This window comes from Callorhinchus milii, unplaced genomic scaffold, assembly GCF_018977255.1.
Source record: "Callorhinchus milii isolate IMCB2004 unplaced genomic scaffold, IMCB_Cmil_1.0 Scaffold18, whole genome shotgun sequence".
Lineage (NCBI taxonomy): Eukaryota > Metazoa > Chordata > Chondrichthyes > Chimaeriformes > Callorhinchidae > Callorhinchus > Callorhinchus milii.
In genome coordinates this window covers 7065870-7137958 of record NW_024704759.1, presented here as the reverse complement: position 1 = coordinate 7137958, position 72089 = coordinate 7065870, and the positions used below count along the sequence as shown (strand labels likewise).

Sequence of the window (72089 nt, the reverse complement as noted above, 5' to 3'; positions counted from 1 at the left end):
GGCAAGTAATTATGCCAATGTTTCCCTGCAGCTCGTTAAGCACAAAACAGTCTAATGTTCCAGTAGTACTGCATTTCCTGTTCTGTTTGACTCCAGATTAACAAACCAAAGATGTTTTTCTCAGTGCTTGTGTGATAATACCAGTGAACTCTATCTGCACATGTCTCACTTGCTATTTTGTATGTGTGAATGACGTGGGGTTTTTGAAGGTAAAAGATCCTTACGCTAGGATATTTAATTCTGTTTGATAAATGAAATAAATTGACTTGATAAGGCATTAAAGTAACAGTCTTTTAGAGCACAAAATAAATTGCCCCTCTATACACAGCAGCGTCACTGTTAATTTTTCTGAATCTCCTTGAAACATTCTGCAACCTTTTGCTGTAATTCTGTCACTAGTGGAACTTGTGCGTTGATATAGGAACTTGAGTGGATCATTCATGGCTTCAAGCCTTTTTCTAGCATGGGTCAAGCCTTTTTCTAGCATGGGTGTGTCTCAACCTTTCCATCTTTGCTAGTCTTCAGATCGCTCTTGAAGAGTTTCCTCTTGGACCATGCTCTTGGACCTTTCTCCCTCGCTGTGCCATTGTGTTTCAGTGAGGCTGTGTTTCGATGCAGGCCAAAAGCACGATTTAGTGTTTTTCTATCACAACTGTAGATACCATCCTGGCAATCTAGCCGAGCTCAGCTAACTGAACAGGGAATGAACTTGGGAGCTTTCTGAGTACTGCATTGACAGTGTCTTTGCTGACTGAGCCATTAGGGTGAATACTATGCAATAATTTCTTTTTGGTGCCTGGTAAAGGATCTTTTAACGTCCACCTGTATAGTGAGACAGCACCTTGGTTTAACATCTCATCCAAAGGACAGCACCTCCAACAATGCAGCTCTCACCCAGCACTGCATTGGAGGACAATATGAGTTCCAAGTCCTGACATGCGACTTGAATCCATAACCTTCTGACTCACAGGCAAAATTGCCCACTGTGCCAGGCTGAAACATTTTTTGGGTCATGTAAAATATCAATTATACAATACTTATAGTGAGGGGGTGGGGGGGGCGCTTCAAGAATCTCTTCTCTTGGTGGTGTTCCTTTATTCTGGGTATGCATCTGACAAAAGGAGTGAGTTCTGTTTGTCATCACATGGTACATTCAGTGGTTGTAGTGCGACATGAGACATGGACTGTGATGTGTATATTTACTATTTTTAGTTTGAAATGCTGTGAAATGCAACTGACAGGAACTGCGAAAGTAACACAGACAGCTGTAAGATGGAAAGCAATGATAAAAAAGATTGCTTTCCACTACTTCAGATACTCCTGCTCACATTCAGTCCAGCACTGTGGGACAACATGAAATGTTGTCAAATGTAACTTACAAATGTAAGTTGCATAGCGCCTTTCCAAACATCTCAAAGGCCGGAATACATGTGGCCACTGGGTTGGACAGTGCTGCTCTGGTACACATTTCCCAGCAGGGATCGTTGTATAGATTCAGGAACAGGAGCCCTGGCTGATTTCCCACCTCTCTAGCTCAGGGATACGCTGTTCAATTGCAGCATCCTGGTTTAGAAGTTCCGAAGACCTTCCTCTTCGAACGTGTCTAGGGTGACCTCCCCCTCCTCCTGGCTCTCGTCTTGCTTCGCCCGTTAAGCAATCTGGGACTCTATCCTGCGTGACGGGCGCCATATAAATGCAAGTTGTTATTGTTAGATTCACTAACACAGTAAGAACTCAGGGATCAAACCTAGAAAATTCCTGGCTGAGTGATTCAAACACTGCCTTTATCCACTTAAGCATCAGAGAGTAGCTACAGCATATCTTATCTGAGCAAAACAAACAGCACTTCCCTACAGTACTTGTTTTCTGTGTGTACTGCAACATCACTGTTCTGAGACTGAACATTCGTGTTTCAAAACAGTAACATGCTAATCGTATTTTTTTACCCTGGTTCTGAAACAGCTCTTGGGGAGGAGAGGCTTGGTGGATGGTTTTGAGAGGTTTATGAGAGGCTTTATGCATACAAGTGTATTTGCGAGATGAAACGATTACAGTAGATTGTATTTGAAATGTTGAGAGAAAAGCAATGTCCTCAGTTGGACAAGATCCTGCTGAGCCATGTACACAACTGTGTCATGCTCTGACACTGTTAAGGACTCTAAGACCCTACCCCGTGCAAAAGGCGTTATATAAATGCAAGCTGTTGTTGTCGTTGCAGACAAACCTACAATAATTGTGGTGAAATTTGAATGTTTCATAACTATCACAAGATATGTATTATGAAACACTGCAAATTTCACCTTATTATCGTATGTACAATTAAGGTCTCTAATCTTATTTTTATTAACAATAATAATAATCCTTGCATTTGATATAGCGCCTCTCACTTCAGGAAAACATCTCAATTTTATCTGGGGGAATGTTGGCCAAGTCATCAGGAGAAACTGCCTTCCGTTTTTATGAACAGTGCAACAACATCTTTAACAGGCAGACAAGACCTTGTCAGCTATACTTTGTTAGTTAAAGTCTCCGGATATAGGTCTCAAACCCACAACTTCTAACTCAGTGGTGAGAGTACTTCTACTTGAGGCAACAGAAAAGGTTAGCAACTGAGCCTCACTGCTAAACTGAGTAACACCTTTGGGAACAAGGATCAGTGAGAAATGTTGAACCTTCATATTTGCCCTTGTAGATTTTACTGAATAAAATATAAGGGAAGAGGGAAGTCATATTGATGACTTCCCTCCTCCCTTAATGTACAATTAAGGTCTCTAATCTTATTTTTATTAATGCTCAATGTACTGTCTCAAAAATCTCTAGTTTTTGACCTTGCATGCCATAGGTTTCCCACTGCTATGGAGGCTATCATTTTATTTTTTAAAGGAGCAATCATACAGAAGGAACTATTTTACATCTGAAATACTTGTCCATAGCTCAGAACATCTGATTGAAGGAGACGAGATAATTAATGATTGGTACATGTGATCACCACCCAATTGTTCCATGTACTCTCGCACACACACACACAGCAGCCATAATTTCTCTTTTTAACAAAACTTTTATCTAGCGTACTTCATGCGGGGTAGTATCTCAGAGCACTTTTTAAATCTGCATCATGCATAGCTTTGCTATGTTCCTGTTCCAGAAACACAAAGGAAGAGGCACGTAGAAAAAGCAATTTGTTCAATCTGCTGCTCTATAATGCACATCTCCATCTCTGTCAGACCTTGCTGCCCAATCATAGTTTCATATCCTCCTTTCCCATTCCTGATCTTTTTATGTCCTTGTCGACTTCAATCAGCTTGGTCAATATTTGATGATCCAGATACGAGTCTGACATGTACTGCCAACAACCTCGAGGACTGTCATAAAGGGGAGTCAGGTTTATGTGCGTATGATACGCTGGCTTCTGAGGCGTTCTCTGTTCATAAATTTCCTGCTGATGTGTGTCTGATAATAGGAAGTTAACACTTTTAAAACTACAGCGTAACAGTACAGTACAGCTTTGTTTTGGCCAGAAAATATACAGTCAATTCACTTTACAATATACTCGGTGAAGCGCTTTTAGACGTCTCAAAGATGCGATAAGGCGCTGTATCAAAGGCAAGGATTATTATTTGTAGCAGGAGTAAGCAAGTCTGTCAGAAATAAATTCATGACAGCAGATTCTTTATCAGATACTCACTCTGTCAATTCTGATTTTCTGATATTTGACACCAAAACACAGTTACTACAATTGATAGCAATTATCCGTCAAATGCTTTGAGGGGTTTCAACGTTATAGACGCTGTATCAAACGTAAGGATCTTCACTACTTGTATATGCACATTTGGTTTTGCAGTGAACCTTTTTTTTCCGGATAGCCTCGATGTATTGCGTTCAACACACAATTTTGATGTATTTTCTCCTCATGAAAGTAACTTGTACATTTGGTGGGAAACCTTTGGCTGGAAACATGTCAACATTTCGTCTGTTGTTGGCACAGAGATATTCTGGCAAAAGGATGGGAAGTGAACATCTATAATCATTAAACTCATAGTCATTCAAAGGATCCTGTTAAATGTACCATTTAATAAATTTAGTCTTGCTTTCTTGGTAGTTCCTCCTGCAATTAAGTATCATATTCCAGATGTTCCTGAGAGGTAAAGAAAACAGCAAATATAGGAAAGCCAAAATAAAATGCTGGAAATGCAACACAAACTGGTCTGAAAGAGAAAACGGTGGGTGTTGGTGGGACGTTGCTCTGTGTAAATTAGCTGCCATGTTAACCTACAAAATACAGCCACTACACTTTACACTAAATCCTGTGAAGCATTTTGAGAAGTCCTTCCGACATTAAATGCATTGTATCAAATGCAAGGAATTTTTTTTAAATGACAAAGTTTCTCAAGCAACGTGAAAGCCTTTGGAATAGTAGCCTCTTTTAGTATTGCTGAACTCTTGAATTTGATTACTGCATTTTTAGCTTAATATTATCAGCATCAGACCACTGAAAACAATACAATTATTCTTAGAAAATAGAAAAACAATTAATTATACTAGTAACCCACCAGATGAACAGAACTCTTGTGTTTTGTTTTTTAAGCTACAATGTACAAGGAGGTCTCTCATCCCCTCTTTCTCCTCCCTGCAATCACCTCAAAGTTGTACTTGTTTTATATGACAGAAAACAAGTAAGACTTTGAGGTGATTGTGGTTTGCTCAACGTGTCAAAATTGATATAACCAGCGACACAAGCCTAATTCCATAGGACCTTAGCAGTAAACAAATGTAAGTATAAAAAGATCCCACACTAATGGATCAGAAAATGAATTTGGTCACATTCCTCCCTATTTACAGCGTAAAATTTTACTCTGGATAAAAAGATAAGTTTCTAATTGTACAATTGTCGATTGAGCCCAGCTCTGAGTCAGAAGATTGTGGGTTCAAGCCGCATATCAGGACTCTGAGCTCATGGTCGAGGGCCAGCCTGATACTTCAGCGTATTGTCAGTGGTCCTGTCCTTCAGAAACTGAGGTCCTGTCTTACTGTTCCGGTGGTCATTAATGATCCGATGGCTATTTGAAAATAGACATTTCTCCCAGTGTCCTGTTCAACAATCCCCCAAACTAAAAATCGTCATTCATTTTACGGCTGTTTGTGGGACGTTGCTGTGTGCAAATTTGCTGTCAGGTTTGCCTACAAGTACCATCACCACACTTGATAGAAACTTTGTGAAGAGCTTTGAGATGTAAATATCAAATGCAAGGATTATTATTTAAATACGCTCCGGTTGAACTGTTGTGCATTTCCAATTTATATTAATCATTGCTTTTATATTAATTATTACTTTTTTTCATTATTTCTACGACAATTAACTGCAGCTATTACAAACTTGATGAGGTGCTATATCAAATGCAAAGATTATTATTATCAGCAGTAGTACTAGTCCCGGGCCGGGCAAAGTCTTAGGTAAGTTTCCTTACTCCACACGCCTCTGTTTACCGAGCAGCAAGTAGGAACCCGGTTGTTAGTCGAGTGGCGGATCGCTTTCTGAGAGTAATAATAATAATCCCTCCAAAAAATATTAACAATAGTAATAATCCTTCGGGACCCGTCACAAGACCCTCCTGTTTGACCCTACCTTCGGCCACCCTCTTACACCTCCCCTCCCCTTCACCCCCCCCCCCCCCCGATCCCAACCACTCCTCTGCCTCCTCCCCGTCCCCCGAGTCCTCCGCTCCACCATCGGCGGCCGTGCCCTCAGCCTCTAACGCCCCAAGGCTCTGGAACTCCCTTCCTCACTCCCTTCGTCTCGTGACCCCCCCACTCCCTCCCAGTCTTCCTATTATCAGGTCTCGGCTGAAGACCTTTCTTTTCGGCCGCGCTTTGGTCACCTTCCTCCCCCCCCTCGCCCTGGCTCGGCCCCGGTATCCGTTACCGCGAAGCCCTCTGAGACGCCATCCGGCGTGGGGGGGAGGGGGGGAGGGGGCGGTCTATAAATCCAAGTTGTCGCTGCTGCTGCTGCTGTTGTCGGCGGCGTGGTCGGCGTTGTCGTCGTCGGCGGTCACTTCGATCCACGACCGTTGGCGGGACTCCGTGCGGCCGCCTCGCTTTTCTTCCCCCACCCCCCCCCCCACCCCGAAGGCGCGCGATCCGACTCGCTTCGCGGGGAGGGGGGGGGGCGGCCATCCCCCGGATGAAGCGCGAGGGCTTTCCGGACGTCCCTCGGGCTCGACGTGCGGGGTGGGGGGCGCGGTGGGGCGGCGGTGGGGGGGGGGTTGTGACGAAAAGGACCAATCGTGCGACTTTTTGGGGCTACTTTTTTTTTGGTGGGGGGGGGGGGGGGGTCTAGTCTGAGGTGGACTTTGGGGGGGGGGAGCTACGAACCGTACTTTATAAACTCTGGCAACCAACACCCCCCCCAACACCGCCCCCCCCCCCACACACTCTGTGACTGGCTCCCATGATGATGGCGGTTGGTGGTGGGGGGGGGAGGTGGGGGTGAACTTATGATCTGAGTCTGCGCACTGGCCGCGGCCGCCAGTTTGAAGCGGGCGGGCGGGCGGCGCGCGCTCCCTCCGACCGTTAGTCAGTCACTCCGGTTCACTCGAGGGACGGAGGGGGTCAATGGCCCGCCACGGCCACGGCAGCGACAGCGCTCACCGAGGAGACCCTGGTGGACTTTCTTGTGCAGAGAGGCGGCCGCGTGAGGAACAAGGAGCTGGTGGAGAGGTTTAAACGCTTCATTAACGCCCCCGAGCCGGAGCGCAGGGGTAAGAGCCGCTCCCCGGGGGGGGGGGGGGGGAGGAGGAGGGGGAGAGCAGCAGCAGCAGCAGAGGGTAGGGGTTAGAGTCATGGGACTGTGGGGTGGGGGTGAGAGAGAGAGAGAGAGGGTAAGAGCCCCCACCCACAGCGAGCGAGTGGCTCTGGCTGTCAGTCACGTGAGTTCGGTGACGATTGGTTGAGTGGTTGGGGAGGGGGTCACTTGTCAACAACCGCCTTCCCCGACTGGGGCTGCACGTGGCGGTTAATGGCGGTTGGGCTGGACAGTGGGGGAGAGTGAAGGGGGCTGGACAGTGGGGGGAGTGAAGGGGCTGGACAGTGGGGGGAGGGCTGGACAGTGGGGGGAGTGGGGGGCTGGACAGTGGGGGGGGGCTGGACAGTGGGGGAGGGCTGGATAGTCGGTGTGGGGGGGCTGGCCAGTGGGGGACAGTGGGGGGACTGGCCAGGTGGGGGGGGGGGGCAGACATTGGGGGATCTGGGCAGTGGGGGGCTGGACAGTGGGAGGGTGAGGTGGGGGGGCTGGACAGTGGGAGGGTGAGGTGGTGGGGGGCTGGACAGTGGGAGGGTGAGGTGGGGGGGGGGGGCTGGACAGTGGGAGGGTGAGGTGGGGGGGGGGGAGGGGGGGGGGCTGGACAGTGGGAGGGTGAGGTGGTGGGGGGGCTGGACAGTGGGAGGGTGAGGTGGGGGGGGGCTGGACAGTGGGAGGGTGAGGTGGGGGGGCTGGCCAGTGGGGGGGGGGGGGCTGGACAGTGGGACGGTGAGGTGGGGGGGCTGGCCAGTGTGGGGGGGGCAGACGATGGGGGACGGTGGGGGGGGCAGACAGACATTGGGGGATCCGGGCAGTGGGGGGCTGGACAGTGGGAGGGTAAGGTGGGGGGCTGGACGGGGTGGGGGGGTGAGGGTGGGATGGACAGTGGGGCTGGGGGCTAGAATAGTGGCTGGACTGTGGGGAGGGGGGGGGAAATAGGTGAGGCTGGACTTCGGGGGTGGTGGGGTGTGCTGGAATAGTGGCTGGACTGTGGTGAGTAGGTGGTCTGTCATTGGGCCTTGCAGTGCTGCGGACTCACCAACGTGGCCCCAAATAAATTCCACTTAACCCCCTGTCTTCTTGGAACCTGTTCAATTTTGCTTACGTTTTGTAAATTTCTACACCGTTTCAAAACTAGATGACACATGATGGATACATCAGCCCCTTGGGATGTCCTCCCGACGTGAAGGGCGCTCCATAAATGCAATCTTGTTGTTGTTGTTGATACTCAACTGATTCATTGGACTTGTTTTTTTTTAAAAAGGGTCAGTAAAGGTAACGGAAATTGGAGAGGCGTTTAAGCGTGACGTCTGTTTTGGCTGGAAATAAATAGGTCTTATACTATATTTTTTTAAAAAACAAGTGATGCTTGGCCCACCAACCCTTCCTGTTTTAGCTTCTCTGACAAGCGTTGGATTCTTGTGTTAGTTTGTAGATAAAGCTGTTGTTAGAGATAAAGAGAGATTGCGTGAGGGAGGGATGGTTTACTAAAAAAGATGTCAGGTTAATATTCTTCGAGCCCGCAAATGATTCACACTGAACTTTCCATGACCAGAGCTATAAAATGTAAAATAATACTTACATTACACATTCAGTTGAATATGGTTGGGCAGCTGGAGGGATGAATTACTAAAGTTCTGAAGTATTCAGCATCAAAGTATATGTGAATTGGGTGAGTTCCTGGAGAATTTCATATTGGAAAGGGAAAAAAGTTGTGTTGTTTACCTGAGGATTGTAAACAGACATATTCCAGCATGGTGTGGAGACCCACTGAGGCTGATTGAAGGGCTGGGATTGTATTGGTAAGCAGATGAGAAATAAAGGAGAAGGTTATGGGTACTAACACTTTGGTGTTCCAGTGGGGTGAAGCAATGGAAGTATAACTGGTTGAATTAGCTCAGTGTTATTTGAGGCAGAATTTATGTGGTACAAAAGGTCATTACATCACTTCTAATTCCTGAAGGTTCAGTTTATATTGTACAAGGTTACATTATGGACCCTTCCACCTCATATTTCATGTTGCATTACATATACTGCAGTGTATGCTCCAGCCAACCCTTTATGACCTATGTTCTTTATTACATATTACGATCCCTTGATGTCTTGGTAGAGTCTGAACTGTGTCGAATATAATCTTCATTGATAACAGAATCCTAGTCCCAAATTAATGGTTACTTAAATGTAAGCAACATTTGTAGATTCTTATTCCTTTTGTAATGGTGCCATCTTGTTTTGCACAATACAATTATTATTCCCTCACAGCATTGTAATGTATGACATTCATACAATGTTGCTGTCAGAATAAAAGTTCAGTAATAGTCTTTGATCAAGGTTAATTATTTGGATGTAATCACCATCCTTGTAATGCTTGGTTTAGAAATTCTAAGAACATAATTAAAGCGCACAGCCTCTCTTATTCGCCTCAAAAAATTCTTCGAATATATATCTTCATCATTCATCAGAAAGTTTATTTTCAGACTTCAATAGCTTGATTTTTGAGCACAAAATTGTGGATCCAATTTTCTCCCCTCCAATAGTTAAGGTGCTGACTGATCCTGGGTTCTCCAGGTATTGTCAAGCCTCCAGTACTTCACTCATTCAGCCATTCTTTATTTGTGAATCCTGAGTATCGGCAGGTTTTGTACGTTTGCACTATTGTGCAACAGCGTGCACAGAGAAGTATAATAGGTAAAAAGAGGTGAGTTAAAGAGAGATGGTTAATCTAAATAAAAGTTTGGGTGGTTAGCTTTCTGATGTGTCACAAACCTGGGAACTTATCAAATAATAATAATAATCCTTGCATTTGACATAGCACTTTTCACGACTTCTCAACATCTCAAAGCTCTTCACAGAATATACTGTAAAGTGAATTGACTATATTTTGTGGATGAAACGTGGCAGCCAATTGCGCACAGCAGTGTCCCACAAACAGTCGTTGATTGAGTGCCGAAATTATTTTTTTTCTTGAGGGATTATTATCAGGCGTGCGATGTCACGCGATTGCAAACCAGTTCTGTGGCAATGTGCTCCATCCTGCATCCTGCTCCACCAGTTTTTTTTATTGCACTGATAATGGATACACAGTAGAAAAAGGTACATTGGTTAGTGCCTACTTCACTGCCTGGGGACAGCATTAGTTTGGGGTAGCAATATCTTTCAAGCTTGGAAAGAATGTATAACTAAAATAATGTAAGGTAAAAGCTAAAATGTCTGTTCTTGCTTAGGGGAGTAAGAAATAACCAGTAGAGTATTTCACTATCATTCAGTAGATATCAACATCATCTATACTAATAAAGATGAGTGGTTTGTGTCTCTGTGTTTCCGCCAACACAATAACTGATTGACATAGAGAAATGATTTATTCTCCATCGGAAAGGTCTTGCACGCAGGAGCGTCATGGTTTTTTTTTCGGGGCTCTTCTATCGTTGATGAGCTATATTTAAAAAATGCTTCAATTAAACCCCAAAATATGAGGTTTGTATGGTATTGTGCAACAAAGTAGCAACAGAGGAAAGCACACACCCTTCTAAAGAGATACATCTATACTAATATATTCTCCAACAAATGTATGGTAGCTTTTTTGGGTTGTCATGGGAGCTACAGTCCTCCCACAGGAGTCCTCCCAATTGCAACAACAGCAAGAACTTGGATTTATATAGTGCCCTCCACGCCGGACGACGTCTCAGAGCGCTTCACAGTAACAGATCCCGGGACCAAGCCAGGGGAAGGGGGAGGAAGGTGACCAAAGGCGCGGTCGAAAAGAAAGTTCTTCAGCAGAGACCTGAAAATAGGAAGAGAGGGAGCGAGGCGAAGGGAGTGAGGAAGGCAGTTCCAGAGCCTCGGGGCGCAGTGGCTGAAGGCACTATTAAAAAAAGCACCTTTTAATTAAGATTAAAAATTAAGACTTTTTTAAGGACAAATAAAAATGCAAGACAAAAGTGAGAAGGCCGATTAAATGAAACTAAATAACTTTTAAATGAAACTAAAGGCTGGACTTCAATGCTGAAAGAATTGCAAGAGCGAGGCAAAATGAATTGCCCGCTCAAACAATAGCTCGGCTGGACTTCGACGTGGAAAGGCATGTAAGGTGTACACACGGTGTTTATGGCATGTTAAATGATTTGTGCGTGGCATCACTGAAATCTACATTACATTTCGATCCTTTGGTTGCAAGCGTAGCTGCAGCGGGTACAGCTAGTATTTAATAATTATCTTGTTTAGAAATTACAGAAATTAATTATCCTTTTCCTCTTGTGTTACGATTTCTATTTTTGTTCTTGTGAAAGGTGAGATATGGTACACGAGCCATGTTTGTGTTTTAGATGTCTCGCCTATTTACCTGTGAATTATACCGCAGGTACAGTGGCAGATTTTCTATGGCAACAATATACTGCATTAGACTGGTTGCCAAGGGAATTGTAGGTAACCACACAATCTGATGGAAAATACATACTCAAAATGACTTGCACCATTTCCCTCCTACATACAGATGGGTGCAAAATCATCATGTGAAATGTGCAGTATTTTTAATATAGCTAAGTATTATTTTTACTTTTCACAGCTAAATATCATGCTGACTTCAAAGATATTGTAAGCAGGATTGCAGTGTATAAGCAGGAGAATGTAAGTACAAGTTATGAAGTACATTAGATATTTTTCAATGGAAACCAAACTTGTGCTTCATTAAGGTCTGAAACGCAGTAATTTCCAATGACATTTTTAATCATTCTGACTTGCAAATGGTAACTCATTCTAGTAGCTGGAAGTATATTTTGCTAATCCATGTGGACTCCATTCTTATATGACCTATCTCTAGAGTGGAGTGACAGCAGGTCTGGTTATGCACTTCCAGTTATTGGAAGGAGTTGTTATTTACCCATTTGTTATTAAGGAATTCACAGAATCACGAGATTGGTTTAGATGGAGAGAGCTCTTCATCCCTTTTAAAAACTGAATACAATCTTGAATTACTGTTTCAAAATGTGGTAAATTGTGCATTATTCAGTCTCTTTTACAATAATATTCATGTAATGCGCAAAGTGAGGAAGTAGAAAGCTGATTCTCCTCGGAGCAGGCGAGTCTAGGTATATTCTTGAAGAAAACAGCTCACTTATGGCTCCCATTCTTGTGACTGATGTGATTTCCTTCAATTGTTAAACAGTTAAAATCATATTCCTTGAATTCCATTTCATCGGTATAGAATTTTCCCATTATATTATAATATATATTATATTATTATTTAAGGCTATAGCCTTAACCAAGTTTTTCATTTTAGTTTGGTGCTTTATGTGAAATATATGGAAAACCTCAGTAATGCATTTGATTTTCGTCTAATTTATATATGAATTTATCGCTTGACACAGGGTGAAAAATATGTTTCACTCAATAAGAAATATCAGTACCGGCTACAGCAAAGAGGTGGACCTCGCAAGGAGAGAGAAACTACCTCCACTTCTGAAGCCTGCCCTGGGAAGGGAAAGTCTCAGAAAGACACTGCACGTAATATAATCAACATTGAGGCCCCAATTAGTAAACCGCGTGTGGAAGTCCCTGCAATAGAAAGAACGAGAATGTGTGAGTGGATTACACAAACGCCAGAACCACCTACACAAGCGCCTACAGACCTCAATAAGCTCACATTGTCTTCAGAACTACCCAATGACAGCCAGGTACAGTATAAAAATAACTTCAAACCTTTCTTTCTCAGCTCCTCCAGATTTTGTAGAAGTAAGGGGCGTGTGGTAGGAGAACACTTGAAATATACAGAGGAGATCGATCAAGTAACCATATTCAGTGTAACCTTAAAATTCAGCCAAGGCAGGGGAGATATTTGAAGAAAGGACAAGAATCTTAGTTGATCATTTGGGGGATAAGGAGACAGTAGTGCTGGACGAGAATGTGGGTGTTTGGTTCGTAGAACCTAGTGCACGAGAGGATATAGGCTTCAAAGTTGTGAATGGTCTGGAGCTTGGGAAGGCTGGTTAGCAGGGCATTGGATATGTTCAATCTGGAGAAAGGAGTGGATGAGGGATTTGGCTTCTTTGGAATAGTGATGGAAGCAGGCAATGATGCACAGATGGAGGATAGCCTACAATTCCAGCATGATGCCATGGTAAGCACTATGTATGATAATAATACTTACATTTGACATAGTGCCTCATTCCCTAGGACTCTGTCATTGGCCCTCTCCTCTTTAATATCTACATGCTCCCTCTTGGTGACATCATCCGCAGAAACGGGGTCAACTTCCATATGTATGCGGAAGACACCCAACTCTATCTTTCTGCCTCCATCCTCAACTCCAGGACCACTGCTGTCCTAACAGACAGAGAGGCAGTCGGTCAGGACGCCAGTAGTCCTGGAGTTCAGGGTGGAGGCAGAGAGGTCACCCCTCAGGCTGCTGAAACTCTTATTCATGCCTTCATCACCTCCAGACTCGACTATGAAAATTCCCTTCTTGTCGGCCTTCCCAACTCCTACCTCCCTCCACAGGCTGCAGATAATCCAGAACTCTGCAGCCCATGACCTCTCCCACACCAAACTCTGTGACCCCATCTCCCCCATTCTCACCCGACTCCATTGGCTCCCTATCCTTAAGAGGAAACAGTTCAGGATCCTGGTCCTCACCTACAAAGTCCTCCATGGCCTCGCCCCACCTTACCTCTGCGACCTCCTAACCCCCTCCCAACCTGCCCGCTCCCTCCGCTCAGCTGGCTCTGGCCTGCTCCACGTCCCCCGACCCACCCGCCCCATTATTGGCGGGAGACCCTTCAGCCACTCTTCCCCCAACCTCTGGAATTCCATCCCCCAATCACTCCGCCTCACCACCTCCTTCAACTCCCGTCTCAAAACCCTCCTCTTTGACCATGCCATCGGTCACCACCCTCCCCTTCCCTCTTCCCTTCCTTCTCTCCCCCTCTAAGAAACCCCAAGTATAAGCCTGTGGAGAGCAGCAGATTCTCCCCATAACCACCCAACAAGACCCAGAGTCTGAAATGCTGTACACTGTCCAGCGCGTTGGGTCATCCTCCCGATGTGAAGGGCGCTATACAAATGTAATGTTGTTGCCTTATCACGTCTTCGATATCTCTCAAAAGTGTTTCATAGAATATACTATAAAGTGAATTGACTGCAGATTTTGTGGGCGAATTGCAGCAGCAAATTGAACACAGTAGTGTCTCACAGACAGTCGTGGATTGAATGACCAAATTATTATTATTGAATAATAATGGCATTGCTTCAACTATCTATGACAGAGTGGCTGCTGAGGGCTGAATTTGAGAAACTTCCATGGACCGCATTAGCAATATTTTTGTGTTTCCCTTCCAGAAACGTAACATTTACACAGTACCTTTTTCATGTCAGAAGGCCGTAGTCTCTCAGTGGGGAAAGAGGCAGATTTGTTGTGAGGAACCTTCTGGGTCTTGTTGGGTGGGTAGGGAGAGAATCTGCTGCTCTCCACAGGCTTATACTTGGGGTTTCTCAGAGTATACCATGGAGGTGACCAATCATATGCCTCTTTCTGAGCTGGAAGAGCAGGAGTCGGCACGATCACCCACAGGCAAACTCGCGAGAGAGAGGGCCCGAAAATCCTGTTATGGTTCCCACTATTTGACAGGTGGATAATCTCGCGAAATCAGAGGAGCTGGCGGACCCCATTTGAAATTGAAATGACTGTTAACTCACTATCTGGCAAGCAGCCAATTGGGATGCGGGAGAGTGCACTAGCCGGCAGTGGTAACGGCCACTCTTCCAACAGCGCGAATGAGGTAGTTCACTATCTGGCAGCGGAGAGGGAGGGAACGGGTGGCCCGAAATTGGAAATGGTTTGCGAGCCAAATGCGGCATGTCGGCCGCCAGTTGGACCGCCCTGATCTATGATGACCTCCTTTATCATCACATGCATGTGCTCCAATCTTGAATCTGTAAGAGAAATCGTAACCCATTACAAATGAAAAATAAGCAGAACTGTGTTCATTATTGGAAGCTTAATTAATTTAATAATGTTGCTTCCACCTCACCACGATGCCTTCATTCACTTGTTTATTTTGCAATTTGTTGGTATTTTACTGCAGTATGACTTATTTTTACTTGGGAGGTAATGCGCAATGCAGTATATTTCGGCAAGACTACAGACACATGCATTGCACTAAAGTATGCCTTTTGGTAGATAACCTAATAACTGATTGTTTTCACAACCAAACTGTTCCCCCTAATGAGGATATTGGGTTGTTGGTACAGTGGTTCTTTTATTTATTATTTGGAAAAAGAAACATTTAATTGAAACATACTAAGTTATTCTAAAATATTTAAGCAGAAACTATTGTTCTTTCCGTGGGATTGTGGAGAGAAATGTGAGAAGGTGAAGCAGAGGATGACGTTTAAAGGCGGGCCAGAAGGTCACTTGTTGTCCACTAGTAAATTTGTTTTTCTTCTCTCATCGTGTTATATTTTCCTTCTTAGAATAATAAGCATACATCTTAGAATAATGATACTGCTATTTTATAAGCAAACACTGAACATGTATAAATGATCATTGGAAGGAAAGCAAGATAAAATTTGTCAAAAGTCCCAATTTTGAAATTAAGTTAAGGAGATTATATAACAAAAACTCTGGTGCTTCGAAAGGCTGCTTATTATAAATTCATGATTGTTTCAGTCTGTCTGGCAATCCAGTTTTGCTATTGCTCTTAATGTAGTTGGGACATTGTACTGTAAATTCTGTCATGAATTTGAAATTGACATCATTGGAAGGGCAAATGACTGCAAATGCCAAGAATTCCCAGGCCTGCTTATGCTACATTTGCTTGTGCAATTTATAGTGATAATAATATAATCATAATCCTTGCATTTGCTACAGCACCCTTTACATGAGGAGGACATCTCAAAGCACTTTTCGGTATCCACTGCAAAGTAAAGTGACTGCACACTTTGTAGGTGAACACTGCAGCAACAACAAGAAGATTACATTTATAGAGCGCCTTTCCCGTCGAGGGGACGTCCCAGTGCGTGAACAATGTGCAGACAATTTGCACACATTAAGTCCCACAAACAGCAAAGTAACATACATCTGAATAAGTAGCCGGGACTTCAGTTTAACAACTCATCCAAAGGATAGTACCTCCGACAATGCAGCACAACATTGCATTGAAGTTCTGGTTTAGATCAGTGGTGGCCAACTTTTGGGGTGTCAAGAAGTGGCCCACCGAATCCCCGCACCAGTCCAGGCAAGTCCACTCCGAATCAGTACCTTCTTTCCGGTCACTTCCGAGCCGTGATACCCATGACTTGGCTATTAATGAAGAAAAATTCAATAAAGAAAAATTTATTTGGTTGGCCAACCAAAAAATTTGGCTACCACTGGTCTAGATCATATAAATTCAAAATCTCTTGAGCCTTTAGTCCACAACGTTCTGACTCCAAGGTGGAAGTGTCAACTTTTGATGACTGAAGTTCATTTTACCACCACTTTTTTAGGAGTTCAGTGTTTGCTCTTGAATAAGCCCCAGTTTCTACATTGTTGGTTTATTTAAATTGCAGGAAATTTCTATTACCGGCTTGACTGAAGCATGTGAAAGAAATCAGGATAAAGGACCTATTACACCTGAGAGTGGTACAATAATCCCAGTCCATATTGAAGTGAAGGTAGAAGAACCTGAAGAAACTGAAGCAGAGAGTGTGCTAAAGGTCAGTTGGAAGAATGTTCTCTTTAATAATCTGATAAGATTACTTTTATATAATGTCTTTCGTGTAAAATAAATATCTATAAATGTTTTACAAATTAAACTGATTAGAAACAATGTTAATGAAGCAAATACAATACAAATATATGTCAGCAACGTCTCGTGCGCAACAAAAGTAGCTAATTTATTTGAATTTCGGGGTCAATTTTGAAGAGGGAAATATGAGCCAGGGTATCAGGAAGAATGATTCCACGTTTGTTTGAAATAACACATCCACCTGAATCATAAGGGAGATGTAACTTAAATTAATACTATCAAAAAGTACAGTGGTCCTCTATTCAGCCCTGTAAATCTGCCCTCTGAACAAGACAGTTGAAATGTTTTTCTATGAAGAGTATAATTTATTTAATTAGGAGCCATCTGAAAGTAAATACTTTTGTGAGCTTTGTCCTATTTGAATGGACATGCGGGAATTACTGGAGACAGAATTGGAAGGAAGGCAGCTTAATCTGCTCAAACCTGGCAAGTATCTCACTCAGCAATGTTGCAATGTTATTGAATATCAAAGCTATTTTGATACTGTAAATGAACTCTTGGTTTATATTGATTACAAAAAGAATTCAAGACTGCAGAAGGTTCTTTCCAAGGACTTCCTCAAACTCTGCTAGTTTTATGCTCAGTGTTAAAACACCATATAAGTTGTATTGCGCTGCAGCTGTAATTGGATTCAGTTTATAATGGAATTTACTTTAGTACTTTACATGAAGAACCTTGAAGAGTGTGAAGAAATGCAAAATTTGCTACAGTGGGTGAACACACTAGAACTCTTTGTGTGGTAGATATGTGCAACAATGCCTATTTCAAAGTAATTTAAAATATATAACTGATAAGTGTTTTTATATTTTGGTTTATGTAATTGTTACCTTTACTTTTGTAATGGAACAAAAACTTACATTTATATAGTGCCCTTCACGCTGGATAGAGTCTCTGATCACTTCTAATGTCGCCAGATTAATGGTACATTGTTATTGTTTTCATGATAATACTTGTAAAAAAACATTATTTTACAAACTACTTGCCACCCCTCACGTTTTAATGCTTTTAAAAATCTATGTGTTATGTAAAATTTACTGCCCTTCAAATACCCCATTCGGTGGCACATAAATATCTTGGGAAAAGTAAACAGAAAAATAGGCAAATTTGAGCAATTTACAGAAAAGATGGGAGTACTTTAAGCACAAAGCAGCACTTTAAGTGGTCTCGTACCCACCTCACAAGAACCATTGGGAAGGATGCACTGAATTTGAATTGTAGGCCAAAGTTGATTTGTTTGAGGTTGAAGTTGACTTTGAGGTAGGCATCTACAAAAATGTGAGCTGTAAGAAAGGAACCTGTCCTCAATCTAACTCAATACTCCCTAGATGTCCAACATGTATGGGATCATAGAAGCTGGGTGGTCCTGACTGACCCGCATCCAGCATTTTGCATGCAGTTGAGATTTGCAATCTCAACCCAGGGCTTGTTTTATCATCTGTTTTGTGCCTGATGCAATCAATCTGGTCAAGAAGTTCTTTGTTAAGATAACTAACACTTCTACACTCTTATGCAGTTGATCAGCAACTTTTAGCAGCTGGCTCATCAGAGATATTCCTATATTGGGAGTACGTGCAAGCAGAGTCCCTCCAAATCTTCTGTTCTGTTTTTGTACATTATAAAGGTTTTTTAAACTATTGTTTCAGGGCATAGTTGCTGGTATTTTTAGGAACTGAAATTCTAATATTGCATAAAAAGATTATGTCAACTGCAAGGAATTATTATGGTTTAAAAAATTGAGGCACGCTAAATTATAACCGTTTATAATCATAAAGATAGGACTTAAGCTATGCTTGCAAGTTTAAATCTTTACCTTACACTCTGTTCTCATACAATCTATTATGAAGTTGGGGGGTCTAGAGGGGAGGGACATTGCAGGATTGTGAACAAATAAATAGCTTGAATGTATGCATTTTTAAAATATTGCTAAGAGTATTTTTCCAGTATATTTAATACTGGGATAGGGAAAGTAGAAAAATGCACAGAAATGTTTTTGCAGCTGTCGTAAGATAGAAAGCAGGTGCCTGTGGGAAGCTACAAAAAGCTACAAATGATAGCACTTAAAGAGTTAAACCCCAGTTGATGTGCAAGCCTAATTTCTAAAATGACCAGTAATCTCTGACCTGTTTATGATGATGCTTACTAGAATACAAATAGTTTTGAACTGACAAGTCAATTAGTTTTGGTTCTTTTAAATTTGATTTGGGTAAATTTGACTTTGTGCCTGCTGAAAAGGAGGGAAAAAATTGAGACTGAATGGACCAATGTTATAGTAATGTAATTTTAGCTTTCAGAAAGTGTCGAGTCCAGATCAGTGCATCCAGATTTCAAATGCTGCATCATGGAAAAGTACTTCAATTTAGAATAGAATCAGTAATAGTCAAACATTAAATGAAATTGTGTAAAATTGCAGCAAATTAGGAGGAATGATAATTGCTTCAGGGTTTAGCATTTTGGCAGAGGTTTGTTTGTGTAGCCCAGAATAATTTCAGATCTGCCCGCCATTTCTATCGAAGCCAAGTTCTGCTTGACTGCAGGTCAGAATTATAACACTGAGGCAAAGTAAATTCTAACTGATAAAACTGACGTGGAAATTGCCGTTTATTACAACATAGTTTCAAAGCTAATTGCTATCAGATTGTTTTTCCTTTGTTACACTGTCACAGATACTACTGTATGGAACAGCTTAGCTGTCTCCCCAGTCAGCAAAACTAATAGGCCACCTAATTTTATTTATTAATGTTAATTGTTCTTTCTTCACAATAACATTCTTACAATCTTTACCACCTGGGAATTTGGTAATGTTTGAAATTAAGAGCTATGTTCCCTGTGCAACTGAATTAATGGAGAAATTTTTAGGGGAAGCAAATCTGCATTTCCTATTTTAAATTGTAATTGTATTTTGTGCTTGTACAGCTTCATAATATCTGAGGAAAGTTTGTTAACTGAAATGAATGGTAATGGTATTGATACTGCTTGTTGCAGTTCAGGTTCATGACTGTCACTGTCTCCTAATACGGTATATACTTTGAGTTCTGAACATCCTTACTGCTTCCTCTTCTGAAGTTCCTGTACTGGAATATAGCTCTATCAGCAACTTCTATAAACTCACTATTATGGCAATTCTTCATTTGTAAGCCTGTCACCGAGTATTGAATGCTGGGAGTATTATAGCTGAGTCTATTCCTGTTCTTCAGGACAGGATTGCGTGATCAAGAGCAGGAATCCTGGTGGCACGTCTTTTCCCCTTCCTAGCCCAGGCAATATCAGGCCAATTGTATTTCCCTAGCTCAACTCTAGCTGAGATTAAATAACATGGGATACCATGAACAAACCTAGAACCTTTGAGTCTGGTTGTTTCAGTTCAACATAGTTAATGCAATTACCAATTGAGCTCTTTGAGGTGCTGCACACTAAACTTTTAATGTAATTTGTCAAATGCAAAACTCACTTTTAATTACATCTAACTTCCATATACAAATTCAGTTTATCTTTATAATCTAATAGCCCAACGATGCAGATTTCATAATGATAGGACTTGTGCTTTGATATCAGTTATTGATCTTTTTAAAAAAAGAGTATTTGCTTTCTCCCTTTTCAAAAATGAAGGTTACGAGGTTACTAAAGCCACAAAAAGGGTTGCGTTTTTGTTGCCTCATGCCTAACAAGCACCAGGTTCCATACTGAAGATCAATTCCCAAATTAACAGTGGAGGTATTTCAAAAAAAAGGTGCAAAGTTCATGGATGCAGTACGTGCAAGGTTGTCTTTTATTGCAGTAGTAATTTTCCCGGTGGATTTTATACAATAACTGCTGATTATTGCAGTATGTGTACCTTGGCTGTGAAGATAGTGAATAAATGAATGAACCTAATACAATACTATCAATCATGTGATATTTTTCCTGGAGTGTAAGTGCTATAAGTACTTTTATTAAATTTCACATTTTGGTCAGTTTAAAAAAAGCTTAAGATAAAGGAATGCTTTGGTTTACATTTAAAGCTTAAAATGTTGCACATATCTGTAGTGACAGCTCTTGCACTTTACTTTTACTTGTGAGAAACATTAACATAACTGTAGTAGAAGTGAATTCAAAGCGCACATTGAAAGGATCGCACACATTGATGGGTGAGCTATAATTTATCTGTATGGATAATATTCTAATTCATCAATCCATGTCCTGAGTGAGTTAAATTTTCCACATGATTGGCAAACTTTGGGTCATCCATCAGTATTTTGGCTTTAGTTATGTAGTGTTTCTACTAAAATATGAATGTATTCGCAAGACAGATGGGAAATCAAAAGGCTAACGTTATACAGCGGTCATTATCCCATGGCACTTGTTTTTTTCTTTTTAAGGGTGCAACTTACTGTCAGTGCTTTTTGCCACCACAGGGTATTGTTTAAAGATTTGTTAGAACAGAAGTTCCCATCATGGCTCAGGGAGTTAATGTATCACCTGCTGTGTTACTCAGTCAACACAGACCAGAATTTCTAGCTTCAATTCAACAGTCTGCTGAGTTAGCTGATCTCAGCCAGAGTAGTGCTGAGCACAATTGGCCCCAAGATGCATCAATTTGGAAGAAGAAAAATCAGCCAGTATTTCTAATTCAGTTTGTTGTCCAAGATCCCCACTGGAAAGTACACGTTGATGGTGACAAGATGTGGCTTGGCTGTGAAGCTTCCCACAGTCATAACCTGCCGATATTCATTTATTTGGCTGATATGTGAAGAATTGGCAGTTGGTTGTGGAAAACTTCCAGCACCCATCCTACCCACTCCATGCATGCATTGCTGACTTTAAGAGAGAGAAAAGGTCAGGCAAAGAGTGGTTGAAATTTCTTGTCTCGCTCCACAGCCTCTTTTAAGTAAGCAGTGCTATGTCCAATTGAAATCAGCTATAAAACTTTCATTCGTTGTTTTTTTTAAATTGGAGATGTCATTTAATGTAAATGCTTCATCCTGTTGTGTTCTTTATCACGTGACTCTATGCAATTGTAATTAATAAAGTCTAACTAAACTGGGGTATAATTCAAAATTGAGAGAGAGATTTTGAATGCGATTTCTATTACAATCATCCGTATAATAGATTGGAAATAATTTGATTTTTTTAAACTTGTATGAATATAAGGAGGGACATCTTTATTTTCAATATTTGCATTTATAGCCCACATTTATTATCACACAAATGATAGCAGAGCACTTTATATTTAGTAAAAGGACAAAACAACAACACTTAGTGTGATATTTCAGAATAGGTCAATCATTTTGGTTAATGCTCCTTGATGACAATTATAATTGAAGTAAGAAGTATGGTTCTATCATACAGCACGATGCATTTACCCATCAAGTCATCATCTATTTCTACACCAAGGATTTTAGTGTGGATATCTGCCTCACTGTGGACTGAAGTCCATTTAACTCTCCTGCAAATTCAAGTCCTGAGTTTCGAACTATAGATAACCTAAAATATCATGTGATGCAGCTTGCATCTGGGTTGCCATAATCCTGTATACCTGCAGTATCAAAAAATTGAAAGTTACCAAGTTACTTATTCAAACTACTATTGCCCCAGCCTGAGTATTCTAATACTGCCCACTCTCAAAACTCTTGGAGGCCCCTGTGGCTAGCATTTGTAAGGGGAAAACAGCCAAGTTAAGAGATTTAGGTTAAATTATTTCAACCCATAGATCTGCAACTGATTACCAGTACAATCAGTGTTTGCAAAAGGAGGTTAATGGGAAAATCTTGGTCAGTTTCCTTTTAAAAATGACCATATACGTTTACATTTTTGTGTTTACACATTTTTGAACATTAGTGTCATCAATTTTTTCATGGACACTGATTTTAACATACACATTTAATATTAATGTCCCATATTTAATCCCATCTGATAGTTGTAATGCAGGTTCCGCAGTTAGCCTTAGTATCTCCAAATAGGGTTCTTGTTTCTGAATGCTTTTGGGGGACCTTTGCTGGAAGCGTGATTGAATTGATGTTGGAAAAGAACATGATCAGAATTGCTGGTTGTGTGAAAATTAACCCACTAATATTTGCATCCCAGCATCTTTGGAGTCATGCACTAGAATAGTTTGCTTCAAGAGATGGTTTGAGTAGGAAATTGGAGAGAAATTAAGGATGATTTGAGTAATTCTGGAATACTGTTTTTACCTCCTTGGGATAGGTAGAAATCTGGCCACCAGCTCTTGGTCGGAGAATAATGTGCGTCACAGGAAAACTAAAATATAGAGTTATAATTAAAAGAGGAATATCCTTTAGCATACCGCGACCTCACAGAAAAGCTACAATTTTTTTTAGTGTTTCTAAATGAGTGTTGCGTTTGTTATATTGATGGATTTGAAACTTGCAATGTATTAAATGTCCTGTATATTTTTTGCAAATCTACTTTATATATATTAGACATAGCTGTTGCTGGCATTTGGCAAAAACGAAGGTAATAAAAGTTCAACCGTAAAATAAGTGATGTACTTAAGTGAAAATCTTTATAGCTGTATTTTTTGTTTCATTTAGGACGATTCAGACCAGAATCAATTTGAAGATGGAAGTATCGAGTCGGCATCTGTTGCTGTAAGTATTTATTGAAGTTCCAGTTCTCATCATAGAAATTACATCATGCCACTCGACCCTTCAAACTAAATTGATGGTACCTCATGTAAAAATTCTTACTACTGTAATCCCAATTCCTTGCTGTCCCCATACCCTCTTATATTCTCCCTATGATAACTAACTTGATCAAAGTTGTTTACAACAAAATGGAGTTGGATATTTTGATTGTTATAGCTGAAAATTATGCTGTGAACACACAAAATATTTCATTCTTACTGTTATCTAGACATGACTCATTATATGCACCTTCTACGAATTGGAAATGAAAACAGTCATTTTCTCATTCAGATTTTGTAATTAAGAAATCCCTTTACCTAAATTGCTTGAGCTTCACTCTTGCTTTTATGATCTCATCCAAACTTTTGAGTGATGACAGCTATGTTAGCACATTTCTAATCAGCATTTACTTTCAATATAATGCTCTTACTATGTCCATTGAGCTCCCTATTATGTAATACTGTTCAATTCATGTAACTCATCTTTAACATGTGGTGATCTGAAGAAAAGACTAACCCAGTAAAGCAAACATCTGAGAATACTTAGCAGAGAATGGTAGAGAATATTTGAAAGTACCTTTGTAGACATCTGATGGTAGACATCTGAAGGTGCTTACATGGAAAGCAAATGTCAAGTCAGTCAGTCACTTGCTCAATGGGCTGTTTGAAGTAAGCATGCACAGACACATAAATTGGAGTATGAGTGTCGCACTGAGTTTTGGCACCACTGTAAACACTCTTTATACTTACACAGGGAAAAGGTAAACATTGTTTTGTGAGCAAGTCCTGAATTTGTTATTGATTTATTAACTTATTGATTTTGAAATATATTTAGAACAGTAAGTGTAAAATCAGCTTTGCACGGGTACAGATTTTGAAAGATCATTCATCATAAAGGCATGAGCCAAGCTTGTTAATAGTCCGCCAGGATCTGTTTTCATTAGCATTGGGTCAATCGTCGCTGAATGGGATGCAGTGAATAAGTCTCGGTGTAATCCCTTGATACTGAATAAATTTTATTCTGGGAATGTGTAAAGCGGCCTTATGGATGTGCAGTATATTATTCCAACAAGCAATTACACTAAAGTGGTGACATTAAAGCAACTATGATTGCAAAAAATGATCAGCAAATTAGATCTTATTACTGGGCACATCAAAAACTGCCCCTAATACTTTAACTCTGTCAATAATAATGTTATGCAAGAATCCATCAGACAGGGACAAAAGCTAAACCTGACTGGGATACTGCCAACAACCTACTTTATATCTGATTTTATGTTCTTTTCAGTCATGCCGTGATTTTTTGTTCATTTGTAATTTATGTAAAACTTCCAATTATGAAAAATCAGTTGTAATTAAAACAGTCAAGGGAATTACAAAAAACTATCTTGAAGTTGGCTAATTAAGAGACCAATAAAGTGATTATTTTTTTTTCCCTAAAATACAACAACAACTTGCACTTATATAGCGCCCACCATGCAGGCTAACGTCTCAGAGCACTTAACAGTGGCGGAGCCTGATTCCGAACCGGGAGGTGGGGGGAAGTGGCTGTAAGCATGCTCAAAGAGGAAAGTTTTCAGGCAGGACTTTGCTGATGTATATCTTGCAAAGTTTACATGATTTTAAAAATGGGGAACAACTGCTTTGAAACTGGTTTGTCGGCCAGTCTTTGCCTACAAGCCGAGCGTGAAACTACAATATTTTGCACATTTTTTCTGTGATATAGGTTTTAGTGAATACACCCTGTTTTAAATCCAAGGAAATTGCCATTTCCCATCAGTTTCTAATTCATTTCAAACATTGTGTTAAAGGTATTGAAGAGGTATGCCAGCCTAGCTCATTTGGTAGCATTCTCATCTCTAAGTCAGAAGGTTGTGGTTTCAAGCCTCATAGTGTGGCTTGGAATCCATGTTGCTGATGCTGCAATGCAGCAATATTGGAGGTGCTGTTCTTCTATGACATTAACTGAGGTTCCATCTACCTGTTCAGGTGAATGTGAATGATTCCATGCCACTATATTGAAAAGAGAAGGAGATTTCTCCCTGTGTTCTGGACAACAATCCCCCAATAAAACTGGTCACTCACATCATCGATGTTTGTCGTGGAGTCCTGTAGCTCAGTGGTTAGAGCACTCGCCTCGCAAGCGAGAGACCTGGGTTTGATTCCCAGCAGGGCGAAACCTTGGGCAAGTTTCCTTACTCCACACGCCTGATAATAGTTCCTCAAAAAAACCCAATAATAAATTGGTCACTTCAATCTACGACTGTTTGTGGGACGCTGCTGTGTGCAATTGGCTGCCGCATTTCGCCCACAAATATACAGTCAATTCACTTTACAGTCTACTCTGTGAAATGCTTTGAGACATCTGGAAGACGTGAAAAGTGCTATATCAAATGCAAGGTTTATTATTGTAAGACTTTGCTGTGCGCAAAATTGGCTATTATGTTTGCCTCAGTCACTACACTTTACAGTATATTCTCTGAAGTTATTCAAGACATCTTTCCAAACATGAAAGACCAAATTTAAGGTATAATTGTTTGACCTTAAAGTTATTTATAGATTGAATATTTTTGTCATTCCTTTTATCATATTGCATTCATTTCTGTTTTATTCTGTTCTCTTTCTGCTCTTCACTTCTATTCTGCAACATCTTTAATTCTTTTATTGTTGACTCATTTCGTATTTGTTTGTATTTCCTTTTCCACTGAAATGACACATTGCAACCAGTGGCACCTAAATAAGCTTTGCCTTTCGCATAAAACCTGCACTTGGCCTATAGTGGTGAATGTTTTCATACCACTGACCAAAGACTTTCCAGTCATTGCGATAATCATTGCAAGTGCAGTACTATGTGTAAGGTGAGGTTTATTCATTCAGTGGAGCCGAGCCGTGAATATTGAAGGATTGAAGTTCTGCTATCCAGTTTAAACAGATTGGTAAAACTGTGGAGAGAAAAAAGATGGCTTTGGATTTCTTCACCATACTTGATGGTAAACATTCTCTTCAAATAATTTATTACAGAGTTGTTGTTGGTAACTGTAGGGTTACTATTGTGTTGTTAATCCGAGCAATGTATGTCTAGTGAAATCTGAAGATTGTGCAGGTATAGTTAAATGAGATGTTTCAGACTGATGGCTTAGCAAATTTATTCAGTGAGCATTGCTGTCTGGAAATGTCTTGGGTTTGATCCCCAGTCTTTTCTGTGTGATCCGAAATGGGTTAACTGGAATTGCAACATTGATCTTAGCCCAGTGGTTAGAGAGGACACTGAATCCACCACGGTTTCAGCCCCGGATTGCTGTACAGCGATACCAATAGAAGTTTACATGTGTAGATATTTTTGGATGACAACCAATCCAGACTTGATTGCAATGCTCCTCCCCTCCGCTACAAACTAGTCAAATAGTTTTACCAACACTGAATGTCAAGGTTCACACTACATCAGAGGTGGGAATATTCCCCAGCTTTAGGTTTCTAATGACTACCCTAGTTGATCCACCTTGGCCTCCTATCAGCATTTGAGTAGGGGGCAATCCTGTCATTTGTGGGATAATTATGCTGTCAGTGTTGGATATGGGTGGAGAAATTAAATTTCAAGGCAACATTTAAACATACTCAGTTGTGATCGACAACATTTAAATTTCCTCAGTTGTGATTGTTTTGTTAATACATCCACAAAGCTTGGGCAATGCTCTGATTAGATTTAATGGGAGAGTGGTCAAGGAGATGTCCTTTCACCTTCTTGCCCCACTGGTCGGTCTACTCTTAAACGCTTGCTTATATGCTAGTAAAATGTGTTGTATCGAAATATGAACACCACCAAATCTGACATTAATTTACAGATACAAGTTGTAAAGGAGGGGAAAGGAAGAAAAGTTCAAGATGTGAAAACAAAGCAGTTTCTGATTGTGCCAGAATATTTGGTAAACATGAAGTAGATGTAGGATATCAGTCAAATGCCTGCAGAGGAGGAAAGAGATTATTTTAACAGAATTTGTACATTTTGCAACCATCCTAATATTTTCTGTAGTTCAGCAGCCACTGAGGTGGTTACCTTTTTCAATTTTTGTTAAGCTTCTGGAACAGGTGGTTGTAGGGAGATTTTAGTTTGGGCTTCAATCCAACTGAAATGGGTTCTACGGAGCACCAATATCAGCGGGTCCATGAGATTCCAATTCACAGGCAATCTGCTTTATGTTGTCAGTTGTAAATTGGAGCATGCTTGCAAACTGGAAGTGTTCCAGTTTCCAAGGAACAGTAAAAACAGGGCAGTGATTTGGGATTACAAAACTTTATCACCAGTTCCAGGCTGAAGAAAAATGCTATATACGATTTTGTATTTTGCTGGAAAGTCAATGAATGGTACAGTAAATCACACCTGTCACTGTGCCTTAATTGGTGCTCAGTAATTGAAACCTGACATATTGTGGCATGATTGGGTCGGGTGTCTGCTAATTTAGAAAAGAAACTGAATAATTCTTCAAAGGAATTCCTGCCTTCCAGAGAACAACCGGCTTTATATTTTGTTTATATTTTGTTAGGACCAACAGTACCATATTTCATACAGTCTTTTTAATTGTTTTTAATCCTCAGCATTGATCTTGTTTGCATGACTGACTAATCCTATTCACAGTGGGGCATTTCTCTCTTAGCCAAGCTTTCAGATGTTCTCTCTGTAATTTCACCTCTATTTTGTATTTATCCAAATAGACTTCTGGAATTGCTCCAGAAGAGCTTTCCAGATTTTAAAAAAACTTTATGATGTAAGATTATTTCAGAAAACTGCAATTTGCCCTATTGTAATTTTGTAAGTACCTCTAATATTGCCATCAAAGGTGGAAGCTGCAATTTGTTCATCAGATTTGTCATCCATTTCAACTAAATTTACTAAATACAATAATAATCCTTGTGTTTGATATAGCGCCTTATCATGTCTTTGAAAAGTCTCAAAGCGCATCACAGAATATACTGTAAAGTGAATTAACTGTATATTTTGTGGGCGAAACATGGCAGCCAATTGCACACAGCAGTGTCCCACAAACAGTCGTGGATTGAGTGACCATTTTATATTATATTCCAATTAATATTTTTGAAGGAATTATTACCCCCCGCAAAAGTGATCCGTCAATCGACTAATAACCAGGTTCCTACTTACTGCTAGGTAAACAGAGGCGTGTGGAGTAAGGAAACGTGTCCAACATTTCGCCCTGCCAGGATACAAGAAATATAATTCTTGTATTTTGTTCAGTCCAATGTCTGAGTCAGGACAGTCTAGGACAAATCATACCCTGTTTTTGGTAATAAATTGTGGCTGAGAAAATGGGTCACTAACTTTTTGCCATAAAATAGTACGTGCTAGATGGACAGAATGGCCTATTTCTCTGCGGTAACACTCTGATTCAAGTAGTGTTACATTACACAGTCCAGCATTTCAAAAAGCTGACATTTCTAAAATTTATGATTTTAGTTTCTAATAATTTGAGGCATTGCCCTGGCATTGAAGTGCTTCAGGTTAGACTGAAGTTTCCCCTTCTGATTGTGGACTAGCTTGTGCTATTGATGTGGTTCTGTATAAGGATGGGCACAACCTTGAATGTTCAGAACTACTTTTGAGAGCATATTATTCAGACATTGCCAGAGTTCAGAAAGCTTAGTACTCCAAACGGATACCAGAGTTGGCATAATTAGCATGCTAGTGCAATGTCTGTTTTGAATACTGAATGAGGTGGATTGTCTCCATTCACATTGCTCTTTCTCAGCGGGAGTCGAAAAGTAAGGATTGTGTGTTTTGACTGCCATTCACGTACACGTGCATTCAAAGTGATCAAGTAAGAAACTGATGAGATGGAACAGGGAAGAGGTAGACATGCCAGGGAAGTAAACATAAAGTGAAATCATTCTATAAAATGGGAAGAGGATTAGTTTCATATTAATGGTACGTATATGTAATTTTGAACAATTAACATTTATGATTTGTTACATAATGTAAACCCTCCTGGCAGGTCAGGTCTTTAGAACTTGCATGTCCATAAGCGGAGTCATCTCTGAAAACAAAATCCACGCAGACAGAAGGCTCACTGTTTAAAACAGTCGACAAAACAAGCTTGGGATCTTGCCAAGTTTACATTGCAGTGCTTCCAAACTCATACCAGTATGAAACATACCCCAAAGAATAAGTTTTCATGTTGATGAGATTGAAGTGCATAATTCAGCTGGATTTCTACTACAACAACCACAAGATTACATTTGTATAGCGCCTTTCACGTCGGGAGGACGTCCCAAGGCGCTGGACAGAGTACAGCATTTCAGACCCGAACTGGGGTTTGGGGGGGTAAGGGAGGGCAAGGGTGGTGGCCGATGGGATAGTCGAAGAGGGGGGTCTTGAGGTGGGGACTTTAAGGAGGGGGTGAGGCGGAGTGACTTGGGGATGGAATTCCAGAGGTTGGGCGCAGAGTGGCTGAAGGCTCTCCCGCCAATGGTGGGGTGGGTGGGTCTCTACTTCACCATTCATGCGAGACAGCAATCTATCCTGGACATATTGCGGCATAGACTTGGTAATATAAACACGCTATTTGATCCTTGGAGCACTGCAACTGGAAAAAGAATGACTCTGCTTGCTCTTAAAGCAATACTCCATAATCATTATTATTAGTGTGTTGTGGAATTTGAGGTTATGGTACAGCAAAAAGTCACATTTGTCTTAGACTCTTCTATTTGCAGATTGTGGCTGATAGTGGCTGAAGTATAAATTAGGCTTCCTGTTATGTATTATTTCTAAATTAGTTTTCTTCCTATTCCTATCAATTGTTCCTGTGTTATGCCCTATCCTGGCCAAACCTGATCTCATTACTATCCCAATGCGGAGTTTCCTGCCAGGAGGTACACTGAAGTAGCCTGGGCTGATGAGGCTCAGATTTTCCATCTTTGCTGTGGGAAAGTGCCTGGCAACTGCTTGCCACATCTTCATGTTGTGGTTGAGATCAGGAGCTCAGTAGGTGGGAGTTATGAACACTATTCAGCATTATGACAGTATGTGGTACAGTGTGCTGAAGTTCCAACACCTTGGGCTGTTCAGTCATCCTCAAAATTTGGGTATGTTAGTCTGGAGCATTTTCTTGTGAATTGTACTCCATTGGGTTGCATTAAAACTGATCTGTGTGTAGGATAACATTCTCATTGATTTTAAGAATTGTGCTTTAAATGGGCTGTACTTCTGCTTGGTTCATTTTTACAGTTGGATCCTTTGGAAAAGGAATGGCTGAAGTGTGCAGCAAGTGGACAGTTAGCAGCTTTGACTGATCTTCTCAGTCAGGATCCATCTCTGGCGGTGAAAAAGGTAGACGATGAGGCAAATTTACCTCTTTATAAATTGGACAGATGAATTAAAAATTGACACCTTTTCCCAAAATACAAAATCATTGATTAACCAATAAAATGTGTTTTTACATGTTTGAACTTACATTCCACAAACTTGTTTTAAATGCATATAACTCTTAATTAAATATCTATTAAAATTGACATTTGTCATATTAAGAATTGTTGGGAACTTTCCCAGTGGCTCAGTGAATAAATAAATCACAATCTATAGCTTTAAATATAAGGTGATCAGTGATGGGAGGTGTATTCTCTCAATTGACCGAGAAAAGGGGAAGAATTTCACAACTGAAGCGTGACCATGTGCATTGTACTTTTTTAATGCAAATAAGTTACTGTGTTCTGGACAGGTGTCTGATTTACAGGAATTAATGTGCAAATTCAACATCTGTTTGCCACATTAAATGGGATATTAAATATAGCATGTTTATGCTAATGTGCAGGTAACTGCAGGTAATATGCTTTGTATGCGACCTCGATAATATATAAAGGTATTGTTTTTTTATTTTTATTTTGCATATATTCTTGATTGAAAACCCTTAGGACTTCACCTCTGTAAGTGACATCATTCATACTCTACCGCTTGCTTGGAATGCTGAATCCATTATCTTGAATTTACTTTACACGTTCACTTAGTTTATATCCCAATCAGCTTGTTATTTCATCATAAGTTAGACGTTAAAGCACTTGAGTGTGTTTTACTGCATTTTACAATTTGTGACTTTGAACAAGATTCTGTTTAATGTACTGAAGTGTGTATGTTAGAAGAACAAGAATGTAAATTATTTATCTTGCTATTTAGAGGTTGGTAGCCAATTGAATTTTTGTTTCATTTCTCAGATTTTCCCATGTACCTGTAAAATGTGCGTGTATAAACATTGTTGTACATTGTAAATAGAAGAAATCTGTATTCAATATGTACTTAAACTTGTTCTTAATGTGAAACTTTTGTGTGTAATGCATTCTGAGTATTACAATAATGATGGCCTTTAATGTATTTTTGCATGTTTTGTCTCAATCTCTGATGGTTCAGGAATATTTATTCTTCTGTTCCTTTACATATATTGTATATAGCTTCCTCACTGAAAAGTATTTTGCTCTTTTTTTTTCCTGTCCTGCTGGGAATGGAATGGATGTGATGTATTTGGCATCCAATGTTGGAACAATGTGACCAATATCAGGGGGTAAGTGCCTGCCGATTAACATTTTTTTTTCAGGTTTGTTTGTGTTCAGGGAATCCTGACGCATGTATTTTAACCACTTTGGAAAATCATATGACATGTAATTCAACTCGTCTTGTAACCTACTTTAAACATGAGTAAATATATTCATCCTTGGTAAATACAGTGGAAGCCGCTTAAGCCTGACACGCCTGTGGCAGTTTTGTCCGGTTTAAGCGCCGTCCTAAGTTAACCAAAGTTCTCTACCTGCCCAGGTGATTGACAGCCTGAACGTGCTTGTGAATGGATGGGCACCCATTACTCCAGCTGTCAATCAGTCACGATTCCCTCCTTTGTTTCTTCCCTGTTCCTCCGCCCCTTACTGATTGACAGTCCGAAACCGCTTGTGAATGACTGGAGTTCGCTGTCAAATCAATCGCAATTTGACTCTTCCCGTCTCCATCCATTTTTATTCATATATTGATAGTAAGAAATAAAAATTCAAACTGTTTTAGATTGTTTTATATTGTTGGTGTTGCCTAGCTTTTCAATACAAATATCCTCAAACTTTATTTCTACCAACTTTTTCAATGTTTGGCACTTGCTGGCAAAGCCAGGGCTGTTTTTGAGAACATCAGCAGCTGCACACAAAGCTGAAACCAATCATGCCCTCTTCTGTCCCATAAAAGGGCTTCTCCAGCCAATGATTCTGTTTTGATGCAGGGTCTTCCCCGAAGTCCTTATTATTTTTAGATTTAAGAGAAACATGGTTTACATTGTTTTGCCCTTTCTGTTGTGACTCGACAGAATTTAGTTATTTAAAATAAACCTTAACACTTTTTACTCGAATTTAAGTAAAAAGGGTGTTAGCTGTAAAAAAATAACTTTTTTTAAAAATCACCTTCTGCGTGATGGCACAGCAAACCAGCTCCACCTCAGTAGCTGACGAAATACATAGTTGTGACTGATGTGCGAAAGATTATTGGTTCCTATAGCTTCTGCAAGGATAATCCTGGTCTTTCAATTAATCTGCAAATAATAGATAAAAGAGAATCTACATTAAGAGTAGGAGAACCTCATGTTGAGAGGAATTAAGTTCAGCAAGTGTCTGTCTTGGTCTTTGATGTATTCTTTCAGTGATCAGCTTTGGAGTCGTGTCACGCAATGCGAATGACCATTCTAATGCTATTTTTACTGTATAGATGAACTGTGATATTGAAGATGCTTAAATTCTTGTGTATACCAGTGATTTCAGTCATTAAGTTCTGCTTCAGAGAATGCACTTTCCTAATTATTTCAGAATAATGTCACAATTTGATGAGAAACAAAATGACTTGTGCTCTCGTGCTTGTTTCTTGATTGACAAAGTGATGGTACTGGCACTCTGACCCCATATAAGAGTCAGAGTATGCAATCTTTTTCTTAATACTTAAGATGCTATCGACAGACGCACCCAACTAGTTATGATTTTTTTTCTGTTTATCTTTTTTTTAAAAAAAATCTTTTTTCTTTTCATCCTGTGATCTCGCCTAGTGCCAATCAATGATTGACCTGGTTGTGCAGAATATATGATGTGACAATGTCTTTCTTCAATATCTTGACTTGGTCATTAGGTGTAAGGCTGTTTTTTCCCCAAACTACGTGATGGAAGCTGAAAAAAAGATAAATGTTTTTTGAAGTTTAGGTTTAGGAGAAAGAATTAGAATGTTCTTTTTTAAAAAGTCTAAATAAAATTAAGATATTGAAAAGGACTTTTGTAGTGAAGACACAAATTTATTTTGTAGTGCAACACAAATTTCTATACCCTGGAAGGTCATAGTCCAATACCCAGTCTTGTCTTGTCTAAGTTAGCAATCTCATTTGAGACAGTAGTTGAGACACTAGTTTGCCTTCACAGGTTACAGAAGAAAAAATCAACAAAGGTTCCCATTCCTTCTCAGTCTCCAATGATCATTGCTAAAAGGCAAACATGAAAAACAAATTGGGTTTAGAATGATGTCTGTCGTCCAAGCACTGCGTTTTTCAGAAGTTTAAATTTTTTATATGCACTGTACTGAAAACAAAGTGTGTTCTGACTAATAACTTGTTTTTCCTTTTATTTCCTGAATGCACATCTTCTGGAAACTTGTGAATTATGGCCAATTTCTCCAATGTTCAAAAAATACCTTTTTTTGATACTGCTTGACAAAAGTTTGTAAGTATAATCCACATTTGCTAATTAGAAAAATATTCATGAAGTGAGTTTATTTGAACTTTTTGCTTTAAGAAACAAATGGTTTGTTGAATCTTTTTACATAAAATGTTGCTGTATACTGAACGTCCTCAGATTATTATCTAAAATAGCATTGTGCTAATGAAAACTGGGTTTGTTTTCTGTCAGAGAACATAAGAAATGCTAGACGCAAAAAAACCAAGGTCCATCTAGTTCGCCTTCCACCTTCCTGGCGGTCTGGCTTGCACAGAATGCGATCTGTGAACCGAGTAGTCGAATCCCCTAATATCAACTTGTCTGCTACTCTTTCTCTTCCCTCCTTCCTTGGCAGGCTGCTGGATTGCCTCAGTGCACCACACTCTCTTGCCTGTCTCAGCCATCACTTGGGTTTCCATATCATCTCTCTCCAGAGGAGAAAAACTGTTGGAGAGCACCAGGGATGTCCGTTCCTGCTCCATTAGCCGACCACGACTTCTGGCCCCTTTCCTAACAGAGACCCAATCCTTTCCTCTAGGTACCGGGGACTCCTCTACTGTGCCCCCAGCAAGGTCTTCTCTAATACATCATTCATAAACTCTTCTCCCTCCCTAATACTTTGGTGCATAGCCAGTCGCTTGCTAAGGCTGATCACTTCAGCCTTGAGTGAGTCTACTAGCTTTCAGTTAATGCAGATGAATCCATTCAAAATTTGGCCTGGAAGGCAAACATCTCACAATTTCTGCAACACCTGCACCGCCTTCCCCCTCACCAAATTCCTTAACAGAATTCTCACTCTGTTCCACCTCACTCAGTTCCTTCCTCACTCTGCTGGGCTCTGCTCAAGTGAGGCTTTTGTAATTCTCCCCTTTATGTAGAAGATAATGGTTTTCACACTTGGAGATCCCAAAGCTTTAATCATTGATTCTGTAACTCATTCTACCAGACAAGGCAGACCTTCTGCCCTGGGAAGTCTGCAAAAACTGGTACCCAGTTAGCCTAAATCTGAAGACTTGGCTGTTAAGAAACTAAACAGAAGATGTGGTTTGCTACCCTTAGATCATTCGTACTGAATCAGCCTCTTTTGCAAAGACATACAATCCACATGGAGTTGGGCAAAACTCATTGATGAACTCAGTTTAAGATATACTTGTTCATAAATTATAATATAATGGAAAGGTTTGATATGATTAGATGATAGTGCTTCCCTCCAATTGAAGAATACATACTCTAGATTTCCCTCCTGAATATTGAACTGTGGATACTTTGACCTCTAATGCCATTTTCGGAGTCCTGTAGCTCAGTGGTTAGAGCACTCGCTTTGCAAGCGAGAGACCTGAGTTCAATTCCAGGCAGATCAGGGCGAAACCTTGGGCAAGTTTCCTTACTCCACACGCCTAATAATAATCCCTCCAAAAACCAAAAACAATAATAAATTGGTCATTTTCAATCTACGACTGTTTGTGGGACATTGCTGTGCGCAATTGGCTGCCGCGTTCGCCAACAAATATACAGTCAATTCACTTTACAGTGTCTTCTGTGAGGCGCTTTGGGACGTCCTCCCGACGTGAAAAGTGCTATATCAAAATGCAAGGATTATTATTATTATTTTCGGACTAGCCAATAGGGGGCATGTGAATGGCTCAGGGGGCTCTTGTGGTTTTCTCTTTCCTCTGGGGGAAGTTCCAAAAACATTCAAGTGTGCAAGAGAAAGTGTTTATGGCTATGATGGTCAGATACATGTATAATATGTATTCATATATAAGTGTGCAAATGAATCCTAAAACTATCTTATACTCTTTCAGTAATGTCTTTGCCACATGCATCAACAACCAAACTCAACACCTTAGGGTAAAACTGTATAAATCGCTGTCCAAAACACAGCTCGTATTGTATATTTAGATTAGCGGGAGACAATTAGAAAATATGTTCAATTATGATGTGATGGTAATAATAATGTCTCGTGAAAATAAATCGCCTGGTAGTGGATGTTTCTTCTCATGGGTGTCTAACGAGTCCCTCGCAATTACCTTGATTTTCTTTCATTCACTAAAATCATTTTTTTNACATAAATATTACGCTGTAGTTGTGACATTCACACTGGCTGGGAGTATAACTGGGGCCCTGTTCCTAGCAGCCGATGGGTCGCAGTAAACATAATCAATCATCAGCCCTGACAGGCACTTACACCTTGGCTTCATTTGAGGCACGCTTGGTTTGTTGTTTTGTAATTAGCTTGGCCGAATGTGCAGGAAATGTCGTATGTACACTCCCTATGCAGCTGGCAAATTCAGGGAAATATCCAGAATGAAACAGACGGCGCACTACAAACACATGGGCTCCAGGGAAAAGATAACCTGATCAGCTGGTAATAGGCAGGCACGTTTCATAGGGTTATCAGCAACAGTGCGCTTTGGTAAATGTTAGCCTTTATTTTAAAATAATGATTATATATTATTGTACAATAGCAAAAAGTTTTCAGAATGCTGCTTTTAAAAAGTTTATAAATTCCTTTGTTACAGTAGAAGTTTTAATTCCTGCTTTTATTCAGTCTTGTGCATTAGTAGTTTTTTTTAACAAAAAACTCGGCCTTTAATTTGTTTGAATTTGAATAATTTGTACTTTGGTGCAGTTTTTGACGTATTTTCTATTGCGTTTTGCAACTGTATTACAGCAAAATACAGTTATTAGTGAATGCTTATGACGCAAATAAGGTGTAAATTATGTGACTGGAATATCATCTCTAAATTGGTGCAAATTGATATTTGAATCTCCATTAATGTTAATTCAAGGGAAAAAAATCTATAAATCTCATTCAGATATAAAAAGTGCAAAGAAAGTGAATACTGCGGTAATTTTAAGCTGGTGCTATGTGAATCATAGAATTATACAGCACAGAAGGAGGTCATTCAGCCCATCGTGTCTGTACTGGCTCTTTGAAAAGAGCTTCCCAAATCAATCCCATTCTCCCCGCATTCTCCCCATAGCCCTGCACACCCGCCAGTGGAAACAGAAAATAAAATGTAAGAAAAGGCCACAATCATCCACACAACATTGCAGAGTACGAGGGAGGCTGTTTTCTGTTTGATTTGCTGCCACAATCTGGACTAGTTTTCAGAAAAACACGTTTAGTGTAAATACCACAAGTGTAAAATATAGTACAAATTGGATCAAAAATGCAGAAAAACTAAAACTTGTGTGAAAAAGTGGTTACTGTTTTGGTGAAGCAGAGGAATACACAGTGTCCATCCACAACGTGTTTCTGTGTGGCACAGAAATACTTGTGTTTATTTATTAAATTATTTAGGCATGAATGATCTGTCGCAGGAGTGTAGATGAAATGCAAAATTAATGAAAGAGAAAAGTTAGTTCTGCATCTCCGTTATTGCCTCACAGTATTGGAAGGATATATCGGTGTTGGAATCAGAGATTTGAAATTAAGTTGGCTGGTTTAGCAATACACTATACTGTAAAAATAGTCTTGAATTTGTGGATCTCCATGGGAGAGGAAATGATTTGCTAAATTGAACATGCTCAAAGTACCAGGGTAGCGAGCTACAAAGTTACTAGTAATGGAAGTTTTCCCCGCGGCTTTCCATCTTTTATAACTGTTAGAGTCCTGGTAGGTTTATTCAAATACTCGTTTGGGTCTCTGCATGTTTTTAGTTCATGCACTCTGATGCTATAATTAATTTAATGTAATATTAGCACCGAGTCACTAAAATAAATGCTATTTAAATAAACATTCTAAGAACGATGCCTCTATTTGCTTTTTTTGTCCCTGTTCCCTTTTTTTTCTTTTAACCTCATTCTAACATTTTGAAAACGTTTCTCACATGCGAGAGAGAATGTTTGCAAGGCCGTTAATTCAAGTGAACTTGAGTAAGAGTGGGTGGTGGTCTTTGATTTCTTTCTACAATACATGTGGAGAATACTGTAGTAATGGAAGTACTCACTGTAGGCTTCACTTCTCTTTATTAGGTAGTGTTTTTCACACCATTACCAAGAAATACAAACACTGCAATTCTTATTCTATCAACCAATGGTAATAGCGTAGTGCCTCAAAAGTTGAACTGTTCCAGCTATTTTCAAATTTCACTTTCATCTCTGATGCTAAGAACAACACAAATAAGCATGCAGTAACACTTGTTGAACGCTTGTGTTGTGTAGACTATACTGTAATTATATTATTAGTTACAAGTTTGTTGGTATTCTAACATGAAGTTATTTGTTTTTATAGACTGCATTACATTGGGCAGCTAAACATGGCAAAGAGGACATGGCGCTCCTGTTAATAATGGCTGGTGTCGATATCAACAGCAGAGCAGTGAGTTGCCTCTTTCTCTGTTCAATCTTTTAAAATACAGTATAACTAAAATACCTTTAGGTAATTCTTCCGCCTTCCAAATAATATGCTACTCAGCCAAATGTGTTAGCAAGAATCTTTTGTCCGATATTTTTCTTTCTAAGCTTTCTTGTTTTCTAAGATTTACATCCATCTTTAGTAGCTATTCAACAGACAGTCTTGTGTCCTTTGGTATGCTGTGGCTCCCATGACTTTCAGATTATAGTGTGAAACCCATTTACAGTATTATATGAATTCATTTTTACACGTTTATTAGAAAACTTTGCACTTTAGTTCTCTCCTATACGACTGTTTGTAGGACACTGCTGTGAGTAATTGGCTGCTGCGTTTCACCCACAAAATATACAGTCAATTCACTTTTCAGTATATTCTGTGAAGCACTTTAAGAGGTCCCGAAGATGTGATAAGGCGCTATATCCAATGCAAGGATTATTATTATGTGCTCAACCACATTAGCCTTCCATATGCTGCCTTCCTCTGCTGTGCAAACTCTAGTTAATCTGTGAAAACTCAAAACATTAGTTTACTTTCTTTTAAACCTGCAAAGCATCCGTTTTTATTGTTAGTCTTGCCAAAAAGTGAGTGTCATCATAAAGTGTCATTTGCAAATGTTGCAGTATTTTTAATGGTGAATGTTTTTAAATTCATCACTACTTTTTTAAAAAAGGGTAATTAAGAATAGGATGTGAAGTATATTTTCTATGTTATTAGATGTGTGACCAGTTTGTTCTCTTGCCCAAGATGTGATGCAATATTGACAACCTGGTCAAGTGTACAGCTATGTTCAAACAAAACCACATTAGCCTTTTGTTTCTAATTTACCAGTTGCATTCAGTTGTCAGAATCCATGGAAGCACAATACTCAATCTATAGATTTATGTACAGAAAGCCACAATTTACAGATGTTTTATGAGCCAGAACAGTGGAATTATGCGAGATCGAAACAAAGCTGTTATGTTTTTCATTCCGTTTCAAGTAGTTTGAAAGTTTAACCAACTAATTCTTTCTATTCCTGATTTGTAAGACTCAAATAAAGAAATGATTTACAAGCTTTCCTGTTGCAAGCCTTGACTGTTACACAAAAAAATAAAATCTGATCGTGGAGATTGGCATGAAGTTGTTCCTATCTAAATTGTTTTTATTCAAAAATTAGTTGAATTATATTAAATCATATCCAATTCTGCAATTTTACATTTAATATTTGGCTGTGAATCAGCTCACCAGTACATTTTGTTTTTACAACCACTGTTTCTGGCAAGGTAAAAATGGTAAATAATAGTTAGGCATTTATTAATACAAATGAGGATTGATGCTAATCATTAATCACTATTCTTTATTAGAATATTGTTTGATCATTCCCAGTTCAACCCCTACAGTAACTAATTCTTACTGGTTCTTAATCTTACAATCTGCTATTAAAGCTAGATGTTTGTGACCAGGACACCAGAGAGCCAAGAGCACATCTCAATTGGGAAATATAAACACAGCAACATCCCACATCTGAAGTCTTCATTTCTTGCTTCTCTTTCCCCTATGGGAAAAAGCAGTGTACTTTGACCTTTAAAGGTTTCACTCTGAAGCACTCTACGTATTTTTCATTAGAATCGCACACCTACTTTGTTTTAGTACAATTACATAATTTTTACTTAAACTGTACATAATGGAAATGAATTACATATGTGCAGAATTGCAGAAGGCAAATTAAGGAAATGAATATTGCTTTGGCCACATACAATCAACCATGAGCATCAAGAGCCAAGTACCGATCAGGCTTGTATGGAGTATGGAGATCATTGAGATGGAGCAGAGACAGCTGAACAGAACTCATCATACACTTAAGATGTTTATTCCATTCTTTTAGTTTGTGGTATTGCATAATGTTGCAATGAATTAAAAAAACTGATTTTTTTTCCCTCTTTCTTTGCTCCCTGCTAATCGATGGATAAATGCAGCATGTAAGTCAAATCAAACAAACTTCTTATTTATTTGCATGAATCACAGATTTTGTTGTTAAATTTAGATTGTGATTATGATTTTATTTCTTATATTTCGCAGAGCACACTATCATTGACAACTGTGGGTCCTCAAAGTGCTTTTTTAATTGGTAGAAATAATAGCCGGTACTAAGTTCCTTATGTTTCAATCTAGTAATAGGAACGTAAATGTTTGAAAGTGGGAACCAAGAACTAATGAATGACAAATTAAACAACAAATCTTACAATTGGCTACATATTCAGTAAATGACATTTAAAACCAACAATAGTACGGGGTCAATCTCTGACCTATATTAACGTTTGAGTTGGCTAATGTTCACTCTCAACCTTTGCTGAGTGGCTGAGCCTCTCAGTCTTGACTTGGTCTCTGAGAGAAGGGAAGTTTTGACTTGGAAGATCCTCTTCCATAGTTCTTAGAAGTAACTTATGGTGTGTCACAGAGCTGTTTTCCAGCTGCACTTGTTGCCTTTCTTCTCTCCACCGCCAAAGTACAAAGAGAAGAGATTACTCCCAAATTGTTAAAACGTACCATGATTTCAATCAAATTTAAATACGATGGTGTCAATCTAGTTTTAATTGAAGCCACAATTATTGATTTCGATCTGCAGTTGGCCAGTGGGATTGAGTGAGAATAATAGTGGTCAAGCCTACTTTAACACTGCTGCCTGGGTAGAAGTGGACATTTTCTGCACCCCCTTTAACTACACTTCTCCCTGTTGGGTGATGTTGTATAGGCATTAGGATGTTACGGGCATTAGAGCAAGTTGCACAAAATATTTCTAATGATGATCCTGAAAATCTTAAAATGTGGTGGGGTGGGGGGGAAGCAGGAATGAGGCTCAAAATGGAACAATGTTTTTCAAAAGTGTTAAATGAAATTGTTTAAAGAGCAATTGTTTGATTCAACTTTTTTTATTTCCCTCCCCACTTGTGATGATCGTTTTGTCTTTCGCTTCTGTTGTAGGGAGTGAGTATCGCATGACTTTTTGTCATTTTTTTTGCTTCTTTATTTGATAATTGACTTTATTTTGCTTTTCATCGCATATCACTGCAATATTAAGGGTGTAAAGTATGTTAAGAAAATATTTGCTTTTTGTTTATAAAATGTATTGTGCTTTGTACTATAGTGTAGTGTTGTCCAATAGAAATCGCTGAATAACCACAAGTGTGATTGCTGCGACACCGTTTTACCCACACACACTAATTTTAGTAGAACGCACCTTTTGACACTCGCACGATACAGGTATTTCACATGTATGTTTCAATGTATATTCACTTAACAAACATCTACCACCATTCAGTGCAAAATTTTCCATTCTTTTTCACCAAAGTTTGGAATTCTGGCATGGATTTATCAGACTCCGTGCATCTTACTACAGCTTCTAGCTTTGTGTCTCAGTCATGGTGTCATGGCAAAGGGCAAGCAGCTTCCCCCAGTGTTATGGATGCAGAGTAGGGGCGTGTCTTCTCTTTATTTTTCTTTCACAAGGTTTTCACCCGTGTTTCACACCAATCAGCAGTAACCAAGGAAGTAAAGCAATCACAATGATCAAAAAAAACACACACACTGCTTTTCGTCTTACCATTTTACCAACAACCATACAAAAAGATCAAAGTATGCACCATCGTGCGAGAAGGAGAATTGAGATCACATGCCCAATGGCGGGGTCTATTTCTCATTTTTTATTTACTAATCAAAAATGCAATTTAGCCACATCTGGATTCCCAATTTTCCACATGTGGCTCGTAGCTAACCTATTGGACAACTCCGCTATAGTGTGGAGGATAAATTATTGTTTGAATGTTCTAATTTTGCATCTAATGTTACAACTGGGATTAATTGCAAGTTTTCTATAAACCTGAAAGGGACTCAATGGGGGGAAAAAGGTTTTTGTTCAAACGCTAGTTTTCAGAATGGAGCATAAACTGTTTTTTCCCAAGCAAACGTTCCAATGCAATTAATGTTGAAACGTGGTGTGGCTGGCAAACCTTTTCTTGTTTATTTACAAGCACTTTCAAACACAGGATGTTTTCTGTAGCAGCAAAATTAAAACTTGCCTCATTTGTATTGAAGATCTTTGAGAAACCAGTTCTATGTGACTTGATATTTTGATTACAGTGCTAAATTAAGAATTAAATCATACAATAAATTACCTTTTATTCATCTGATTTCAAGGGCAATATTCCCCCCTTTCATGATTTGATATCTAGTGAAAGTGCTTGTCATCTAGTAGTCAGCTAAATAAAAGGTATCCTATTTGTCTTTAAAAAAAAAGTCATTTGGTACATTACTGTCATGGCATTAGCAAATAGAAGTAAAAATAATTATTTATTTTCTCAGGGTTACACACCACTACATATAGCAGCCCTTCATTCCCATACACACATCATGGACATTTTAATCAATAACTATGGTAAGTTTCTGATTTGCACATTTAGTATCACATCTTGTTGATGTGAATGTTTCACAATGTACTGAAAATGTTACCTTTTGTCCCCATGATATGAGATTAAGATTGTATTATTATAATTCTTGTAATAAGGCTGAAATTAATATTCAGAAGATATTAACAAACTTAATTAAGAATTTTGAATTGAAATTTTGCATTATCACTGTTTGTTTCCCACTACAGGTGCTGAGCTTTGCTGCGCAGCCTGGCATGTGTGATGTGATAGGAATTTTATTGCAATTATGTAGCACTGCTGATGTCTACATAAACCCTATTTTCTAAACGTACAGTACTTTATAAATAAATTGTTGAAGATTCCTCCATAATTAGAAGGTAAATTGTTGGCACTTTTGCAGTTTGATGCCACCTGAACTTTTTCATTATGATGGTGATTCCTAGCAGTGATTCTGTATGTAATTCCAGGTGCTGTCAAAGGATCACATTCAGCTGAGTGCAAACTTGCTCTAATTCCAATCTTTAAGTCCGTGTACATTGTGTTAGCATCAGGACACTGCTTACTGTCACTTTATCTTCATTGTTTCTAAAAAAAAGTTTGTATCTTATTTGCATCGCTACCAATTTATCTGCTAATGCCAGCGATGGGTGATGGAGCAGTGGTTTGATCTCCCTCCTCCATCAGGACGTAATGATCTGAGGACAAGACTCATTGCTGCAACAGGTGCACACAACAGTAGCTCCCCCATTTAACCTATTGAACTGTACGTAGACTCAATAGTGAATGATTTGATTTACCAAGTAGTACTCATAGTATATGTGATGGATTGTCTTTTAGCTACTTAGATTTTAGCCTACTTTAAGTACTTTGTTTGGAATCTGAATGTTACTTTCATGATTTGCACCATCTAAATTCTTCTATTTTAATTCAGTGAGAGGTATTCATTGCCTTCCATGTATTATCTGTTGTATTATGCCCATATTAGTAAAACATAACTATGTACATCAATATCTTTGCCAAGGAGCCAAATTATTTGTATGGACAATATCTTGGTGGGGAGGAATCCCCTTTATTTGCCTTTCCCTGTTTTAACCTCTTTTCTGGATCCCTCTCACTTTTTACATTTTCTTCTTGCCCATCTGTCCTCAAGTTGAGGGATGATCCTACTGGTCCATTTTCAGCTTTGAACTCAGACCTCCTCCAGTACTCCTGGGTTAGGTATGGATTAGGCCTAGTTTAAGGCAGAGCTCAACTTAGTTGCCTTGTTGTTGTACTGGATCAGAAGCCTATACTGAACCAGTGTGACTAGCACATTTAACATACTGCCTTTGTCTTTCTGTTTCTAAATTTAAAACCATTTTCGTGGCCTTGATTTTGTAAGAGACAGCAGGGAGGAGGGACGGTGGGGAGAAAATACTGTAGAAGGATGCACATAGTGCTAGTTGAACCAGTTCAGGAAATATAAAGAGGTGAAAAAAGTATTGAAGAGAAAGCTATTCACTCAACTGCACTTCCTATATACTGTGGTACTGTACTTTTATTAATGGTTTAAAATTATTTCCAGCAAAGTAATTAAATAAGTTTTCTTTTGTAGTTTTATTACATATTAAGTACTAGGTTCCAGCCAGCTGTTGCTTAACATGAAATTTTTTCCTTCATCCATTAACACTAAATTGTGTCAGTGAAACTAATGAATACTTCATCGCTGTAGCTTTTGCGAATTGTTTTGTAAATGCATTGTCTAATATTGCCTTTTCCTGAACAGGTGCCAAAACAAATGTGAGAGACTATAGTGGACGATTTGCAGCTCACTATCTGAAAGACCAGGATGGGTCTAGTGGTTCCTCAAACATCTCTTCCCGTAAGTTCTTTACCACTAATAATGGCTGAATCTTATTGCAGGTATTCAAATTAGTGGATATTTTATTCAAGTTTAATTTTCTTCTAAAGTGCGTTGTCACTGATGTGATCAATTAAGGTGACGGGGCTTTGCGGTATGGCACCTGATTCAAACTATTTTGATCACATTCAGTTTAGTCATTCACTAATTCCACTGGTAGGTCGGTTGGTAATCTGAGGACACAGATTTAAAATAGTTGTTAAAAGAAACGGGAGGTGAGGAGAAATTTTTTCACACAGCGAGTTGTTCGGATCTGCATTGCCTGAAAGGGTGGTAGAAGCCGACTCGATAACAGCTTTTAAGAGAGAAATAGACAATTATTTGGGGCAGACAAGTTTGCAGGGCTATGGGGAGAGAGCGGGATTGATTTGGATAGCTCTTTTCAAGAGTGTGTGAGGAATTCAGCCCCTGAATGTTCTGGCAGGTTGGTGGTTATGCCTTGGTATGTTCTCCCGATATAATAGGTGCTATATAAATGCATTTTTTTGGTGTTATCCAGCAATTTTTCTTTTTACCGCATTCAGCACTAGCAATAATAGGATTGCTTTCTGAAACATATGGGTATGATATTTACAAAGCATTCAATAACATTTTATTCTTGAACCCACAACCTTCTGACTCCTAGGCTTGAGTGCTACCACTCCGCCAGGCTGACATACACTATATTAGCAAGTATAATACAAAGCTGACACCTGCTAATTCGAGGTAATGTTGCATAGAATTGCTAATCACATTTACACAGCTTGTTTACACGTTCTATGTTATATGCACTATATGTTACAATAGCATAATTGGTAGTTTGTAAAATGTTGTGACATTTAATGAAAGTTTTTTATTGTTGCTCATTAGTTATATACTATAATTGAAAGGTTCATTGGCATCTGTTTAAGAAGCAATGTTTTGCAACACACATGGGATATCTAAGCTGATCTGCTGTGCCAATCAATACTCACAAAATTACCATTCTGTGCATTTTAATTCTGCTGGTCCCTTTTCAGTTTTGCTGTCATTAATGTTGTCTGCTGTTCAGGTATTAAAGCAAGCTAATAATAATAGTAATAATTATTGATCACCAGTATAACCCAACATGGTGGTGTGCTCACTCGTGAATTCCATTAGAACGAGTCCATGCTTTGCTGCCAGTAAAGAATGTGATGACAGATGGAGGTGCATGTTACCTTTAAAAGTTTACATTTTAAATTATGCTAACTGAAATTCTTGAATTTGCTTTTCTAATCAGGTACTGAACTTTTGCTGCTAGGTAACGCCTCTTTTCTCATTTGTATTCATTGCTTTCATTGTGGAGCATGATGTTTTCGATAAATCTTAAGTCTAAAATGCTCAATTGCAGGTAATGGCAGCGTTTAGTGTAGAAAGTCACAGGTCCTGACTGGGATGAAATACTGAAGAGTGAACAACACCCATATAGACTCCAGCAAAGAATCAGGAGGGAATAAATTTGGCCACAAAAATTGGATGTCTACTTTTTGGAGATAAATATTAACACTGTAGTAGTTAACCAATTGATTTTGCCAATTATGCAAAAACAATTGTTTGATTCTACCATTTAGACCTTTAATATTTGATGTTAAAAGGCCTTTGAACAACAATCATCTGCACACAACAAGCATTTATTTATCCTCTGGTTACCACTCACAAAACTTATATAAATAGTTTTCATACCTTTTCTTGTGTTGGGGGTAAAAACTACATCACCTTATTTTTAGTGTATTTGTTGTGTGTGTACATTACAAAACTTAGATTTAATTAAAATTAGCGTTCTACCTTTGTTCTCTGTTTCATTGTTTAAATGATGTAACATCCCAGTCTCACTTTTCAGAATTCCAGCAGTCTCGGGGAGAACGACGAAATCGAAAACTGACTGGCCTCTTTATGACAAAGAGTTGTGGAAGCAGTAAGAAGTGGGGTTCAGCAGAGAACTTGGCAACCGCTGAAATGGAAACCTCCCAATATTTGATCGTGCCAAGTACATACAAAGCTACGCGCAAGTTCTCCCGATAAACTAGCCCTGCTGGCTTCGTTCTGTGTGATATCGTGACCAATCCCATTTACAAGATGTCAGTTTGGGATCTTGAATATTAGTAATGAGAACTTAACCAGTAAGACAACATGTCATAGCAACTGAATTATTTAGAGCCCAGTTTTGCCATTGTGTACAGCGATTTCCTAAAGTGCAGAATTCCTTTACGTGCATTTTGTCTTCTTCCCCCTCCATCCATCAAAAGTCAGGTGCAAGAAGTGGGTTGAGTTGAGGTGAGCATTTGTACAGTCCATTTTTGCCCTTTTCTTATCCAGCCAAACCCACAGTGTACAGCTGCTTAAGATATGCTGACTGAAAGCACCTTCTATTTAAAACTGTTCCAACAAAGAGGCGAGGTTCTTTAAAATTTCAAGCTGATTGGTCTCTTGGTTTTAGATTTTAAACATTTCTTGTGAGGACGACCAAGTATTTGAAAAGCAGAGGGCTAAGGGAAGACGATTGGAAAGGGAAAATAAAATACAGGTGAGCATCTTAGTAAAGATACAGTGAAATTGGCTTCATTCCCCATCATGGATCGTTGTCTGGCCTGAATGATACCTGAAGACAGGAACTTCAAAAGTGCAACATGTCTTCTATCCAATTCTGGTACTATGGATAGGTTAGTTTGTAATTTTCTTAGTCTGATTGTTTTTTGCCAAATAGTTTAATGAATGAACATTAGCAATTGACCTCAAAGCCTCTCTCACAAGATGGTAAACTTAGGGATAGCAGGATACCCTTGCGTTTTAAATTAAACGATCAGGCTAGGTGAAAACAAACTTGTTTGATCAGGTACTCGGGTGTCAAATTCCCCATGTTCTGCTTCTCAACAGACACCAAATGCTGACTGAAGTGGCTTTGTCCACAATAAGAAGAGACAGCACAGCAGCTATGTTTCAGGGCTGCTCAGCTTGATAATATTAGAAGTTTTTTTTTAAATTCTGGTTAATGTTCAAGAGTCCAGAAACCCTGCAGTGACTAACAGGTAGTGATGACAAGTCACACTTGAAATGTTCTGCCTAATAAAAGTACATTTTAAAAAATGCAAATTAACATATCAGCTTGCCCTCTGTAGTCTATACTGAACAATATGAGAATGTGGGAAGTGATTCAAACCTGCTATGGCATTGGAAAGAAAACTCAACTGCCATTAAACTTGGTTAGCAAACTTAAAATCGTACCTGCGAGACAGTTGATGACTCAGTGGAACTTGGAGATTGCTCTGCTTCAGCAGCAAACTTCCCTTGGCAGGGGACAAGTTGGCAATCCAGGATTTACATTTCTTCCAATTTCTATTCCCTGTGTGAAAATGGTATTGAAAAGAGAAATATAAACTCTAGGCAGCTCTTACACACCTTCCAGTGACCAGATTGGAATATTGAGAAAAAGGTTTTAATCCGCTACATGCGGAGTCCTGCAGCTCAGTAGTTAAAGCATTTACCTCGCAAGCGAGAGACTGGGTTCGATTCCCAGCAGGGCGAAATGTTGGGCAAGTTCCCGTACTCCACACTCCGGTTTACCTAGCAGAAAGTAGGAACCCGGTTGTTAGGCGATTGGCAGATCGCTTTTCTGGGGGTAAACCTTTAAAAAAATTGGTCACTCAATCCATGACTGTTTGGGGGACCCTGATGTGCGCAAGTGGCTGCCACATTCTCGCCTACGAAATAGTCAATTCACTTTCAAGTATATTCTGTGAAGTGCTTTAAGATGTCTCGAAGACTTGATAAGGTGTTATATCAAATGCAAGCATTATTTATTATTACTTTCGGAATTACATTGACTACTCTGAAGAGTAGCATCTACATGAGCAACAAACAGGAAAAGCAGAGATGACCAAAAGCAAATGTGTTGTATTTTTAAAAGGGTTTTGAAAGTGGGAAGTGAAAAACCACAGACTGCTTATTTCAAGTATAAATGTCAAAATACATTTGCTGCACCATATCTACTGGCTCAGATTTGGCAGAACAAAAGCTTCATAATTCCACATTTTCCCAGAGGTTTTCATTTACAGAAAATACAAGAAAGTGTCAATAGATAAAAGGGGTCCTTTGTATCATAGATTTAAACAGGTTTCAGAAATTAAGAACATCTGCCATGTTTGAAAATGCAACATTGTATGGCTTAATAGGGAAGTGGACAGGTACATGAAAAAAAAGGCTTGAAAGGTTATGGAGTCCTATAGCTTAATAGTTAGAGCATTCACCTCGCAGACAAGAGGACTTGGGTTTTATTCCCAGGCAGGATGAAACGTTAGACAAGTTTCCTTACTCCACAAGCCTCTGTTCACCTAGCAGTAAATAGGAACCCAGTTGTTAGTTGATTGGTGAATTCCAGGGTTAATAATCCCTTAAAAAAAAGTGGTCACTCAATCCATGACAGTTTGTGGGACACTGCTGTGTGCAATTGGCTGCTGAGTTTCACCCACAAAATATACAGTCAATTCACTTTACAGTATATTTTGTGAATGCCTTTGAGGAGTCTCGAAGAAGTGATGAGGGCTATATATTTTTGGTGGGGTCAGCTGGCTGTCTTAACACATGCGGAAACCCATCACTATGCTTAAGAGTATCCAAACCAAGTTGAGATTTCCATTTATCCTACCTACACATCCTACATATAGAAATCCCAGAGATATATTGTTGGAATGGAATGCATACTCTCTCTGGAGGGATGCTATATCAAATGCAAGGAGTATTATTATTATTATGAGGATGGGGTGGGGCAGTGGGATTCAATGGACAGTTTACTTAGAAAGGTGGTGCAGTCTGGGTTGAATGGCCTCTTCCTGTATTTTAATTTTCTATGATTCTAATCCTTGTGTAATATTTCTAAAAGTATGCTTACAGTGTAGTAGGAAGCAGTCCATCTAATCTATCCCTTTGGAGATCTTGAAGAAAACTGGGAATGCCAGAATTGAGAAGCACAGGGAATTTTAGTAATGCATAGCAGAATCTGAAAAGGGAAAATGACAAATCATACCAAGTTAATTACACAGAAAATGATACACTACTTAGTTAGAAAGCCTTATGAGCTGTCCTAAAGAAAGTTCTGCTGAGATCCTCCTGGACTCCAAGTGTAATCAAGAAAAACCTCTGGAAGATTTCATCTATTCCCCACATCTCCTATTTAACACCTGTTAAGTATTTTGCTCATCTCAGTCTGTGCCTGTCACAAATTTCCAAATACTTTAATTACTTATTTTCATGTTCTGCACATTTAGACGCATTGTAAACAAGATCCACAAGAATCTCATGGACCAGGCTGCGCATGTTGCTAAGCTTTTTTTTAAAAAAAGAAAAGAAATGCTGAGCACCTATGGTGTTTTTGAATTTGATGAATAGAGGGAGTGTGGGAAAGTCACAGTCCTCTGGATTTTTTTTAGATTATTTTGACTGACCCATTTCTTTATGTGAATGCTTGTAAAGGGGGAATGTGATTGATTGCAATAAATGTTGAGGTGCAGGCTCCACCGGTGGCATAGTGGGCACTGTGTCAACGTCCAGAAAATAAAAGTTTATGCTGATTTAAAGTTTGAGGCAGTGGGGTGATGCTTTTGGCTAAAGCACCCTTGCAGAGTTATTTTGCTAATAGCAATGAGTGAACCCCCTGCTGGAAAGTGTGGGTGTGGACACCTCAGCTGTGATACTCCACATAGACTCTCATCCCTGCTCTCATCGAGAATGTAAGCTCACACAAAGAATGGCTCATTGGGTCAGGTACAACTTACACCCGTCAATCATATTCAAGAGTCGGCACTTTCAGGAATAAAGAAAATTAATAAAACAGTTTACTATATGAATATTTTTGCACACAGACTATGCTGCCTTGATTCCCGATTCCCTCCCCACCCACCCCCCGGCACTGATTATGTTATGGTCCAGTGTGCTTTGTTAAAAGCTTTTAAGTTAAATGTTTTTGGCCTTGGGTTGCAATATTAGACATTTGTTTATCTACCACTAATATAAATTGGAGGTGAAAGAATTTGAAAGAACAGCAAGACTATTTTTGAGTTTGTCTGTAATTCTATATTTTATGGATGAAAAGGTCAAGTGTTTTTTCTATAAAATTGTAACCAATTTCTAAACTGTCTTATTATTATACCAATAAGTTATTCTGTGGTATTAAGCATAAAGTTTTATTTACACATTAAACTATGGTATGGCTTTTTTGTTCCAACAAAATGGTGGACATTATTCTCACTTTCAATGTTTTTGCCCTTTAAAACAACTTGGGATGCAGATCTTTAGCATTGTTTATATAGCGTTCATAGACTTCATTAGGTTTCGGTTTGGATGGAATCATGACCAGGAATGATAGTAGTAAGATGAAGCAAAATGCACATTATGACAACTGACATGTGTGAATAGGACATTAACTGAGAAACCATTAAGGGATATGGGGCAAGGGCTGGTAACTGGACTTGAGGTACAGATCAGCCATGATCTTATAAAATGGCAGAACAGGCTTGAGGGGCTGAATAGCCTAGTCCTGTTTCTATGTTTCACCTCAGTATTTATCGCATTGCTCCAAAACAAAGGAATTCAACACAAGTATGATCAGTTTGCAGGCTGTAAACCACATGCTTGGAATATGTGGACAGCAAAAAATAGTTTCTTACGTCGAAGAAGACAACATGAGCAGAAGTATAGCATGGTAATGTAAAGAGTTCCACAAGCCGATTATTACAGTAACCAGAGGTTTGCCCTTTATCGCCATATTATGAGGACAGTCCTGCAATGTGGGAGTGTGATGGAATTTGGATTGAATCCCAGATTGGTCACAGACAACAGCATCTCTTTCACTTCTGCTTCTCAAGGGAACTTTGTTCATTTCTGTTCACTGTTTAAACTTTTCTCAATTCATATCTTAGTAATAAGGGCTTTACTGAAAATCAACCTAGTATAGAATAGGAAGACCATTCAGTCTTATCTTTTGCATGCTATATTGAATAATAGTATGCTATATTGAATGAAGATCTTCAGTATATACAATCTTTTTGAGCCATTAACTAAGTTTAAAAACAATATGGAATTATTTCAAAGTATATTTTCCATTTAACACTAAACAAGGTACAATGAATTGCAATATACTGGTTTCATCCAACACTAAACTCAAGTTTCTTCCAATGCAGTTATGAGTGTTATCTAGTTGGGATTGATTGTGGTGCTTAGACTGAAATTTACTTGGATGCTCGGGTCAGATGAAATAGATAAACAATAAATCTCTCAAAACAGTCAAAGGGTAATGAAGCAAACAAAATAAGGTGTTTTCACACAAATAATTGCATGTTAGTACCATTCAGTACAATGAATACTTTTAAAAACAATGAATACCTTAATTCTCACCCTTTCCCTCATACCCTAAATACCAGCATTCTTTCTCCCATCTTGAAGCCATTTGACACCAGTAGAATCTCTGGTTGCTGATCGGAAAGCAGAAACAAGCAAACTTTGCCCTCTCTATACATGTCAAGGCCAACTGTAGTTAGTCAACTACCTCCTGGTTGAGATTAGCTAATCCAGCACAGATTGGAATTTGCAGCCTTCAATCTTGCTATATAAGATTATACACTCTTGGGTCCACTCGACCTTTGGAGAAAGCTATAGAAAGTAATGAAAGAACATCTATATCATAGTCACTCACCCAGTTAGCAGTATACAGATTGGAAAGAATTCTTGGAAAGAATTGTGGTTCTCTCAGGAAGATTAATGTTACTTTTTTTTACAATTGACAGACACAAGTTACCACGGTCGATCCTTCATTCATTCTTTTCAACCTACATTCCTCAACTCCCATTGGTATCAGCAACTCTCCACTACTCCGTATACTTTGACGTATTTACACTTAAGTTATAAAGTCTAAGCATCTAACCAGTTCACTTAACCCTTACTGCATTCATTTAAATAATGCTTAAAAATTATTAGAACAACTCTTGAAAGACACTCAATGGCTGTTACTCTTATGCTGTATAAAAACATGTGTAAGAGAGCACAACATTCTAACTCACTTCAGGAACACTGCAGTACGTGTTAACAGGATTGAAGATACCAAACAACTGGTTGAGGGTTAACTAATAAGAAACGTCTTTTACACACCCTGGCAGTATTAATGGGATCAGTGGATAGCTAGCACAGTGCTTCATCCCTTTACCCCAATAATCTGACTTTACAAAGTCCCTTTGATCTACAAAGCCCAAAGTAAGTCAGTTTGAGGTGCACAGATGGAGTAAATATGGAGATTAACTGTTCTCCGTAAGGCTTTAGCCACTAATGCCTGATTAGTGTAGAAAGACCCAGTTGTTTCAGTGTCAGGTATCAGAGCTGTGCGACTCAGAAGGGGGTGAGATGAAGGCAGTTTCTGTAACAGATACTTATTTCGACCCAGTTCTCTGAAGAGATTATAGGCCCAGGGGTGGCACATTAGCCATAATCCCAAACTTCTGTGTTGTCCCTTCAATGCATTCAGGAACCACTGTTGTGGGCTGCAGAACAAATGGGCTACTCAGGCTCACGGCGAAGGAGTCCTGAGGTGTCATGCTGTGGCAAAGAGAATACTGGCTCATTGCGTAAGGCTTGAAGAGCACAAACCGCAGTGTAAGTGCCTGATCCTTTAGCTCAGAAGATTAGGCCCTCATTGTCTTACAGTGGCTGCTCATTCTATTGAACAACTGACCATGGTGCGGAGCGCAGCTCAGTCTGAGATTACTGATCCCTTTGTTGTAAAGAACTCTCCGCTGGTCTTGTTCAGGTTCTGTTTCTACTAAAATGTTTATGAAAGTCACTAATTAGTTTTCTGGGCAACATGTGTTAAAAGTTTGCAGACATTTTGAAATCTACAAAAAAAACATTGAAAGCAGAGTTGGGGGCATTAAGTAATCTTTACGTGTGCTTTTTATAGTCCCTTTTCTGTTAAAATCTTAAATCAGCCTCCATGACTCACAGCCTTCCCCTGTTTCAAGTCTGACAGCTGCCTGAATCCAATAGCAGATAGACTGCAAAATAACACAGAGATTAACACTGAGAAGGGATGCATTTTTCTTTTATTCACTAAAAGTGTGAAGACCAATTCAACTGAGTTATGACATTAACCTAACCTACGGAATGAGTGAATAGTTTCTCTCTAATTTATGTTTAGGAGCCTTTTGAATCATGGGTATACACTATACATGATTCAAAAGGTGCAAAGTGAATTGGAGACCTGTAGCTCAGTGGTTAGAGCACTCGCCTTGCAAGCGAGAACCTAGGTTCGATTCTCGGCAGGGCGAAACCTTGGGCAAGTTTCCTTACTCCACATGCCTGATAATAATCCCTCAAGAAAAAATAAATAAATTGGTCACTTCAATCCACGACTGTTTGTGGGACACTGTTGTGCGCAATTGGCTGCTGTGTTTCACCAATTATACAGTCAAATATACAGTCAGTTCACTTTACAGTATATTCTGTAAAGCGCTTTGACACAGATGTGAAAGCACTATATCAAATGCAAGGATTATAATATATATTTTTAATTATTTCGTGTCCTGACTTTTGCTGGAATTTGGTTCACAGGTGCCATTAGATTGTTGATACCTCATCCAAGTCTTTATATGAACCTAGACAGTGCGTGTCCAAGGGGTAGTTAACTACAGGATGGAGAGATGATCACAACCATGTCCCAGTCTATCCTCAGCAGATATAGAAATAATCTACATATACTGTAAACTCCTGATAACTCAATCCTGGTTTAGCTAGTCACTATCACTTAAGTCGTCATGCTGTCAATTCATTTATGTATTTATACATATGCCTCTCACCACACCTGATAACTTCTCACTGAACCCGTTTTCCTCGGAGTGATGAGCTATCAGGAGTTTAATGTACACTATTTTCTAGCACGTGTGTTAGTCAAGAGAAGGACTAATCTGAGGTCAATTGCAGCATCCAGGCTGTGATCACCCAGCTCAGCAGAGATAAGAATCCATCCAATCTGTATGGATTAATGTCTTTACCCACTGGGCATTCTGGAAAACTGAATCATGATTCTCGGTTGACATCAGGTAAGTCCCAAGTTTAGTTTCTCATCTGTGCCGAGTGAGTTGACCTCAGCGAGGGCTACAAGAGAGAACCTTCAGGAGTGGGCAAAAACACTGATTGAAAATGATGTAGGTACAATTATTACAGATTATTTAGAATACAATAAGTACAAGGAACAATCAACAGCGAAAGCTTTTATAAGTGCATATGATGCGGAGGTGGTTCTGTGTTGATCTATCAATGGCTCTGTGTATACAGACCCACTAAGGGACTTCTTGACTTCAGCCCTGACCATCTGTCTGTTTTTTAATAAAAGTTTTCCTGCTTCTGTGAATTAAGTAACTGACACTTTACCAGACAGAGTAAATGGCTCTACAGAATAAAAGGTCATTGATAATTAAGTGATGATGGACATTCTGTATTGTACTGTGGGAGCTTAGGCTACATAGGTTAACCTGACAGATAATGCCACTTGTTAAATTCTTCATAATCACTCTACCAGCCTTGGTTTTCTGCTACACTTTAGGTGGAATCCATTAGTTCTATTTAATCATAACATCTGGCATTAGACCAGTGGGGGCCAACTTGTGAGCCGCAGTCAAGAAACATCCCCCGAACATTCACACAAGTCTAGGTAAGTCCATGTTCGATCAGTAGTGTATTTTCTGTTTTTTTCTTGATTGAATATTTCTCAATTTATGGCATAAATCAAGAAATATTAAATCGAGAAAATGTATTTTGTTGGCCGACCATAACTGTATTAGACAACAACAAATTACATTTATATAGCTCCCAAACAGATACCATGGTTTGCTGGTCCCTTTCTGTGTCCTAACTCAGACAGAAGTGTCAGCAGGTCACTGATATCTTAAAGAGGGTATTTAGTTGGCACTCTGTGACTTCAGAATGTCTTCAATGGGCATTTCCAAAAAAGTTAGACCTCAATTAATCAGAACACTTTTATTTCAAAGCAATGACCAAACTGAAATGCTCTGCTGTAAAAGGCTTCACTTCGTATTAAGCCGCTGATGATGATTGTTTGCGATGAAGAATCTAAAACAATAATTTGTATGTGATGACCAGCAAACCTGTATGAAAAGGCAGCTTTGTATAAGGACCAGAAAAGTCAAGTGCACTAAGGAAACAATTTGCATCTGCCATTGCCCTGCCAGCATCATGACCATATGATGGCAACTGTGATGTAATGTGAAAGGCATCAACTCTAATGTGATCAGCCCAGTGACCTGTCTGACTTACCTCTCTTTAGTTCGTAGGTGTAAAACCAAATTGAGATCAGCACACACCAGGAGTTGAGGCCCTGATCATTTGGCTTGTATGTCTCTGTACCTCACCAGTTTGCTCTGAAGGCCGTGGGTTCAGGCACCACACAAGGTCTTCAGTTCACAATCTGCACTGACGATTCAGGACAGTACTGAGGTAGTTCAGGCCAATATCTCTCCCTCATCCATATTCCGTTAAAAAAAAATCACATTAGTTGATTTATCTCATTATGCTTTGCGGAATAGTTCTGATGCAGATTGTTTGTCTATTCAATAGTCATTGCACTTAAATAAAATAACTTCTTGGGAGAAGTATTTTGAGATTGTCAATGTTATACATAGTTAAGTTCTATATCAGATATGTAAAGTATTTTAGACAGAATTACGTTCTATCTACTAACATATTGAGGTGGCACCCAAAAGCCTTGTTTAGTCAACATATATTTATATACAACACAAAAGTACATACTTACATTTATGTGGTGTCTTTCACGTCAGGAGGCCTTCCCAAATGCTTGATACTGGGCTGAGGTGGGGGAAGGGGGGTGGGAAAAGATGACCCAAAGTACAGTCAAAGAGGTAAGTCCTATATATTGTAGAGAGCAGTGTGGCTTTTTGGGATAACTACATGAAACTCAGGTAGTTAGAAAGTCAAATCACACCTTTACCACAAGCCAGCCCCAACGCCCATCGCTCCAGGCTCACAGCACCCTGCTGTGTTTGAAGTGTTTGAAGCTCATAATAACTCAACTGTCACAGTGTCTCTGTCTATTCAGCTGGGAGAAGTATTCCAACAGCTTCGCTTCACATAAGCCTTTCATCATGCTGGACTGTTGCTGTAGCACTTCAACTGAGCAGTGAATAGCAAGGGTGGGAGGGAGGGACTAAATTGACATCTCCCTTTATCATTAATAATAAAAGTACTGATTGCTTTCCACTAAAGTAATGTGTGCAAACAGTCGCCCTATCAGCTTCTCATCTGCACATAGCTTTAGTCTTGTTTGTGGAATATACCATTATCTATACTCAAGAAACTGCATTACATGGGAATCCCTTCAACGTATCGTATCTACAAAGTTCTGTGTACTTGACAGCTGATAGCAAATGTTTTTTTGGTCAATTTACACCCCTTTCAACCCTCTTGACACATGTTGTGGTGCAGTTCACAGATAGAGCAGCTCCTAATAGCTGAACCAGCTACCTAGTCTTCAAGTGCGAGTTTAGATAGTGAGCAGAGGCTGGCTCTGACTGCGGTTGTCTTTCTGACCAGTAACCTCCCACCGGCTCAGCATCAGGCTCCGCCACTGTTAAGCACTCCGGGACACTACCCCACGTAAAGGGCACTATATATATATGATACATATATATGCAAGTTGGGATTGTTCTGGTGGTGGTGGTGGCGAGGGATGGGAGAGATGGACATATGTGGTTAAGGTCAATTTCAATTCTGTCCACTCGCAACATCCATGTGACAAAACCTTTCATTCATTTATTTTGCCTCTGGGAGGGGGAAAGAGTCTCTGCTTGATTAATTTACAGGAGGGGGAGCTGCATAGTGAGCAGAGACACTGGCCACCAATTAACAGTTTGTAAGGGAAAGCTCAGAATGAGCAACGTGATAGTGTTAGAAAACAGACGGACTTGGACCCTATCGAAGCCAATTAAAAAANGCACACGCATTTGGAAAGGGAAGAACAGAGCACGAGACACACCTGATGGCAATGGGACCTCTTGGTGAGATGCAGAACTGTTTTGAAGTGACCACCTACCTGCAAATGCCTATTCAAGGGGTTGTTCGCCAACGTGGGAGCCACGAAACTGAGGCAAGTGGGCTATTCATAGGGTGGCTGATTTTGTTTTACCTATCTCAAATCCATGGCTACTGTTGCCGATTGTAATATCAATTGCTACCCGGCTGAGATTAACCAACTCAAATCAAGACAGGAAAATGAATCATCGCCAAACCACCATTACACTGATACAACCTTTCACGTCAGGAGGACATCTCAAAGCACTTCACAGAGCCAAATGGGGTGGGGGCTGGGGAGCTGGAAACTCAATTCAAGATTATTCTTGATCTGTACGGAATATTTACCCTCTGAGTAAAGGGTGGAAATGAAGTGTTTTAGGATATTATCAAGAGTGCGGCAGTAGAGGAGTGATCTTCATTACAGTTTAAATAGAAACACCTGAAGGATCACATTCCCTTGTATTTGAGCTGGAATCATTGCTCACTTCTTAATGCAATCAACTAACTTTTACATGTGTGCAGTGGTTGAGGGTCACAGAAGACCAGATGCTGTGCAACAAATGGTATAATTGCTTTATTTCAAATCTCCAGCGAAATAAACCAAAGGGAATGTCAGACAACACTTCACACAGCCACAGCTTATTGTCATATTCAGGATTTTTTTTTAGTAAAAACACAATGGGCCACTTTAGAAAGTATCTCAATGTCTTTATTGGGCTGGAGGGAGGCCAAGTGATGAGGAATGTGCTTGTTTCTCCAAACACTTGCACCCACACAGCCTTCGCTCTCTATACACAACAGGGTGTCCACAAGGTCCTGTTACCCCCATGTTTTTTTTTCTCTACATTGACCAACAACTCAAACTTGTGGCAGAATGATGATGGTAATTGTATTTAGAAGTACTTGTACTCAGTACAAGTGTTTAATGGTATTTAGACGTCGGTGTGCGTGAGCCCCATCATTTTCATGGCCGATAATGATACGTCACCATGTTCGGGTCGAAACTTCTGTAACATGACGGAGTGATGAGGCGAAATGCATCTCTGACAGCTTGTTTCAGCTCCTCCATAGTTTCATATCGCTGTTTTGTAACGGGGGGGGGGGGGGGTTTTAAAACCTTGCAAATAAATAATTATTCACTTCTTACTCTGAAGCACTTCAAAACAGTTCTGCGTCTCACCAAGAGGTCCCATTGCCAACCAGAGAGAAGGGAAGAAACAGTGGAGGGGAGGGAAACCGAAGAATATACCTGGAATTTCCATTTTAACCAGCTCATCGGTGTGTGGCCTTTCCCTCCTCCCACCCTCACCCTGGACAATTATATTCAAAGTGGTGGAAGTGAGACAACAGCAATCAGCACAATAACACCCTGATTCATGTAAACCTGTTATTAGTAACCTGATGAAATGAGGGCAGCACAATGATGTGACATAAAATGGGCCTCTGGGAGCATTGTAATGCACCAGGTGGAACAACAGGGGACTATAGGAATGCAGGGAGTGCACTGCGGAGGTACGACGCTCAATTAAAGCACATTCATTAATTATACAAGAATTAAATTTCTTGCGTTCGAAAGTCTCGTCAGAAAAGCTTGTCGATTTATTATGAATGGGAGTCAACAAGGCGATGGACATTGCCCAGCTCCCAGACCTGCATTAAACAGCTGATTCTGAGATGCTCCCCTGCTCAGATCAGCAATGCTTTTTATTATTATTAATTAGGTGGGATGGAGGCTTGTGTAGAGTATAAACACTGGCACTGAACAGTTGAGTCAATAATAATAATCCGTGCATCTGATAAAGCGCCTTGTCGCGTCATCGAGATGTTTCAAAGCGCTTCACAGGATATACTGTAAAGTGGATTGACTGTGCATTTGTGTGTGGTAGAAACCTAATATCTCACAAACAGCCATGGAGTGAGTAACCAATTTTATTTGGGGAATTGTTGGCCAAGACACCGGGAGAGAGAAACTCCCTTCTCTTTTCGAATAGTGCCGTGAGATCTTTAGCGTCCACCTCAACAGGAAAACAGGACCTTGGTTTAACGTCTTATCCAAAGGTCACATGTCTAAATCTTCGTCTTTGAGTTAGCAGGTCTTAATCAGAGTAGCAGTCGGCCCGGTTCCATACTGTAATTTTCTGTGCCATTTCTCCTTTAACCAATCTGTCCTTCCTCGGAGCTGATGGTCAGGGTAGGAGAAAACAGGGAAGAAAAGAAGTAGAACACTGTAGCCAACAGAAAGAAGGATGGTCCCTTTCAGAGCCGGCTGTCTGAGAAGCTTACTTTACAGGGTCACTTGCCATTATACTGAGATTTCCAATTTATACACCAGCAGGGAGTGGGGCTGGCACAGAGAAAATCCGTCAACAGGAAGCACAGCTTCTCCTCCAATGTTTGCTTTCTCGAGTTAAGGAAAACAGAGGGGTGCAGAGGAGGGAGTACAACCCGCACACACGCAGGAAATCTACAGATGGAGTATGGCAAAACAGGAGAGATTCACAACACTGCACCACGGCGTCCGAGAGAATCTGCAGGCAGCTCTTATCGATCACCGTGGATAACGGCAGAATGACTACACTAATTCCTGTCCTGCAACAGTGTAAGCCAACTCCCATTCCCAGTTAGTGAGTGAACAATCTAATCCTTGGAGGATTCTGATTCACAATGTTAAGAAGGGCTACCATTGAACTGCTCCCCCACCCAGCAATAATCCCTATATATATATATATATATAAATAAAAACAATAATAATATTTGATCACTGAATCCACAACCGTTTGTGGGAAACTGCTGTCGAGTTTCGCACACAAAATACACAGTCAATTCATTTTACAGTATATTCTGTGAAGCGCTTTGAGACGTCTCAAAGACATGATAAGGCGCTTTATGAAATGCAAGCCTTATTATATATATTATTGTTACATTATTATTTTTCCCTCTCACCACTTTTCTTCCCTCCTCTTCCCTAGCTGTTTCGACCCTTTTTTCTATTCGCAGGCATCGAACGCCATGGACGTTGGACACTGTATCAGTAATCCATCCATTTGACCATTACCCCCAAGCGTACAAGTGTAGCACCCTTCCTGGTTATTCATTAACTCAGCACAACTTGTGAATTTGGGACCTTCTTGGTCAGTAGGGCTCAGCTCCTCATTGAATAAAACCTGCCGAGCCATCAGGGGTCTAAACTCCGATCAGAGTTAGAGACAGGTATGATAATAGTACAGAGTTTCTACAAACAGGTTGAGAATATCTCACCACTGGTCATATTGGCAGATGAAGGCAGCACCTGGTGCACACAGTGTGATAATACACAACAGATGGAGAAACAGCACTCATCCTTCTGCAAACACAAAGCACCGAGGAGAGGAGAATGTGATAGTCACTGAACACAAGGAAACTTTTTCAGTGCAAAACATAAACCGTTAAAGCCTACACAATACCGGATATCAGACCTGAAGAACGCTGCCACTGGTAATCATAATAATAATCCTTGCATTTGATATAGCGCCTTATCATGTCTTCGAGACGTCTCAAAGTGCTTCACAGAATATACTGTAAAGTGAATTGACTGTATATTTTGTGGGTGAAACGCGGCAGCCGATTGCACACAGCAGGTACAGAGGTTAGGAGGAGGTGCAATCTCCTGAACTGCCCTGAACGCGAGACCTCAGTCAGGTGAGAATCCCCCACCCACCCCAGACCTGAAACACGCTTGAATTAATCATTCATAGCCACATGTATTACATTAAGAGCATGATTTATTAAATTGTTTTCTTTGACATCTTGCTACTGTAACTAAACATTATAACTGCAATCATTGTACTTGTAGCTGCCCAAGTACAAGCACAACGTGACTAAATAAAAGACATTCTCAGCCTAGGTATGCCATACATGCTCTTAGCTTGATATTCCCGTTGGCATGCCAGTCGGCTGCCCTTCCTGCTGGTTGATAAACCAAAGTTTTTAACGCCTTATTTTCAAGTCAAAATGTTTGCACAAATCCTCTGACCTCCTGAGCTTCACCTCACAACACATTGCTGTGGCGATGGTGGGATACAACTTGATTACTGATTCCAACCTCAACCACACTGCCTGGGGATGGGGAGAAAGAGGCTCATTGCCAGAACACAGCTGGTACCTGAACCATCAAGGATACCAGCTGCTCCACATATCCTGGTTATAATGTGAGACAGTGTGAATGGACCATTGGATTAACGCACAGGAATCTATCACTGGAATTGAAGGCTTGAAAGAGAGAACTATTAAAGAGGTGTAAAGGGCAACAACAAAAACCTGCACTTATACAGCGAGCTTCACATGGGGTAACGTCTCAGAGAGCTTAAGAGTGGCAGAGCCTGACCCCGAGCCAGGGAGGGAGGAGGTGACCGCGAGCACGGTCAAAGAGGAAGGTTTTCAGTCGTGATCTAAAAGAGGGGAAGGAGGGGTTAAGGCAGAGGGGTTGTGGAAAAGAGTTCCAAAGCTCTCTCTAGCAAGCAGGGGAGTGGGTGGGGTGAGACTGTACATGTGGAGAAAAGGCACAGAAGATAAAATGATGGTCGAAATCACAGTTCCTGTGCCTCTAATCTATGATTCAATACCAGTGGTCGGAGCTCCCATTGGTGACGAGACAGTATAAAACCAACAGTAAGGATGTAATTCTCCAGGCCAATCCAGTCCATTCCTTCCACAAAATATTTAATCCCACAGTGAAAACGTGAGCAAATCTGGCTTTTAGCAAAATTACTCCGCATGGTTAATCTGGGAGGATTGAAATGGGAAAGAGTTAAAGGTCAACTGCAGGACGGGTTCAGCTTTCAAAAACACGTCTCGGCTGCGTTAGACCTGAAACCATATTTTAGAAATGACTGCAGTCTCAGATTGTTTTCTCTGTGAGTGATATCTCGATCCCAGTTCAGATTGATATTCCTTTTAAATGCTATTTCAATCGGGAGGCTGGAGAGAACAATAATAACAACAATAACAATCCTTGCATTTGATATAGCGCTTTTCACGTCTTCTCGACGTCCCAAAGCGCTTCGCAGAATAGACTGTAAAGTGAATTGACCGCATATTTGTGGGCGAACGCGGCAGCCAATTGCGCACAGCAGCGTCCCACAAACAGTCGTGGATTGAAAATGACCAATTTATTATTGTTTTTGTTTTGGAGGGATTTTTATTAGGTGTGTGGAGTAAGGAAACTTGCCCAAGGTTTCGCCCTCTGCCTGGAATTGAACCCAGGTGTCTCGCTTGCAAGGCGAGTGCTCCAATCACTGAGCTACAGGACTCCACGAGAACCGCACTTGCTTGTAAGTGTACTTCGAACAAAATCCCTAATAATAATAATAATGATGATACATTCATTTGGCATCTTATCACATCATTCAAGTGTCTCAATGTGCTTCACAGGATAATAATAATAATAATAATAATCCTTACATTTGTTACAGCACCTTACCATGTCGTAGAGACATCTCACAGAACATACTGTAAAGTGAAGTGACTGTGTATTTTGTGGGCGAAAAGGGATCTAAAGTGAAAAGTAAGGACCCTATTTGCCGGAGAAAGAAGGCAATTTGGCACAGCGTCGCACAAACACGAGGACAAAGTGGCAAAATCACGGGCAATCATTGCATAACTTTTCACTCCCCCTCTCTCCCCCTCCCCCCGTCAACAACGTAATGTTGTTATATCACAGGAGAAGTGTGTAGACGATCAGACATCTCCATCTGCCAATTGGGAGTCCTGTAGCTCAGTGGTTAGAACACTCTCTTTGCGAGCGAGAGAGACCTGGGTTCGATTCCCTCGGGCAGGTTTCCTCACCCCACGCGCCCGGTAATAATCCCTCGAAAAGAAACGATAATAAATTGGTCACTTCGATCCACGGCTGTTTGTGGGGACGCTGCTGTGCACAATCGGCTGCCGCGTTTGGCCCACGAATATACAGTCAATTCACTTTACTGTATATTCTGTGAAGCGCTTTGGGACGTCCAGAAGACGTGAAAAGCGCTCTATCAAATGCAAGGATTATTGTTGTTATTATTGGGGTCAAATGCAAAGATTATATATGATTACCTTATTATGGGCAGCACAAGGAAAAGGGAATTGTGGGGGGGGGTGGGGCTGTGTGTGTGTGGGGGGCTGTGGGTGTGTGTGTGTGTGTGTGGGAGGGGCTGTGTTGGGGGTGTGTGTGTGTGTGTGGGAGGGGCTGTGTGTGTGGGAGGGGCTGTGTGTGTGGGAGGGGCTGTGGTGTGGGAGGGGCTGTGTTGGGGTGTGGGAGGGGCTGTGTGTGTGTGTGAGGGGCTGTGTTGGGGTGTGTGGGAGGGGCTGTGTTGGGGTGTGTGGGAGGGGCTGTGTTGGGGTGTGTGGGAGGGGCTGTGGTGTGGGAGGGGCTGTGTTGGGGTGTGTGGGAGGGGCTGTGTGTGTGGGGAGGGGCTGTGTGTGTGGGAGGGGCTGTGGTGGGTGTGGGAGGGGCTGTGTTGGGGTGTGGGAGGGGCTGTGTGTGTGGGAGGGGCTGTGTGTGTGGGAGGGGCTGTGTGTGTGGGAGGGGCTGTGTGTGTGCGTGTGGGAGGGGCTGTGTGTGTGGGAGGGGCTGTGTGTGTGTGGGAGGGGCTGTGTGTGTGTGGGAGGGGCTGTGTGTGTGTGGGAGGGGCTGTGTGTGTGTGGGAGGGGCTGTGTGTGTGTGGGAGGGGCTGTGTGTGTGTGGGAGGGGCTGTGTGTGTGTGGGAGGGGCTGTGTGTGTGTGGGAGGGGCTGTGTGTGTGTGGGAGGGGCTGTGTGTGTGTGGGAGGGGCTGTGTGTGTGTGTGGGAGGGGCTGTGTTGGGGTGTGGGAGGGGCTGTGTGTGTGGGGGAGGGGCTGTGTGTGTGGGAGGGGCTGTGGTGTGGGAGGGGCTGTGGTGTGTGTGGGAGGGGCTGTGTGTGTGTGTGGGAGGGGCTGTGTGTGTGGGAGGGGCTGTGTTGGGGTGTGTGGGAGGGGCTGTGGTGTGGGAGGGGCTGTGGTGTGGGAGGGGCTGTGTTGGGGTGTGTGGGAGGGACTGTGTGTGTGTGGGAGGGGCTGTGTGTGTGGGAGGGGCTGTGTGTGTGTGTGTGGGAGGGGCTGTGTGTGTGTGTGTGGGAGGGGCTGTGTGTGTGTGTGGGAGGGGCTGTGGTGTGTGGGAGGGGCTGTGTGTGTGGGAGGGGCTGTGTGTGTGTGTGGGAGGGGCTGTGTGTGTGGGAGGGGCTGTGTGTGTGTGGGAGGGGCTGTGTTGGGGTGTGTGGGAGGGGCTGTGTGTGTGGGAGGGGCTGTGTGTGTGTGGGAGGGGCTGTGTTGGGGTGTGTGGGAGGGGCTGTGGTGTGTGGTGGTGTGTGGGAGGGGCTGTGTGTGTGTGTGGGAGGGGCTGTGTGTGTGGGAGGGGCTGTGTGTGTGTGGGAGGGGCTGTGTGTGTGGGAGGGGCTGTGTGTGTGTGGGAGGGGCTGTGTTGGGGTGTGTGGGAGGGGCTGTGTGTGTGGGAGGGGCTGTGTGTGTGTGTGGGAGGGGCTGTGTGTGTGTGTGTGGGAGGGGCTGTGTGTGTGTGTGTGGGAGGGGCTGTGTGTGTGTGTGGGAGGGGCTGTGTGTGTGTGTGTGGGAGGGGCTGTGTGTGTGGGAGGGGCTGTGTGTGTGTGTGGGAGGGGCTGTGTGTGTGTGGGAGGGGCTGTGTGGTGTGTGGGAGGGGCTGTGTGGTGTGTGGGAGGGGCTGTGGTGTGTGTGTGTGGGAGGGGCTGTGTGTGTGGGAGGGGCTGTGTGTGTGGGAGGGGCTGTGTGTGTGGGAGGGGCTGTGTGTGTGTGGGAGGGGCTGTGTGTGTGTGGGAGGGGCTGTGTGTGTGTGTGGGAGGGGCTGTGTGTGTGTGGGAGGGGCTGTGGTGGGTGGTGTGGGAGGGGCTGTGTGTGTGTGTGGGAGGGGCTGTGGTGTGGGAGGGGCTGTGTGTGTGGGAGGGGCTGTGTTGGGGTGTGTGGGAGGGGCTGTGTGTGTGGGAGGGGCTGTGTTGGGGTGTGTGGGAGGGGCTGTGTGTGTGTGGGAGGGGCTGTGTTGGTGTGTGGGAGGGGCTGTGTTGGTGTGTGGGAGGGGCTGTGTGTGTGGGAGGGGCTGTGTTGGGGTGTGGGAGGGGCTGTGTGTGTGGGAGGGGCTGTGTGTGTGGGAGGGGCTGTGTGTGTGGGAGGGGCTGTGTGTGTGGGAGGGGCTGTGTGTGGGAGGGGCTGTGTTGGGTGTGTGGGAGGGGCTGTGTGTGTGGGAGGGGCTGTGTGTGTGGGAGGGGCTGTGTGTGTGGGAGGGGCTGTGTGTGTGGGAGGGGCTGTGTGTGTGGGAGGGGCTGTGTGTGTGGGAGGGGCTGTGTGTGTGGGAGGGGCTGTGTGGGGGTGTGGTGGGGGGGGCTATGTGTGTGGGAGGGGCTGTGTTGGGGTGTGTGGGAGGGGCTGTGTGTGTGGGAGGGGCTGTGGTGTGGGAGGGGCTGTGGTGTGGGAGGGGCTGTGTTGGGGTGTGTGGGAGGGGCTGTGTGTGTGGGAGGGGCTGTGTGTGTGGGAGGGGCTGTGGTGTGGTAGGGGCTGTGGTGTGGGAGGGGCTGTGGTGTGGGAGGGGCTGTGGTGTGGGAGGGGCTGTGGGGGTGTGTGGGAGGGGCTGTGGGGTGTGTGGGAGGGGCTGTGTTGGGGTGTGTGGGAGGGGCTGTGTGTGTGTGGGAGGGGCTGTGTGTGTGGGAGGGGCTGTGTGTGTGGGAGGGGCTGTGTGTGTGGGAGGGGCTGTGTGTGTGGGAGGGGCTGTGTGTGTGGGAGGGGCTGTGTGTGTGGGAGGGGCTGTGTGTGTGGGAGGGGCTGTGGTGTGTGGGAGGGGCTGTGTGTGTGGGAGGGGCTGTGGTGTGGGAGGGGCTGTGTGTGGTGGAGGGTATATATACCCACACACGGGCGGCGCAGCGCACAGCCGCGGCAGTGCTGGTGATGGCGGTGTGCGGGTCTGGCGGTGGTGCGGGGGGTGCGGGGGCGGTGGTGTATGTGGACCGGAGGGCGGTGCTGGCGGCCCCCGGCGCCCCCCTGGGGCTGGGGGTGGGGGTGGGGGTCCCCCCTCTGCACGGGCTCCTGGGTCGCTTCCCGGGGTCCTACCCCCTGTCTCAGGGCTACAGCCTCCATCCCTACCCCGACCTCAGGCACCTGGTGAGTACCGACCCCCGGACCCCCCCGGGACCCCCCCCGGGACCCCCCCCCCTGGGACCCCCCCCGGGACCCCCCCCGTGACCCCCCCCGGGACCCCCCCCGGACCCTGTGTGTGTGTGTGTGTGTGTGTGTGCGGATATGGGGTCACATCGTCCATATACGTCTGTATCAGCGCTGGACCGCACTTCACTTACTGTCAGTTATACCCATTGAACCGCATCGCTCAAACTATTCACTCTGTAGTGCACATACAACACATACAACACACACACAACACACATACAACACACACACAACACACAACACACACAACACACATACAACTGTACATACATATATAGTTTTATCTATAATAGTAATATATTCGGTGTATATTTACGAACATATACACTGGAGGGTATACATTGGGATCTACACAGTGAGTATATCTGTGCGCACACTCTGTGTGTACGTTGATGCTAATATGAGTGTCATTGTATTACAGCGCTGTGTGTGTGTGTGTGGGGGATAATTATTATTAATAATGATGATTATTATTATTATCGTTGTTATTGGGGAGTTTTCCCAAATGAACTTTGTTGTTCTTGTTGTTGTTGTTGTTGTTGTTGTTGTTGTTGCTCGGCCCCATTCCTCGGGAGGGAGCAGCGTTCGCCGGTTTCAACCTCCGAAGATGAATTAAAAGTCGTAATTAAAATTAAAATTAAAATCGACCGGTCGCCGCTGGTCCTGTTTGGCGGTGTGTTTCGGGGGTAGAGATGCTGTGCGCAGTTAGTTGGTTGGTTGGTTGGTTAGTTCGTTAGTTGGTTAGTTAGTTAAACAACCTGGAAATCCAATGAATTTGGCTTAAAATTCGCTCAGCTTCATGTCCTCCCATGGAAGAGAGAAATCATTGTCTATCTCCCATCACGTCGCTTAAACCGGTTCACCTGTCGTCTGCCTGGGAATAAGTGTGTTGTTTCCCGTTAAAAAAAAACCACACACACGCACACACCAGACCGTTCAGAGGTTAGATTTAACTAAATTAGATTTCTTGTATGGCGAGTAGGAAACCAAATAATAATCCTTGCGTTTGATTATGTACTGTACATAGTGTGTCGTGTAGCGTCGCCGCCAAAACGCTTAATAGAAAGGAAGATATCGTATCCGTTTTTATTCATCTCCGGGTAAAACAGCGACTTTGCTCTCAACTATCAACCGTGTACAAAAGTTAATTTATTTCATGTAACTCTTGAATGTGAGCATTAATTCTTACGAAAATAACTTTTTCCGGATATATAAAGCTATATATATTATATATAGTGTACGTGTATCTATGGAGATAGATATATAAACCATACATTGTGTAGTATATAACATTATATAGTGTGTATATAGATGTGTATATGGACACACTGTTTAGACTATACACGCATATTATATGTGTATATACAGTATGTATAAATGCAAGGATTATTTATATTATACAATATAACTACATTATATAATAATTATATTATATCATTCTATTATTATGCCAATAGATATAACGCACGTTGCATTGAATTGACTTCACTATTGGTATCACAGGTGTAATTTGCTGTTGTACTTTGCTGTTCTGATCTAAACCTGAGACATTTACCTGGAAATCTTGCCGACATCTCACCGGGGGCTTTATTTCTTTTTTAAAGAAAAAGATACTAAAGCCACAGTCGCAACGATTAATTCCTTAACTCAAGTCAAGCGCGTTTCACTGCAGAGATTGGAATCTCACGCACACGATCAGTCTATTCCAATGCAAGATTTTGTTTAACAAAAGGGGGGGAAAAGATGATAATAAAGCGATTAAACAGTTAATAAAAATGAAGTGACATGTGGAGTGTTGCTAATAGCATCTCCTCTGCCCCCCCCCCCCCCGCCCCCCCCACCCCACCACCCCTCTCTCTTCTCTAGGCCTGTCCCTATGAGCTGAAGTCGGTTTATCCGCATGAGTTGAAGTCCATTTATCCGCAAGCCGCCAACCTCTCCTCCGCCGCTCTCTACTCTCCTTACCGGCCGGTGGCCCACGGGGACCCGGGGAGAGCCAAGAACGCCACCCGGGAGAGCACGAGCACCCTGAAAGCCTGGCTCAACGAGCATCTGAAGAACCCCTACCCCACCAAGGGCGAGAAGATCATGTTGGCCATAGTCACCAAGATGACCCTGACCCAGGTCTCCACCTGGTTTGCAAACGCCCGGAGGCGCCTGAAGAAGGAGAACAAGATGAGTTGGGTCCCCAAGAGCAAGTCGGACGCAGAGGAAAGCGAGAGCGAAGAGGAGGGGGAGAGAAGAGAGGAGGAGGAGGAGGAAGAGGAGGAGGAGGGAGAGGCGGAGGAGGTTGAGGACGAGGAGGTGGAGATGAGAGGAGATCAGAAGAACAAGGATAAAAGAGACCAGGCACCCCCTCACCCGCTCGGCGGTTGTGAAGGTACCTTGGGTTTGGAGAGACCTTGCTGTGGACTCGAGGGCAAGGCTGGGGCGAGAGGCAGAGGACCCGAGGGTGAGGCCAGGACAAGGGACCAAGGGTCGGGCGAGAAGATGGTGGCGATGGAGATGGGATCGAACCCCTCACAGAAGCCCAAGATCTGGTCATTGGCGGAGACGGCGACCTCAGACACCGGGCAAAGCAATCGGGGGTCAGTCGCTCAGCCCAAGCCCCTGCCCCCGGCCCCAGTGGGTCACTGTCAGGTCTGGACTGCTGGCTGTCTCAAAGGGGGGCAGTTCGTGTTGAACCACAACTCCAGGACCCAATCCAAGCGGCATTTCCCAGGTGCAGATCAGTGAGGAAAAAATCACTGATTTTTGTTGATCAGTGATTTTTTTATAAAAAAAAACATTTAATTAAAAATCCACAAAAAGTCCCCCAGGGCGGTTTCCCAGCACTTTTTCACCCCCTTCCCCCCCCCCCCAAATTGCCCTTATGTTGCCCAGTGAACACACACAGACACATACACACACACACAGCACATCTCTCTCTGCTCTGATAGCAAAAGGCACTGACTGGGGCTCTCTCTCTCTTTCTCTCTTTCTCTCTCTCACCAGCAACTCTGATGTGAACAAAAGGCAAACGGTTTCCACGATGGATTAATTTGCGCTTCCAGTGACCAGATCGTGTGTTTTTTATTAACCTTTTTTCTAGAAAAAACACACACACACACACACACAGAAGTCGAGGCGAAAAAATCATCATCCTTAAAAACACCGACTTTGTAAGCAAAGCCCCACGTTCCTCTCCCACCTCTTTCTCTTTTAATTAGACTCGGATTAACTGAGTATTTTTTTTGGTGTGGGGTGTGTGTGTGTGTGTGTGTGGGGGGGGGGGGTGATGTGTACGTGTTTTGTCTTTCTGAACAGATGATTTTTGGTGTGTTTTAAGAGCAAAACCCCGAAATGTAACCCTTCCAGCCTGCGTGTGTTAAATCTATGGACAACTGCCAGCCCTGACCTGATGTGCTCACTCACTCACACTCACTCACTCACTCACACAAAGCTGCATTACATTGTGCAAACTAACCCCCACACACAGATAATCATTGTGAGTTTAGTTTTTAATTAACAAAAATGATGGTACCTTTAATTTTTGCAGAATTCCGTCTCCAATCTCCCGCCCTGCAGTTTCTGAAAATCTAGATTTTGGTTACAGGGTGGTTAGTGTGTGTGTGTGTGTGTGTATATATATATATATACCCATACATACACACACTGTATAAATATATATAGGGGTCAAGAAAGATTTTCTTGTTAAAAGAGAGAGAGAGAGACACACACACCTCTGAATAGACGTGAGAACAAACACCGAAACGATTATCTTATTTAAAAAAACTATATCTGTGTGTTCAGAATTCTTCAGAGTCTCTGAACTGGGGAAAAAAAGTGGACACAAACAGTCTCACACACTTCTTTTGGCTTGGATGTTAATCGACACTAGTAATTTGGCGTGAATAGAGTTGATTAGGTGAAATCTACACACACACAAATATATACATAAATAGCCACACACACACGACACAGTTAGTTACACGTATATGAGTGAACATTTGCAAGCTACAAAAAGCCTGCCTTTAAAAAGTTAATCGAAGACTTTCTACAGATTCGGGAGGTGGGAGGAAAGAGAAAGAATAAGAAAAAAACTCGAGTGGTTGAACACTGAAAATATTTTATAATGAGTGGAAAATTGGTTTAAAATCTTCCATATCCTCACAACACCCCCCCCCCACCCCCTTAAAAAATACACACATGCCCAACAATGATTTTGTTTTACAAAATAAGCTTCTGTAGTTGCAAATTTCTCCCCCTTCTCCCCAAAACAAATAACTAAACACTCCCAATAATGCTCCCGGTGCAGAGAGGCTCTGAGTTTGTGGAGAGCAAAACATGTGGACACTGAATTTTTTTTAACAGGAATCCAGAAGTTTTCTTGCTTTCTTTTTGCCATAGTTTACAGTGTGTTTTATACCTGAATGAGTGTTTATACGAAAGTAAAACTGTAAATAAACATTGGGATATAAATACTTTATATTTTGTCTAATAAACTAAACAGGTTTTCTAGACAGTTGTCCAGTCGTTTCTCTCTCTCTCTCGAGTTTCAGGTTCACCTGCACATTCGCACTGAGGACCAAAACCAGCGACTTCTGGGGGTTGACAGTGAGTCGTGTTCAAGTGGGTGTATGAATTAATTCAGTGGGTTTGAACTTGAATGGCAGCCATGTGATGGCAAGGTTCATCTGGTAAATACCACGATCTGGGAAATACTGAGCCGTACGTTTATTCTCCCAAAAATAGACAGTCACTACACGTTACAGTAATCCACGACTGTTTGAGGAACACTCTTGTGCGCAATTGGCTGCCGCATTTCGCCCACAAAATATCCAGCCAATTCACTTGACAGTTTATTCCGTGAAGTGCTTTGAGACATCCCAACCATGTGATAAGGTGCTATATCAAATACAAATATTATTATTAGTTATTATTACACTAAGTGTGGAGCACTTAGAGATGTCCTCCTAATGTGAAAGATGATATATTTTGCCCCCAAAATACAGTCAATCACTTTACAGTATATTCTGTGAAGCGCTTTGAGATGTCTCAATGATGTGATAAGGCAAGGCGCTGTATATCAAATGCAAGGATTATTAATTTTGTATCAAATGCAAGGATTATTATTAATATTGCATCAAATGCAAGGATTATTTAACAATTGGTAAACATAGAGAACTGCAAGGGTCTGGGTTGTGTAAGCCATCTCCCAGGATTAG

The 72089-nt window shown here is 41.3% G+C and overlaps 2 protein-coding genes across 2 annotated transcripts; both read left to right on the top strand.

Moving 5' to 3' along the window:
• Positions 1-12494: 12494 nt before the first annotated feature.
• LOC103191352 (ankyrin repeat domain-containing protein SOWAHB) lies at positions 12495-48067 on the top strand. Its single transcript, XM_042341895.1, has 11 exons — positions 12495-12905; positions 16334-16480; positions 23100-23156; positions 30426-30527; positions 31109-31121; positions 36128-36132; positions 38154-38240; positions 40232-40234; positions 42615-42687; positions 44445-44540; positions 46420-48067. Exons 1-11 carry the CDS (start codon positions 12750-12752, stop codon positions 46599-46601), a joined length of 921 nt encoding a protein of 306 aa, XP_042197829.1. The 5' UTR covers positions 12495-12749; the 3' UTR covers positions 46602-48067.
• An 18539-nt stretch (positions 48068-66606) lies between these two features.
• On the top strand, positions 66607-69771 carry LOC103172949 (iroquois-class homeodomain protein IRX-1-like). Its single transcript, XM_042341939.1, has 2 exons — positions 66607-66819; positions 68749-69771. Exons 1-2 carry the CDS (start codon positions 66607-66609, stop codon positions 69616-69618), a joined length of 1083 nt encoding a protein of 360 aa, XP_042197873.1. The 3' UTR covers positions 69619-69771.
• The last annotated feature ends 2318 nt before the right edge of the window (positions 69772-72089 follow it).

Coding starts and splice junctions, on each gene's coding strand:
- LOC103172949 (XM_042341939.1), top strand. CDS start 66,607: ATGGCGGTGTGCGGGTCTGGCGGTGGTGCGGGGGGTGCGGGGGCGGTG. Junction 66,820..68,748: donor ACCCCGACCTCAGGCACCTG/GTGAGTACCGAC, acceptor TCTCTTCTCTAG/GCCTGTCCCTATGAGCTGAA.
- LOC103191352 (XM_042341895.1), top strand. CDS start 12,750: ATGGTCTGGAGCTTGGGAAGGCTGGTTAGCAGGGCATTGGATATGTTC. Junction 16,481..23,099: donor AAGCAGAGAGTGTGCTAAAG/GTCAGTTGGAAG, acceptor TGTTTCATTTAG/GACGATTCAGACCAGAATCA. Junction 23,157..30,425: donor TCGAGTCGGCATCTGTTGCT/GTAAGTATTTAT, acceptor TCATTTTTACAG/TTGGATCCTTTGGAAAAGGA.